Source organism: Vigna umbellata, chromosome 9, assembly GCF_029865625.1.
Source record: "Vigna umbellata cultivar VRB3 chromosome 9, Vumbellata_1.0, whole genome shotgun sequence".
NCBI classification, from domain to species: domain Eukaryota; kingdom Viridiplantae; phylum Streptophyta; class Magnoliopsida; order Fabales; family Fabaceae; genus Vigna; species Vigna umbellata.
This window is the reverse complement of record NC_142173.1, coordinates 37927672-37997114: the sequence shown is the minus strand read 5'-3', so window position 1 is coordinate 37997114 and position 69443 is coordinate 37927672. Positions and strand designations below refer to the sequence as shown.

At 38.0% G+C, this 69443-nt stretch overlaps 1 protein-coding gene and 1 pseudogene across 1 annotated transcript; both read left to right on the top strand.

Moving 5' to 3' along the window:
- Positions 1-9835: 9835 nt before the first annotated feature.
- Positions 9836-13157, top strand: LOC124836259 (uncharacterized; annotated as a pseudogene).
- A 13016-nt stretch (positions 13158-26173) lies between these two features.
- LOC148193466 (uncharacterized) lies at positions 26174-42509 on the top strand. Its single transcript, XM_088099427.1, has 4 exons — positions 26174-26243; positions 32102-33966; positions 34000-35122; positions 42169-42509. The coding sequence occupies exons 1-4, from the start codon at positions 26174-26176 to the stop codon at positions 42507-42509; spliced, it is 3399 nt and encodes a 1132-aa protein (XP_087955553.1).
- Positions 42510-69443: the final 26934 nt, after the last annotated feature.

The following is a 69443-nucleotide window of genomic DNA, read 5'->3' as shown; positions in this document are numbered from 1 at the left end:
TGCTAACCACACCCTCTGATACCATTACTACCAACCTAGTATTCCCCTGATGCTCCATCATCATTATATTCATCAACATGTGTACCTCCATCATGATTAACCCTAGGAAAAAATATAAAAAAAATAAAAAATAGCATAACAATTATGTTCTAAAAAAAATGTACACTTAAGAACACTAATTTCAAAACAAAAACAAAGTCTCAAAACTTCTTTATTTTTAAGACCCTTATTTTCCCGGATCTTATAATATCCCATACATAGTGGGACCTTCTGCTTCTGCTCCTGTGGACTCCTCTTATTCTCTAGAAAGTATCTCTAGACAGTTGTCTCATATGTCTATTAGGCCTATGGGCATGACAAAGGTTGTACTTTCCTTAGGAATTTAGAAAATCTAGTTAACCCTTTAAATGATAATGATAGTGATGAGTTCTAGATTTCTTTGTATTATCTTTCATGCATTGTTGCATCTTTACCTATTGTTATGTGCTTTGTGTTTACTAAATAAAAAATTTGCATTATTACTCCTTTAGCCTTATTTATTTTTGTCTATATTAGGGGAGTATTATATTAAGAAGGAGAAATAACTTAATCAAATGTAGTACTTTTTAATAATGATAAAAAATGGTAAGAAATATGTTTAAAGGCTTTAATATATTTATCTCTTATCTATTAATCCCTTTCTTAAAGTTATGTATGAGTTACAGGTTTTGAGTACAAGTTATGATGGAACCCTCTCCTAGCAATAAGCACGCAAGAAGAAGCTCCAAAACAGATGCACAGCGGAATGATATTTGGTGCAGTGAAATGTATGCATAGAAAGGTGTTTGATGAAAGTTTGGATGAAGGTATGGTGTGTGTATGATGCCTCCAAGCTAAGAAGGTCTTCCTACTAAGGAAGGAAGCTAGAGGAGAGTAGCTGAATTCGAAAGTCAGAGGTGACTAAGGGATATAAGAGGTTGAGTAAGCAATTCTGCAGCATTTCATTACATCCAAAAGTAAGAATTACAAAGGGGAGGCCCTCTTATTTATAGGTGAAGAACGGCCTCAATTCTGAGTTAATTTTCCTTCAAAATTCAAAATAAAAGACGAGCTTGGAGGCCAAGTCAGCTGGGTCACGGGAAGCATGCTGGGTCACATGGACAGTGCTGCCAAAACGTGCTTCAGGCTGCCTCGCTGGCGCTGGAGCCCCCCCTGTCTGAGGGTGTGATGGACAAATTTATGATCACCAAAATATGATGTCACAAACTTGTTGAACAATCGGCAAGTATGACCGAATCGTTTCAAGTAATAAACTCGGTAAGACCAAGTATCGTTCTCCCAAAGGACTCACGACCTAGTTTAGTTGTGTGGTTCGTTGATTAGCTAAGACTTAAGAACGAAATATTTGGAGTTTAATATGCAAAACAGAAAATAAACATGTATGCATGAGGTTTTGATCAATGGCAAAAGCAAAAGACAAGCACTTTCAATGAAATATATATATGAATATGTTGTTGGGGGTCAATTTCATCTTATCCACTCTAATATATTTTAGGAATTCAACATTCAAATCATCATTGTTAATGCCACTCTCTAAATTACCTTGTCAAGAAGGCCTATCCCTAATTACGAGTTCATACGATTCCTAGCATTCCTAATAATTAGTTCTCTTAGCACAAGAGCTTAACGACAACCAATATAATATTGGGAGTAATTTTCCGGATCTAGACTTCCCCGTACGTTCCCGTATCGACAAAATCAATAATCATGCATTGAATGAGTTAAACAAAGCAAGCATTAAGCAAAGAGGAAAAACCCTAACTAATGATGAAAGAAAGCATAAATCTTAGATTAAGATGCAAGCACAAATTCCATATATGAGAGCTTCAAAAGATTACATTGATTCCCCAACAAACATACAAGGTTTAGTTCACCATATTCATGGTGAACCTAGATGAACAATAATGAAAGAATAAAGGATAAAACCCTAGAAAGGTGAAGAGGTAGCCTGAGCATCCAAGATCCTCCTTCAAAGGGGTGGAAGAGAGAGTGTTTGCTTCGTTTCTACCAAAGATACCAAACCCTAAGACATCTAGGTCTTTAAATAGGACATAAAAATAATAGAAAACGGGTCCAAGCCCAAACAGATCATAAAATCGCAGAAAACTGGCCAAAAACTCGTATGGTTGACTTTTTCCGTATTCTGGTTGACTGGTTGACTTTTTGGTTGACTGGTTGACTTTTCTGGTTGACTGGTTGACTTTTCTGGTTTCTGGTTGACTTTTCTGATTCCATCTCTCTCCTTCTTCACTTCTTTCACTAAATTCACCTTAAAACCTGCACAAAAACACTGAAATCAAGCATAAACCTGTCCAACTCTCTTATTTCTGAAAATATGGATAAAAGCATGATTTCAAGCTAGTTTCTAAGTGTAAAGGTTGCTTTTTGTGTCAATTTTAAGCATGAAAATAACAGTTTTTCAACTGTTATCAGGGTGCTAGAGGGCACGTGAGCTGGGAAGTCCATTTGGTGTATCTGCGCTAGAGTCCCCCCTGTTTGAGGGCGCTTGAGCGACCCTGGTGATGATTCCTTGAAGAGTGCTTTTCCCAAATCTGATTGGTTGGCCATGGTTCTTGCCTTTATTGTATCCTACAAACAAAACAACCATATAGTATTAAAAGAGGAATCCTTCTAAGACATAGAGAAAGAAAATCAAGAAAGAGGCTTTAAAAGTTCTTCTTCAACTTCCCTTTCCTAGCCTTAGATTAAGTTGATACTCCTTTGAATGGAATCCTAAATGGGTTTCCATCATACCTTCCCTCTTGAAAAACGATTTGTCCTCAAATCGGGAAGATATAAAGAAGCACAACTTTGGTTTGTTACTTTCCTCCTAGATCAAAAATATGTGTACAATAAGCATCAAATATATCTCCAATTAGTATCAATCTAAGAAAGAATTTTTTTATGGAAGTAACTTTAGAATAAGGACTTTGTTTTATAGTTTTAAGGAAATCTGAAAGTCCTAATTCACAAGTAACTTTTCTTTTATCTTAAGTTTCTTGTATCCCTAAGGGTAACAATAACTCAAGATTTAAATTGCCATATTTTGAAGAGGGTAGTATAATGAAAATTGGTGTGGCAATTGGTTTAAAAGAGAAGTTATCATGCAAAGACTTAAAGATAATTGAAGAAGAATTAAAGGATTGGAAACCTTCCCTTTTTGGTTGGTTCCCTTTGAATTGTAGGAGTAGAATTTGCCATCAGTAGCAATTGCTCCTTTTCTCTCTTTTCTTTTTCTCTTCTTTCTTCTTCTTTTTTTCTCTCTTCTTCTTTTGTTCTCTCATCTTCTTCTCTCTTCTCTTCTTCTCTCTTTCTCTTTTCTTCTTCTATCTTTTCTCTCAATTCCTCTTCTTCTCTCTTTCTCTTTTCTTCTTTTATCTTTTCTCTCAATTCCTCTTCTCTCCTTCTAGTCTCTCTCTTTCTTCTTTTATCCAAGAGTTTCTCAAGTTTTTCTTTAAATTCAATTTCCCTACTAGAGAAACCATCTAGACCTTTCATAAATGTTTTTCCCTCTTAAATGAGGTGTCCCATTAATTCTAGGTCTGTCTTGGCTGAAGGAGGAACAAAATTTCTTCTCATGCAAGCTCTTAGTTCATACCAATCATGAATGGAGGATTTTCTACCTTTCTTGACACTATATTGCCTATGATTCCACCAATCACTTGCATGTTCTTCTAATCTAGAAAGATACATGTTAAGAGCAAAGGATTCATTATCTCTAGCAAGAAAAGGATGTATTTTATCAATTTTTCTTTCCCAAGCTAAGTATGTTAAAGCACTAATGTCTTTATACCAAAATATGGAATATCTTTCCTAGCTTGGTTGTACCTTTCATCCTTCCTTCTTTCTTTTTGTTCACCCTCATTTTATTTTTCATGTATTGGGCAAACAAGTTCCTAAGCTCACTCATTTCTATTTCTCTCTTGGTGATCATGATTTCCTTAGACATCTTTTTAATTTCAAAAGTGGATTTCTTAGTTTGAAAAGGTTTAAGATTTTACCAAGAGACAATTCCCAAGTAAGAGAGGTGAGCCAAAGACCGCTTAAATACGAAGTCTTACCTAGGCAGAATGTCTAAGGTTACTTACTTGACCATTTTCAAAGTAAGATTCACTATTGAATTTAAAAATGGACTCAAACAATCAAAATGAAAGATAAAACACCTAGACTTCTAATTTTCAGACTTCTAATGGAACAAAAGCCTAGAGCGTGAAGATAAAACAAAGGAAATCCTAGGTGAGGCTTGTAGCTTTGGCTAACAAGACACACTCACCGTCTACTGTCAAAGCAAGCAAAGAAAATTGCCAAGATTGGAGAGAGCACCAAGGACCCTTCTAAGCACTTGGTCTTAATTGGCCTTTTACAATGAAAGTTGAAAGAGATCTAAAACAGGAACATTACAAATCAAATGACTCAAAGTAACTACAAAAGAAATAAAAGTGTTGTTGCCACTATGCTAATTTGGTCCACTTCTGCAGAAAATGATTAACATGATCACATTGAGGCTTCTGGACAACTGTATTCTGCTACTGGAAAGCAACCAGATGGAGGCTTGATGACCTGTACATTGCCTAGTCCAATGGTCATACGAAACCGCTATAATTGGCTTATAAAATTCGTTCCAAATCGATTCTGCACAGACATTTGCATCTCCTTGAAGGTCACCATTCATTTTCAGACCTGCACTGTTATATCACAGCATGAAAAGCTAACGCTCCAAACTGAGCACATCAATTGTTCAATTGGTCCAAAATTGTTGATTGAATCAACTAGAATGAGGACCAAACTGGTCAAAACAAAACTGGATGAAAACTGGGTTCTTACTAGCTGAACAAGTTCAAAATAGAACCCTAATGATCAATTTAAAATCAGTTTACACATTGTCATTCCAAAATTCCATTTGACCATGTGAGTTGCATTCAAAACAGAACCTAAAATATGGTTTGCAGCTCTTGTTTTCTCAGCAAAGGACAGCTGCAATGTTGGCAGCCACACAAGTCTCACAACTGCTGGGTGGAGCTAAGAAAAATAATCCTCACTAACTCACTCCACTCAAATAGATAACACACTATTTTTGGTGCTTAACATTCAGAACTGTTTTAAGGTGTTAACTCTCCTCTACCAAGTTTCTTTTGAGTTCCAAACACTCAACCTCTCATTCACTTTAGTATGTAACTGGTCTCTAAAAATTTGGCTATAGGAGTTGCCAATTTTCACTCAAATTCTCACTGTAGAAAAGTGTTTTATGCTGCTGAAAAATTCAATTAATGTTTGCTGGACAACATACTTGAATTCAAAAATTCAGTTTCCTCTCCACTTCCTAAGATCCTACCTTGGTAGGGAAAGGGTTGTGCAACTTGAATGATCCAAAAGAACTTCACAACACCATGAAAATAATCCATAACAGTCACCAAACAGAATTAGCAAACTGCACCAGAATTTCAAACCAGATTTTTGACAGTTTGGAAGCCAAGAATGACGAAATCAAATGGGGACAAGGATGGAATAATGGCAAGCACTCAAAAGGAACCTAATACTGGCACTAGAACAGATTAAGAAAGCAATAAAAACGAAAATAGCAGATCACAAACTCATCCAGACCAAACTGTTTGATATTTTACCAAAGTGTTTGTTAAAATGCCCCAATGAAATTCAGATTTTGAGTTTTTGAATTTTAAGGCCTCTAAATTGGATTGTAAGGTTCTATAAGCCTTTTATCACTTGATTATACTTCTTTTGATCATTCATTTTCATTTTCAAACATTGAACCAGCTTTTTCCACAATCCAGAAATGAATTTGACAAAAATAAAATACCAAAATAGTGGCTGGATATGTATTCTGCACCAGAAAAAGTGTACTGAAATGGTGGTTTTAAACCCAAAACTGTGTCAAAGTGATTCAACAGCTGAATTTCTTCTTCAAAAAACTTTGTATAATGAATTTAAGCATGTGCAAACTGTTAAACCAATCAGAAACATACTTCAATGCAAAAACAGTGGTTCACTTCCATTTAAAGCACAATTTGAAGGTTTAAAAGGCAAATCTGCATATAGGCTGGAAAAGGACTAAATGAACAGTGCAAACAACTTTGAAATGACAATTGAAACTTGCTCAAACGTTGTAAATGCACAGAAATAGCAAGATTCAACAATTCACCCTTGCTATAGCCTAATTATGCAGCAAATTTCCACCAAAACTGCACCAAATTTAAGAAATCTGTGGAAACAAGGCTGGACAACACACATAATGACTCAAAGAATTCCTAAAACACTAGATCTAACTGAAGATAAGCAGCTAGAAGATGTTAAATTCAGAAAACACATTCAAGGACAACAAGCACGGTGAAAAAGCTTGACAGAAAACATTGGACAACAAGTGCTACTAGTTTTAAGGCAACCAAGCTATGCTAAATGCATTTCCTTGCTTTTAATGGTCTTCCATACCTTTAGCCATGTCCAATAATATCATCCAAATTTGTATAAGGCTTTAGAATTAAAGGAAATTAACTAGAAATAGGTTTAAAGATTTATAACCAGAAACAAAATTCTGCATCAGAATTCAAAACTGAAATGAAACCAGATTTGCTTTTTGGTGCTTCAGCTTGTATCACCAAGGCTAGATCAAGTCTTCATTGCCTTTATTGGTAGATATACAACTTATCCAGCACTTGCACTCAAGCAAAATAAAATAAACCAGCAGATAAGAAAACCAAACAGAAACAAAACTAAAATTGCATCACAAAGTGCACATGACTAAGACAATACAGAAATTGAAAATTAAAGCTAGAATTGACACAAGCAATGAAGTTTCACCGATTAAAATGAAAGACAAACATGAACACACCATGGAAACACGAAAATCAGAACAGGGGGATGCGTGGACGAACACAACTCATGATACCACTTGATGGAACTTTCTCCTAGCATTAAGCACACAAGAAGAAGCTCCAAAACAAATGCATAGCGGAATGAGATTTGGTTTAGTGAAATGGATGCATAGAAAGGTGTTTGATGAAAGTTTGGATGAAGGTATGGTGTGTGTATGATGCCTCCAAGCTCAGAAGGCCTTCCTACTAAGGAAGGAAGCTAGAGGCCCTCTTATTTATAGGTGAAGAAAGGCCTCAATTCTGAGCTAATTTCCCTCCAAAATTCAAAATAAAAGACGAGCTTGGAGGCCAAGTTAGCTGGGTCACAGGAAGCATGCTAGGTCACATGGACAATGCTGCCAATACGTGCTTCAGGCTGCTTCGCTGGCGCTGGAGCCCCCCCTGTCTGAGGGCGCTTGAGCGGCCCTGGTGCTGATTCCTTGAAGAGTGCTTTTCCCAAATCTGATTGGTTGGCCAGGGTTCTTGCCTTTATTGTATCCTACAAATAAAACAACCATATAGTATTAAAAGAGGAATCCTTGTAAGACATAGAGAAAGAAAATCAAGAAAGAGCCTTTAAAATTTCTTCTTCAACTTCCCTTTCCTAGCCTTAGATTAAGTTGATACTCCTTTGAATGGAATGCTCTAAATGGGTTTCCCATCAAGTTACAAAAAGCTTTAAATCAAAGGAGTTTTGATCATCACAAGAAAAGGGGGGAGATTGTTAGCAAAATCTCTAAGTTAGAAATTTTAATGATGCCTAAATCAAGTCTCAAGTACTCAAGTTGCAAGAAGATCTTCCTAAAGACTTGTGTTTTATGTTAAGGCTTTTGTAATAAGTAGATTTATGTATAGAGCTGTATTTTTGGTTGATTCCTTTGTATGCTTTAAATTTCATTTTGGAGTCACAAAAACTCTGTAATAATCGATTAACACTTAAGATAATCGATTATCACAAAGAGGTTTTTAAATTTTGCTACAAACTCATTTTGTTTCTAGAGTAATTGATTACCAAATTAGGATACTCGATTATGACTTACCATAATCGATTATCACAACTAGCCGTTGAAGTTTTTAGGCATGTTTTTTTTACTGTTATGCATTCATTAAATGCATAATCGATTACCACTAGTAGATAATCGATTATCACACGAGAAATAGCTGACAACGAATTTTTGGAGGTGTCCTTTAGTGAGATCTTTATATATTGGTTTGAGACTCTCATTCTAATATACGAAAATGTTATATGATTGCTTTTAAGTTGTGAAAAATGTGTTCTAAGGTTTGTGTAACCCTTGTGTTGTGGCTTTGAGAACTTGGTGTTGGCATAGAGCGAGAACTTTCACTATGAGTGTGATTGAGTGTTGTTGTTGCTGAGTGAAGCCTATCATCGTTTGTAAAAATTCAAAGGAAATGTTCATCCTTCGTGAAGTATTCGGAGCAGGTGTTTATCCCTTGTGGCCTTTAGGGAAAGTGAGTTTCATCTCTTGTGGTAACAAGAGAGATGTTTCTAAACCCTTAAACTTGTTTTTCTCTGTGATTGTAAAAGTTTATTGGTTTTGTGAGTGGAACGTTAATCTCCGTTTGACATTAGCAACTGGACGTAGGATCGTTGTGATCTAAACTAGTATAAAATTCTCTGTGCAATTTTCTTTCTTTCTTACTCTCTATTATTGTTTTAATTATTTGCTAAGGAATTTAAAATAAAGAGAAAATTATTAAAGGCACGAATTTTGCAATAAGAAACTAATTCACCTCCTCCTTAGTTTGTTGTTCACACTAAGCATTTCGTTGCACCTCTATGACACATCTAGATTATTAAACAAAGAAGATTAATTTTCAACACAAATAGTATCATGGTTAACCATCAATTGCTCAAGCTATGAGTAGGTAGCATACGACTCCACAACATATGGAACCATAATAGCCTGAACAATAGTTTAGGCAAACTTAATTTGAACTTTATTGAGATCAGTTCAGGCAAACTTAATTTGAGCTTAATTTCTACTTTGAAACAAAACTGAGCCAACCATACAATTATTTGTTATTATCACAAGCTTTTGTATAGGTTTTTACTTTCCGCGTCTCTATATTTTGTTCATATACTTTTGTAGATGATAAGAAATATAAAGAAAATACTCCTTCATGGGTTTCATCTAAAAAACTTTAGATTGAGTAATTCGAAAAGTTTGGGATTGAAAAATATAGAAGTTAAAATATTATATTTTGTATTTTGGATTCCACAACTTCAAAATGCATTTCGAATCCAAAATGTGATATAGAATGATAGAAGGATGTTGGATGTTGAATGTTAATTAAGCACCTTCTGGTAGTGTTAATCGATCGGTAAACATATATAAAACTTGAAAATATAGTAATAAAACCTTATTTCATAAGCAAATCGAGGATAGCACAAGCATTTATCGTATTCAATCTAAGTAAGATTCCTGTTATAATCCCAAACACATTGATAAAAATTCTTATAACATAATCCGGAGTAAAAAGTAAAATCAACCCACAAACAACAAAAAACATTGGTTTAAAATTGAGAGGTGATTATGTACCATAGGTAGTGAATATTTAAGGAATAATAACAAGACATTGAATAAGGGAGACAATCACTGTTTATGTAATTTTTATTGTTTAATTTTTTTCAGGATTTTTCTGAATCAGTTTTAAATTTTGACTGGAGTTGTAAACCTATTTTATAAATGACCGTGACTTAGGCGTGATAAAAGTTCTGAGTGTGTTACATACATCCTTACATTAATTGTACTATTGTTGGAGTCTTTAAGTCATGCACGTGATTGCTTTTGTTCTATTTTTTTCTTCTATGGGGTTTGTTTCTCATCCTGTATATTTTCTGCACAAAGCTGTTTTCCCATTAGGTAATAATGCAAGTCAAGACATTGTGTGATTCACAAATTTGACTCCAACAAGTCCAATCCGCAAAATTTCAATATATGATGATTATACTTTTCGTGCTGGAACTCTAAAAATCAGAGTGAAGCAAGGGTTGGAACTTGGAATCTATTGAGCAAAAACATTTAGAGAAGTATGGGGTGGTTTGTGTCTGTTGTACTGAGTTTGTTGCTTTCTCATTTTCCTTCATGCCCGTCCTCATTGGTGACATTATGCAACAATGATGAAGCCTCTGCCTTGCTTGGCTTCAAGACCTCATTCAGTCTCGGTAGCCGATGTGGAGATGATGGTGGTTATCCAAAGACAGAATCTTGGAAAAATGGTACTGATTGCTGTTTGTGGGATGGGGTGAGTTGTGACACAAACTCAGGGCACGTCATTGGCTTTAGACCTCAGCAGAAGTTGCTTTCATGGTCCATTTTATTCCAACAACACTCTCTTCAAACTCACTCACCTTCAAAAACTCAACCTTGCTCTCAATAACTTTTCCTCTTCTCCAATGCCTTCTGGGTTTGGTCATCTTCTCGCTCTCACTCATCTCAACTTATCTAACGCTGCTTTTAGTGGTGTCATTCCTTCCAAAATTTCTCACCTCTCAAAATTAGTTTCACTTGATCTCTCACTCTCACTGTCAGAAAGTAGGATGAGGATTGAACCAGCATTCCTGGAAAAACTCATTGTAAATGCAACTCATTTAAGGGAGCTCACTCTTGATGGCCTAGACATGTCTTTGATTAAACCAAGTTCTCGGTCTTTGTTGGTCAACTTTTCATCCTCCTTGGTCTCTCTTGGACTTTCAAATACCATCTTGCAAGGGAAGTTACCAAATGACATATTCTATTTACCCAATCTTCAACAACTTAATTTGTCTTTGAATTATCTGGAAGGTGAGCTTCCACAGTTGAATCGGAGCACTACTCTTAGACACTTGGATCTCGGTGGTAATGCTTTTTCAGGACATATCCAGTTTTTATCTAATCTCACGCAACTAAAACACTTGGACCTTGGTGCTAACAAATTCAGTGGCGAGATTCTATTATCACTTTCAAAGCTTCAACGTCTCACTTACATTGATATTTGGTATAACAATTTCACAGGACCCATTCCTCATTGCATGGGCAACATCTCACAATTAAACTATCTGTCCCTTCGTACGAATAAATTCAGTGGTGAGATTCCATCATCTCTTTTCGATCTTCAGCATCTTATTAACTTAGATCTTGCAGGTAATAATTTTGATGGTGAGATCCCCAATTTGTTTGGCAAGCTAAGCAAATTAGAAGTTTTAGATCTTACTGGAAACAACCTAGTGGGCCAATTGCCATCATCGTCATTTGGGCTCACTCAGATTAGTTATTTAATCCTTTCAGGGAATAAATTAGTTGGACAAATACCTGATACAACCGGAGGACTTTCTAAATTAGCTTATCTGGATTTGTCCGATAACTTGTTGAATGGAACAATTCCGTCTTGGTGTTTTTCTTTGTCATCGTTAGTTTACTTAATCCTCGGTGGGAACCAGCTTACCGGCCCAATTGGCGAATTCTCTGGCTTTTCATTGTCTTATTGTGATCTCTCTAATAACAAGCTACAGGGTGGTATCCCCAAGTCAATATTTTTTCACCAAAATCTCTCTCAATTGATGCTATCATCAAATAACCTGAGTGGGCTTGTAGATCTTAGGAATTTTTCAAATCTTCAGGTGCTACGATCCCCTGCAAGTCGCAATTATCTTATTTTAGATCTTTCCAAGAACCAAATTCACGGAAGGATTTAATCATATGGCGGATACTTTGGATTATTTGGATCTTTCTCATAACCTGCTAACATCGGTTGGGAATCTCTCACTCTCGAGTAAGAATATGTATTACATTGACCTAAGCTTCAATATGTTGGAAGGAGATATTCCTGTTCCCCCATCTACCGTTCAATTCTTTTCTATCTCAAACAATAAATTGACTGGAGACATCTCTTCATCTCTTTGCAACGCAAGCTCCCTCGTGACACTCATCTTGTCTCACAACAACTTGACATGCAAACTTCCAAAATGCGTTGGAAACTTGAGTAATCTTATAGTTTTGGATCTGCAGAGGAACAACCTTCGTGGAATCATACCCAGAAGCTATCTTGAGATAGAAACATTGGAAACTTTTAATTTTAATGGCAATCAATTGGAGGGACCATTACCTCGGCATGTGATCAAATGCAAACAACTAAGAGTTCTGGACCTTGGACACAATAACATACAGGATACATTTCCAAGTTGGTTAGAATCACTTCAAGAGCTTCGAGTCCTTGTTTTACGTGCTAATAGGTTCAATGGTACCATCAATTGTTTCCAATCCAAGAACGATACATTTTCCAAGCTGACGGTTTTTGACATCTCCAACAATAATTTTCTAGGCAACTTGCCTGTAGCTTTATTCAAAAACTTCAAGGGAATGATGATCAATGTCCATAGTGTTTTGCAGTATATACGTCCTACTTATTATAGGTACAATGATTCAATTGAGGTCACAATGAAAGGCAACACCTTTGAGATAGAGAGGATCTTAACTACCTTAACAATTGTTGATTTATCAAATAACAGATTTGAAGGAACGATTCCAACAATAATTGGAGAGTTGAAGTCACTAATAGGCCTTAACCTTTCTAACAACAGAATCACTGGTTTTATTCCAGAAAACCTCAGTGGTTTGGAAAATTTAGAATGGTTAGACCTCTCCTCGAACATGCTCACGGGTGAGATTCCAACTTCATTGGCCAATCTTCCCTTCCTCTCTTTCTTAAACCTTTCACAAAACCAGCTGGTAGGGAAGATACCAACAGGTAAACAATTCAACACATTCCAAAATGAATCCTACAGGGACAATCTTCGGCTATGTGGTTGGCCTCTGACGAAAACATGCTACAAGGGCGAGAAAGATTTAGAAACCTTTCACAATGATGACCAATTTTGTTTTGGTTGGAAAGTCGTAGCTATAGGATATGGTTGTGGAGGGGTATTTGGAATGGTGTTGGGATATCTAATATTCTTCATTCAAAAACCGGAATGGTCAATCCGTTTGGTTGAAGGCATTCTTAATCAAAGAATGAGAAAGAAGAACTGCAACTCCAATCCAAACAGAAGACCACATAATAAGACTCGTTAAAGAATCTATACTCACTCCACTCCTTCTGTTGCAGGGTAAGTGAAATTTTACATTATATAAAATTTCTATTAATATTTAATCTAACTATCCCAATTTTGATATTATACAGAGTTTTTCCATTTGGTGCTTTGAAGATTATTCTTGTTATAGTAAGATCCTTGAGTAGATAATTTCGTATTGCACAAGCATAACGAGTGACGCACTTGTCTCCTGCGCAGTTTCAGTTTGTTTAGAAATAGTAGTGTTCTTCAGTTAGTGCATAAAAATAAGCTTGTTAATTATAACTCATTTATAATTAATTATTGTTACTATATAATTGAGCTCTTTGTATCAAATGAGAGTATCCAAATTGAATAAAAAAATTCAGCATCATTTTCTGTCACTCTAGTTCAACTTTCTTTATACATTAGTAGCCTTTAGGATCTATATTTGAGGAAGAAATATCACCTTCGGAGAAAATGTAATGAAATGCTTCAAACCCAAAAGAACATAAAAAATATTTATAGAGGTGCATAATTGATGAGTGCATATTTATGCCCACGTTTATGCTTTAAAATTCAAATTTTTGATGGGATAATTGTGCTTAAATGGTTCATTTTAAGTGAATTTGTAATGATTGGAATTGTTGGGTTTGGGAAATAAAGAGACATAAAAAGTGAGTTTTAGCGCATAAATTATTGTTGGATGTTCTAATGTTTATTTGTGCAGCTAAGAATATAAGTTTTATTGGTTCAAATGGCAATTCAAGGCCCAAAATCAGGTTTTATTTGGAAAATAATGTACAGAGATGGGCCAAACAGGCAGACTTTACCCTTGCACCCCCTAAAATCCCTACATACACTCCTATTTCTGAAACAGGCCAACAACCAAACCCAAACACTAAGCCATTTCTACTACACCTCCCTAAGTTTCCTATACACACCCCTCCTAAGCCAAACTTCACCAGATCATGCCACGTGGCAGTCCATCACTAACATATTGAACCACTCAGATGATGCCACATCACTGATCCTTACACTCACTAGTGAACCAGTCAGAATGCGCCACCTTAGCCCTAACACATGAGCATCATCTTCCACCCACTGAAACCCTAACCCTAGCTGCCACTACACTGCCGCCGTCACCACCACGCTGCGACCTCCGTTCATCTTCTCCCTTCTCAGACCGCAACACCGCCGCCACCTTCCTTCTCCTTCGCGCAAGGGTTCGAAGCCACCACGACCGCCATCCGCGAGTTCGTCTTCGCATCACCAACATCTCGCCGTCGTCGCACAGAGTCACCGTCCTCTGATCGCGACATCTCTTCGCGGGACACCTTGCCGCCTCCTCTGAAATCACCACCATCAACCACCTTCTTCCACGGCCAATAACCACAGCAACCGCACAACCACCAAGGTCGCCGCCATCAAACCAGCGAGCTCCTCCTCCATTCGCGAAAGGGCCGCCGCTTTTGAAACCTCCATCTCCAAGTCGCGCCGTAGATCGCAACCTTCAACGCACATCACCATCATCAGACCACGCTTCTCGCCGTCACCTCCATGAACCATCTTCATCTTCTCCATTCTCGTAACCCAATCGCGTCTCCATCAACGCGAACCTCCATCCACCATCACCGTAACACCATGGGAACCTACATTGTTGAATTGTCTTGCTTGTCCAACTTGTCCATTCTGACCTCGACCCATGCTTGGGTGAGGTTTCCATCCTTGATTGTAGTAACCTTGGCGGTATAGAAATTGATTGGCCATGAAATTTATGTCTTCTAAAGCCTCCACTGGAAAAGCGCATTGACCATTGATATGGTCACCACCACACAGTTCACAAAGTTGTTGAACCTGTGCAACATTCTTTAACTCCTTTGGCAACTAAGCAAGTTTCTTTGTCAAATTCTCCAACTGTTGAGTTATGATTTTGTTCTGTGCAAGTAAGGCATCATTGATTGCAATTGCAGAACTCCCTTCTGTTGAATTGGAGCTCCTCTCTCATTATGCATCTCGGTGTCATTAGTAGCCATGTTTTCTATCAATTCAACGGCTTCCTCTGTAGTCTTGCATTTAATATGACCTCCAGTTGAGGCATCTAGCATCAACTTGGTTTGTGAACCAAGACCTCCAAGGAAAAGAATGACTATTGTTGCTTCATCAAAGCCATGAGTGGGCATCTTTCTCAATAAGCTCTTATACCTATCCCAGGCTTGACCTAACGTCTCCTCCATGCCTGGTCTAAAAGAAGAAATCTCTTGCTTCCCTTTGTTGATTTTGGATTGTGGGAAGTACTTGTTTAGGAACTTTAAAATCACAGCTTCCCTTCAACAAAGCTACCTTCCGAAAAGGAATTCAACCATAACTTAGCATTACCTCCCAATGAGAAAGGAAACAAACAAAGCTTTATTGCTTGATCCGGTACACCATTGATCTTTACAATGTTGCAAATCTCATTGAATGTGGTGACCAATTGGATGCTCATATGACTTTCATGTGATAGCCCATTAAATTGGTTGCTCTTGACCAATTGTATCAACGCCAGTTTCCCCTCCATGTTTGCAGCATTGACCCTCGGCCTAGCAATGCTATTAAAGTGATGAGGGCCAACAACATTGGTGTAATCCTCCAGAGTACGTCTAACATTGTTCTCTTCAGCCATCTCTTCAGTACTCTGGTTAGATCTTTGTGGTGAGGGTTGTAGAAGTGTTTCCGGAGAAGGAAATAATTCTCTAGAAGTTCGAATCCTCCTTCTCCTTCTACTTTCGTCCAATCCTTCAAGAACAGGTTCTGAAGTTTTCTTGCTCCTAGTCTTAATTGTATCTTGCATACACAAAAATACTAAACCCTAGAAGCAATGGTTAGCACAAAAAGATAGAAAAGATAAACTAAAAAGATAACAAGATATATAAAAAAAATAAAAGATAAAAAGATAAACAAAATGATAAAAAGATAAAAATCAAGTCAAAGCTAATCAATAATCCCACAAATATAATAGTTAAACCACGAGTTCCCGACAACAGTGCCAAAAACTTGTTAACTCTCGGCAAGTGTACCGAATCATACCAAGTAATAATAAAATGGTAAGACCAAGTATCGTTTCCCAAAGGACTCACGGCCTAAACAGTTATGTGATTTGTTGATTAAATTGGACTTGTAAACGAAATCTTGTAGGTTTAGATGGAAATATTGAAAAGTAAATATGAATGCATGTGTTGATCAATTGGATCTCGAAAGAAGCAAAAGTGATTGATGTAAAATATGAATGATTATGTTGTTGGAGTTTTCATTCATCCTATCCACTCTCATGTATTCAAGAATTCATCTTTCTTCATTAGTGTTAATGCCACTTTCTAATTTACCTTAAACCAGATGTCTCGGTGAAGAAAGCCTACTCCTAATCACTAGTTTACAATGTCTTGTCTCCCTAGCAATTATTCATGCATTACATTCGCACAGAAGCTTAAAGGCAATCAATCCTCCTATCCCTATGTCTAAGCAATATTGCTCTTGGAAGAATTTCTTCAGCTCTAGATTTATTTATATGTGTCCATACAAATAACATCCATGATCATGCAATTGAATGAGTTAAATAAAGCATGCATAGAGTATAGAAGAAATAACCTGACAATTAATGAAAGAAAGCATATAAATTAAAGAATCAATTCAATACATGAGAGTTTCAAAGGATTACATCGGTTCCCTAACAACAATGAAGGTTTAGTTCACCATGACATGGTGAAACTAGATGAAAAACAATGAAAGAATGAAAGATAGAACCCTAGAATTTGAAGAATAGAGCTTGAGCATCCAAAATCCTCCTTCAAGGGGTGAAGAAAGTGTGATTTCGCCTCTTTTTGTCCAAAGATACTAACCCTAATTCGGCTAAAACCTTATATAGCCTTCTAAAAATTACAGAAAAGTGGCCCAAGGCCCAATAAAATGGCGCTCAGCGGTAAGTGTGATTCTTTTATTTGACGCTCAGCTGCAGTTTTGCCCCTCAACGTTGGTTGCGAGACTTCAAAGTGCCGCTCAGCTGTACAAGTGGCGCTGAGCGGTATGTGCGACTCTTCTTTTATGCACTTTTTCTTCCTTTTCTGAGTCCAACTACTGACTACTTTACTTCTTCCATTCATTTCATCTTAAAACCTACAGAAACAAGGAAAACCAAGCATAAAACCCATCCAACTCTATTATTTCCAAAACATAAGCAAAAGCATGATTACAAGCTAGTTTCTAAGTCATAAAGATTGTCTTTAAGGTCAAAATTAAGTCTAAAAATTATAGTTTTTCAACTGTCATCAATAGGTAAATCTAGAACTAGGGAAATTCTTCCGGAAGCAATATTACCTAGACATATGAATAGGAGGATTGGTTTCCTTTAAGCTTCTATGCGAATGTAATGCATGTATAATTGTTAGGGAGACAAGACATTTTAAAGTAGTGATTAGGATTAGGCTTTTTCACCGAGACATAGGGTTTAAGGTAAATTAGAAAGTGACATTAACATTAATGAAGAAAGATGAATTCATGATTACATGAGAGTGGATAGGATGAGTCGGAAACCCCAACAACATAATCATTCATATTTTATATCCATCTCTTTTGCTTCTTTCGATCCAATTGATCAAAACTTGCATTAATGTTTATTTTCTGCAATTCAAACACAATGATTTTGTTTACAAGTCTAATTTAATCAAGAAATCACATAACTCTCTAGGCCGTAAGTCCTTTGGGAAACGATACTTGGTCTTACCATTTTATTATTACTTGATATGATTCGGTACACTTGCCGAGTGTTAACAAGTTTTTGGCGCCGTTGTCGGGGACTCATGGTTTAACTATTCTATATGGGTGATTATTTATTAGCTTTGACTTGATTGTTATCTTTTTATCTTTTTATTTTATCTTTTTATTTTTTTATCTTTTTGTGCTAACAAATGTTTTCTAGGGTTTTGTGCCTAATGCTTATAGGATGCAATTCGGGCAAGAATTTAACTATATGGGCACTCAATTCTACCAAGGTAATCTCAACCACTGGAGGGAATCCCACGCAAGCATGGATCAAAGTTAATTTGAGCAAGAGTCGATCTCCACTCAGAAAAGCGTTGAAGCAGCATTCAAAAGGATGGAATGCAAATTGGTCACTTAAATGAGAGATTGGAAGATTTTGGGGTTGATATTGAAGTTAACCCTAGGGAGGAATGACAAGCCATTATCACTGGAAGTGACAAGACTTTAGATGCGAAAGAGATAAAGAGAAAACAAAAAGAAGAGTTGAGTGAAAAAGATAATGATGCAGAGAAAGAAAGAGAAGTGGTTGATAGAAAAAAGAGAAAGAAAATTTGTGTGAAGATGAAGAAAGTGAGTGGAAAAAGAGAAGGGAAAAAGAAAGTGAGAGAAAAGAAAAAGAGGACGAGAGGAAAAAAGAAAGAATCATATGAAAAACCCCTTCCTCATCCAAAGAAGTATCATAGGAAGGAGAAGGAATTTGAGCGCTTTATGGAAATCTTCAAGAAATTGGAGATTAAAGTTCCTATGATTGACATGATGAAACAGGTTCTTGGTTTTATCAAATTTCTGAAGAAATTCAACAAAAAGAAGAAGAAAGAAAATATCCAGAAAGGAGAACACCAACATTGAAGATGAAACATGAGCTTTATTGGGTCAAGCTAATGACTTTAAAATAGCGCTTGTAGGGAGACACCTAGTGATTTAAAAACATTGATTTTATTTTTTAATTATTTTGGTGATGTAATTTTTAATACTTTGGAACATTGTTTTATTGAGTTATGAGCCTACCAAGACATAGCATCTTCTGATGGATGCTAGATGATTGAGTATCTACTGAAGGATACTTAGAAGGTACACCTACTGAAGGGTGATGATAAGATTTGCACCTACTGATGGGTGTTGGAAGATTTTGGGTCAGGCTCGTGACGTTAAAGAAGCGCTACCTGGGAGGCAACCCAGTTGATTGAATTTGTCTTTGTTTGTTTGTTTTGGTTCTGTTCTAGTTGCATTATAGGGATTGATTGTTGAATGTTTGAGTGGTGTGAGAGACTAAGTGCATTGATTGAGTGAGAGTGTATGGAGTAAGTGGAAAATATATGAGATTTGAAAATTTGAGAGTTCAAGTTGAGAGGCATTGGTGATGGACGCTTAGGGCAAGCTAGGAAGAAGGAGATTGGATATCGCGCATGCCGCTCAGCGCCAGCTACCACTAAGCGCAAACGCTACAGATTTTCTCTTTGGTTTTTTTAAAAGTTGGGCTTAGTGGGGGTTGGCCCATTAGCATTTTTCTAACCCTAGGGCGTGCCTAAGCCGCCACTTTCAGCCTCCATTCTTCCCAAGCACTCTCCAAAGGATTCTCTTCACTTTTACCTTCATCCCTTTTCACAAAAACCCTTTCTCCACCCATTTTTACACCAATTCTCCATTCATGAATTCCCCTCCCCCACCAAGTGTTCAACTTAATTCTTGAACTACATTTGGTCCTCTAGAGAAGACCTAGGGGTCATTTTCCTAGCTTATACTACATTTAATTGCTCATTAATTTGATTCCGGTACGGTCTCGATCACCCTACAAAGGAGGCTAGAAATTTCACATCCCAAATTATCATCATGAATTACCCCAAGCATATTGGAAATGGCTATGCACCTGTTCTTGATTGTGAAAATCAAGAACATGCCTATTTAAATACACTAATCAAACACATATTTCTAGTTTAAAATACACTAATCATGGTAACTTTTTCATATTTTTCTTGTTTAAAATACAGTTGCTTGAATTAATGCAAGTTAATTACAAACTATATATAATATAAACCAAACTATAATTTACATGTTCACATTTGACTTCAGTTTGATAAGTGGTTCATTTATGATTTCACTATAGCTAATCTTTGATAAGGTAATACCCATTTTCTTCACATTTGCTTCTTGTCTTCACACCACACTCACAAGTATCTAAAATTCCTAGCTATATTCAACAACTAGATCAATTGTTGGATAATGCTAACATAAAACCATATAACGTAGGACAAGCAAACAACACCCAATTCAAAATCAAATCACCATTTACCTCGACAGTCATTGTAGCAGCAAACCTGACATCTTCCCTCAACTCACAAAGACGCCTTACTTATGCCACAAACTCTCTTTTCGAGGATGTAATTTGATTTTTGTCGCCCAAAGAAAGGCATTCCCTATTAGAACAAATGGAAAATTCACAAGAGAAGATGTGATTGTGAAAAAAAGAGAAAAAAATGCATTGACATTTGCCTTTACAGAGCTTCTTTGTCAGCGTTTCGACTGCCACCAACAGCGTCATAGTAGGTAGCGGTAGCGTCACATACTCCTGACAGGTCAGCGACAATGTGATGGTTGGCTTTGCGCTTTGGGGGATTTTTCTCTCTAAGAGGCTTTTCATCTATCGGTAAACTTCTGTTAATAATAACTAGTTTTGTTGTCGTGAACTACATCTTTTGTGTTCCCATAAAGTGATGCTTCAAGCCATAAACCTCTCATGTTGTAGTCTTTTACCAAAATTTGCATTAATATTTTCTTAGATTCTTTATCAATACATATTTCATGCCTCCAAAAACATTTTTTTACTACCTTTTTAGAGTGAACACATGAGCAAGAATTATTGTTAATAGCAACATCACTAAAGGAAAGGTTAGAAGTCACACAAACCATTATAACATTAATGGTGCTCCTTCGTTTTATTTTGTATAATGAATATAATTGTGTAAGAAATAAAAATGAAGAGGAAAAAAATCATGTTATTGTTGCGAGTCCGAGAGTGTTAATGGTTTTTGGCAAACAAAGAGAAAAAAAAATAAAAGTGTGCTTTGAATGTTTTCTAATGAATAAGGAGAAGTAGAAAAAAATCTATTGGTGTCTTTAGCCCGTGATTGTTGCTCTGATGACTTGGGTATCTAATTCTTGTTTTTTAATTTCATGAGTTGAAGAAGAGATGCACATCAGGTGAACCAATAAAAGTTTGAAATTTCTTAGTTTTATATGCTGAGATTGTTGATAGGGGGAGCACATGATTAGCTGAACCCACAATCTCTATGATAACTGTTTTTGATAATGACAACACATAGTTAATAAAAACACATGTATATGTACTGTTATATGTGTTATATGCTTATATGATTACAGTGAGATTTTTACTAGCATAATTGTGAACATATTATGTTGATTATTACATACTACTGTGTTTGAAATGTGATTATATCTGTGTATGCATAATATGAGTTTTGAAATGGAAAAACTACATGCACCAAGCATATCTGCATGACTTAATCGATTACAATGGTGGGATAATCAATTAAGGTCATCAGACAGCTTAAGCTTTAAATTGTGGCAAAACAACAAGTTTTAAATCGATTACGTTAGTGGTTAAATCAATTAAAACTCGTGTGTTTGCACAAATCTTTTTAAAGTGTGCTGTGATGGATTTTGAGAAGAAAAGTTGTCAAAAATATGCTAAGTGTTAAAACTTAATCGATTACATGGATCTTGTATTCAGTTAAGTTTGTTAAAGATTTAAAAAATGTTTCATTGGTTGACATAACTTTCACAACAGTCATATATTTTAATATGTTGACCAAGCATTTATTACAAATCGATTACATTAATTGAGCATTCAATTAATGACTTTGACTGATGTTGATCTATTATAACTGTGAAATGAAACCGATTAGATTAATGGCATAATCGATTAAAATGTGTCTGATTTGACTTACTCCATATAGACGCATGATTTAAAATTATGTAAGACAATTGTGATTAACACTTTCATATTAGTTTCAGATTAAAGCTTTGAAGTTTTACAAAAGAGAGAAACGCTCCAAGAAATAAGAATTGTGGTGGTGTACAAGTGTTGAAGATTTCTTGAGGAGCAAGATTGATTGATTTGTAAAGTCTGATCATTCTAAACAATAGAGGTACATACTGCTGGATCAGGAGCTCTTGCAAATGCTTAGTGTTTTTGTTGCCCTGTGGTGTATATAGGAAGAAGAACATGGTTCTTGACTTTGAGGGGGACCTCAAAGGGTTGACTGTAGGAGAGGATTGTTCTTGCTGCTAGTCTGTTTGTATTTGCCTATATTAGATTAGTGAGTTAGAGAGGTGATGAGTCAATACTTTATTCACTTCACTTAGTTTATTGTGCTAGAATTAATCAGGGAATTGTACTTAATTGTCCAGTATTTTCCTATTTTTCTTAATTGTGCTTAATTCGATCAGAAATTCTTATTTTAGTTAATTTGAATTATCTGAGCTAATTATTTGCATTAGTAATTGCAGGAAAAATTTTGGAAATACAAATTGGGACATTTGAAAAAAATGGAAAAGATATTTGGTTCATGAAGCTTGGCTTCGGTTTTGTTGCTGGAAACAAAGTAGTCCACGGAACCAACTGGCAAACCATCTCATAAATTCTTGAATTTTAAGAAGCAAAATGGAGGGGGCCACATTGAAATGAAGCTCGCGGTTTTATAGCTCGAAGATAACAAGTGTGCTGCCACATTTTCTAAGTAAATGTCACGACCTGCTTGGTTTCAAATATGAATTGAATGAAGTGTTGTTGGTTCTTGGCTAAGAAAGGCACACTCATTTGAAGAGAAGCCACCACCAAGAAAGAAGCACACGCGGCAGCAGCAGATGACATGCACGGTCCATGACAACTTAATTTTGAGCAGGTTGGGAATCAACTTTGCACATTGGGCTGCCACGTCCAGCCAGCCACAATAGAAGGAGGGGGGTGCAGGAACGAAAAAGAAAGAAGCAGCTTGGTGGCACACAGCAGCAACTTGTGGTGGCAGAGGGAGAAGCACACCGGGCCCACACTTGGCTGCACACGTCCAGTAAGTCACGGAGATTAGAGAGAAAGGGAGTCAGCACGTTGGGCTTCATTTTCCAGCAGCCTCCATGGCCAAGCAGCAGGAGCAGTTCCAGCAGGTGTGTGCTTGGAGAAGAAGGGAGGTGCAGCAGGGATGAGGCCTTGAGGAGAAGCGTTCCAGCAGCACACATGGAATTGGAGGGTTTTCATCTTGCATTGTAAAAGGGAAGCTCTAGCCGCCACTCAGAGGGGGACATGTGTGGGAGCCGCCACCTTGGGGGCTGTTACGGAAATGAGAGAAACACACTGTTTCGGCTAGCATTTTTTTTGGCACTGGTTCTTTATTTCCTTTTGATTCCAGTAGCAATTTAGGAGATTCATATATTTCATCTTGGGAGCTGTTGTCACGTCTTGGAAGTAACAAGGTTTTAGTTTTGATTTTAAATTAAAGAAAGCAAGCAGCTGGACGAAGCGGAGCAGTGTTGGGAAGCATAGTTTCTTTTCACGGGAGAAGAGGACAGCAGCACGTTAGCAGCTTTCGGTTTTCACTTGTTTTAGGCTTGGCACGAGTTGATGACACTTGGAGAGAGCAGCAAGGAACATGGACGGTGCATTCATTTAGAGCTTTGGAGTGTGCATATGTTGTACAACTGGAAGAAGTTCACATGCTGGATTCTTCTTGGACGCGTAGATTTAAGAGGATGTGTCACCACCTAGAAGGGAGAAAGTGCTTCACGGTGGGGGCTGGAAGAAGCACAGAAGTGGTGATTCATTTCGTGAAGCAGCAGTGGTGTCACGTTTTGGTCCAACAAGCATGGGAGGTGCCAGCGTTCAAGTCTTCACACGGTCCCTTGGGAGAAAGAAGCCTTCAATTTGGAAGAAGGGGGCTGGAATGGGAAGCACGGTTACGAGCTGGAAGATAAAGCTCTGAAGTTGTTATCTTAGTCCAACAACTCAAGGGATGTATTTAGCTAGTGCACGGTGAAGGAAAGAAGGAAGGCTGATGCGTTTTTGCTTAAAAGGAGAGCATGGCAAGCGCAAGCAGGATTTTTTCAGCTTTAGCAAATAGAAGCACATGGTGAAAATGGGTTGGTTTATGGGTGCAAAAGAAGAAGTTGTCCAGCAGATGCTGCATCCAGAAGCTGAGGTCCAGCACGCTCATTTTGGAAGAGAAGTCCAGCAAGCACAGCAGAGGAAGCATAAGCAGATAGCAGCTTGGAGTGTGGGCACCACCATTCAAGGGATTTGGCAACATCCGTGGAGAAGGGAAGCAGAAAAAAAAACACACGGACACCAACAAATGGAGGGCCCACCTTTGCTTACTTTTGGCACATTGAAGAAAGTGTTGGTATCGGAGGGGGTATTTTTCGAAGAGTATAGCGCAGCGGAATTAAAACTCAGAGAGCGGAAAGCGTGTTCGATCACAACTAAAATTAATTTGGTCCTTTTAGTAAAAATAATTTTCTTTCAGAAAATTAATCAAACAGTTGATATACGTAAAAGATAAAGAGTGTAGGGAATAGAAAAATCACACAGATATTTTTATCCTGGTTCGATTCAACAGAATCTACGTCCAGTCGTTAATCACTATAAATAGTTGTCAATACCGAATTTCGTCCGGATTGATTTTTGACTTTACTATTAATGTGTTCTCCTATGTTTATTATTTATTTAGTTTTATTTCTTTATCAATTTCATTTTTATTTTTATTTTTATTTTCGTTTTTATCCCTTTTTACTATTTATTTATTTTTTGTTATCTATTATTATTTTGTATTTATTCTATCTTTATTTATATAAATCATCTTATTTTATTTTGTTCTCCCTTTTATTTATTATTTCCTTTTTGTTTTGTTTTACCTCTTTATATTTTATTTTATTTTAATATAATTAATATAACTAAAAAAAAAAAACAACAAGAAGAAAAAGGCATTTTTGTTTTTAGTAAAAAGAAAAAAAAAAGAAGAGAAAGGAATGTTTGGGGTTAGGAGACAGGGTACGGGGTGCGCGTGTTGGAAGGAAGGGGAGCAGAAACTGTTTTACAGTGTACGCGGGTGATGGCAGAGAGGTTTTGGAATGGCAGAGACGTTTTGGGATGTACGGGATCGGTACAAGGGGATTTTGATACGGGGCACAGAGAAAGGATCAATAAACACATAGCGAGAGAGAACAGAGGGGAGGATTATTCTGGTTTTGGACAGAAAAGAGAGGAGAGTTTGGAGGAAGAAAAGAAAAAAGGGGATTTGGACATTGTCTCTGAGACCTTCATCTTGGGCACCATTGGTGAGGGCTTCGAGAGGGCATTCACCACGTTTGGCACCTGCAAAAAGACACGGAAGCCAGCTTGGAAGAGGAGGAGGAGGCACCGGATTCACATAGTTAACGGCGGCCAGTGGAGCTCCTAGAGGTAAGCACGCCTTATTCACTTGCGTAGTCATACTGCATTATACTGTGATGTTGCTCTGTTTAAGTGTGTTTGGATGTATGAATGTTCCCGTCCGTCGTCATCCTTCCACGCACAATCACCCTCCCATATTCACCATGTGACTTCCCATGTATGACTTTATCTTCAGTTTCAATCTCCTGATTACCTTGTTCCTGATCCTCCTTGTACTAAAAAAATAAGCAAACAAAAGAGACCAAATCAATATCCAGCCAAACCCCTCGGCCTTCTCCAGTGATTTCAACACCATCCCCAATTTCTTTCACCTGTAAAACGCTAATCCGCTAATCCACCACTGAACCTTTGCATTGTCATCCCCTTTCATATCCTCTCAAGCATTCTAACCAAACCACAACCAAAAGCAATTATCAGCAAAGCCGCTCATTGCCAAATCACCAGCAAAGCAAAGGATTTGAATAGGCATATACAGAAAAAAAAAAAAAAAAAAAAAAACCAAAAGCATAAGCACATTACAATATCAGATTAAAATCTCAACCCCCAAGCACGGTCTCGGTAAGCTTCCATGGTTGCCTTCACTGATAACTCATCTTCAGCTGCAAACACCCGCATAAAGTCGAGCCTTTAAACCGTTTTCTTCTCACCAGCTCCACGCCTTCATCTTCTTCCTCACCAAACAGCACACACGCACATAGTCTGTTATACGAATTGAGGAGATAACGATGGAAAACAAGAGAGGGAAGAGTGGTGTTGCCGGGACGATATGCGGTCAATAAGAAAACCAGGACGAGAGAGGAAGAGTGGGAGCGGCGGCAGGCGGTGCCCAAGGTGGAAAAGCTTCAACCCTAGGCTGGTGCGAGAGAAGAGAGGGAGAAGAGGCCGTGGCGCCGCGGTTGGCAGTAGGGCTGGTGGAGTGAGTTGTCGCCGGCGAGGCCAAGGCGTGTGCCGGTTGAGGCGATGGTGGCCGGCGCTGGTGTAGGCGGCGGCGAGCCCGCGAAGAGAGTAAGAGACCTTGGGTCTCTGGAGAGTGTGTGAGTCGTGGGAGTGAGCTTACGGGAGAGTGTTTGAATCTGAGTGGGTGAGGAATGGAAGGGAAGGTGCCAAACCCCTAGGAGATTCTAGGTTAGAAATCACCCGGGTGGGCCAAGCCCATAAATAACGCACGTTAAGCCTTTTTAGAACGTTCGTCCCCTACCCCCTCAACGAACGTCTGTCCGTCCACTTCTTGGACGGACCATTGGGTGACCAACTCCCAACCGAACGCTCGCCAAAAACGAACGCTCGCGAACGCTCGTCATTCAACGACAACAACGAACGCTCGGTCCAACGAGCGCTCGTCATTCAACTCCTGACCGAACGCTCGAGCGCTCGTCATTCAGCCCTTTCCCAACGAACGTTCGTCCCCTACCTCCTCAACGAACGTCTGTCCGTCCACTTCTTGGACGGACCTTTTGGTGACCAACTCCCAACCGAACGCTCGCCAAAAACGAACGCTCGCGAACGCTCGTCATTCAACGACAACAACGAACGCTCGGTCCAACGAGCGCTCGTCATTCAACTCCTGACCGAACGCTCGAGCGCTCGTCATTCAGCCCTTTCCCAACGAACGTTCGTCCCCAACGAACGCTCGTCCCAGCGAGCGCTCGTCATTCAACGCCAACAACGAACGCTCGTCCCAGCGAGCGCTCGTCCTTCAACGTCCCAAACGAACGCTCGCGAACGCTCGTCATTCAACAACAACAACGAACGCTCGGTCCAACGAGCGCTCGTCATTCAACTCCTGACCGAACGCTCGAGCGCTCGTCATTCAGCCCTTTCCCAACGAACGTTCGTCCCCAACGAACGCTCGTCCCAGCGAGCGCTCGTCATTCAACGCCAACAACGAACGCTCGTCCCAGCGAGCGCTCGTCATTCAACTCCAAACCGAACGCTCGTCCTTAACGAGCGCTCGCCATTCAACCCTTTCCCAACGAACGTTCGTCCCCAACGAACGCTCGTCCCAACGAGCGCTCGTCATTCAAATCCAAACCGAACGCTCGTCCCCAATGCTCGTTCCTCCTCCTCATTCTCAACAAACGTTCGTTAATCTCCGAAACGAACGCTCGTTATTTCACTTCATTCCCAACGTCCGTTTATGATCCACCCAACGCTCGTTATTTTTATTCGTTTGTTTTTCTTATTTCATTTTTATGCTATTTCATTTATTTTGTCTATTTTATTTCATTTGTTTTATTTATTTCTTTTATTTTTATTTTATTTATTATTTTATTTTCTTCTATCTACTCATTCTACATATTTACTTATCCTAAAATATATATTTAATAATGCAATATTTACAATTTAAACAAAGTAATTTATCAAAATACGTTTTAAAGGTTTAGGCACATGTGTGATCGCACGCATCGTCCTTGTGCTGAAAACCTTTTCTCTTTCTTAAATAAAATTACAAAAATATGTTTTAAGGGTTTAGGCACATGTGTGATCGCACGCATCGTCCTTGTGCTGAAAACCTTTTCTCTTTCTTAATTGAAATTACAAAAAATATGTTTTAAAGGTTTAGGCACATGTGTGATCGCACGCATCGTCCTTGTGCTGAAAACCTTTTCTCTTTCTTAATTGAAATTACAAAAAATATGTTTTAAAGGTTTAGGCACATGTGTGATCGCACGCATCGTCCTTGTGCTAAAAACCTTTTCTTTTCCTTAAGTAAAATTAACCAAAAAATATGTTTTAAAGGTTTATGCACATGTGTGATCGCACGCATCGTCCTTGTGCTAACAACCTTTTCTCTTTCTTAAACAAAATACAAAAAAAGGTATAAAATCTTCAAAAAAACCCGAAAACATCAACAATTTTAAACAACAAGTAGTCTTGCTACCCAGAACTACGTGATCCTTGATTCTCCATCAAAAGTGGAGATACGTAGGAGCAAGGCTAGCCCTTGTCAGGTTCACTTTCCCAAAAATCTAAATTTACCCATAATCATATTCCAAACAAAATTTTCTAAACAATTTTCAAGCAAATTTTCAAGCAGTTTTCTAAAAGAACTACGTAACCCTGATTTCTCATTTTGAATGAGAATACGTAGGAGCAAGGTCAATCCTTGTCGGGCCCAAAAAACTAAAAAATATGTTTTGTTTATTTAGAATTTTATTTTAGGGGATAGTTAAACATTTTGAAAATCACATCATATTCGTGCATTTAGTTAAAGGTACTGCCTTAGGGCAGGCGTTGTGGGGTGCTAACACCTTCCCCACGCGTGACCGACTCCCGAACCCAGAATCTGGTTTTCGCGGACTGTGCTTTATCGTTTTATGGTTTTTCCGTAGTTTCCCATAATAAACTATGGTGGCGACTCCAAAATCTCTTTTTCAAAACCCGTTTTTCTTTTTTGGGTCGTCGTCCCGTCGCGATTCCGGTTGCGACAGATGGCGACTCCACTGGGGAATGTCGAGAGTCAAGCCATTTAATTAGATGCTCGATTCTGATGTGGTTTTGCTTTATGTTTTCCTTCCCATTTTCTTTATCTATGTTTGATATTTTGAATAATTGCATGAGTTGCTTGAATTGTCCTATATTGAACCCTAGGGTAGAAAATATGTTCATACCTGCCTGGGAAATTTTCTGGTTGTTTTGCAGGTGAGGGTTTGGGTATGCATTGCATTCTCCCTTCACACACACACTTTGTGCATATCATGAGTGGGGCCCTATACCCGGGTCTGAGCGCAACTTAGAATTAGAGGAGTTGTGTAGCGGTGTCATTCTGGGATGTACTTCCTGTCTGGCTATCGTGAGAACTCCAGCTAGAGTTTGTTCTCTTCACTTGTGTCTCCTCATCTAGTTGATTACTCGACTGTTGTGGAGATGCTATGAAGGGGGCCATAGCTCTAGTGACCATTGACCTCTAGGTTCAGGAGACCATCCTTGTGAGATTGCATATACTTGACCTTGGATCCAAGCCATTGAACCTTTATTAGGGCACAAAGGGAGAAGCGTGTATTCTTATAATCCTCACGCTGGTCGTTCTCTTTCGAAAATTATGTTATTGCATTTTCATACCATGCATGCATTTGATTCATCGTGTTGTTTTATTATCATGCATCATATTCATGCATCATTTAGTAACATGTTGGTTTTAGGGGAAATCACAGGTATACACTTGACTTCACACGAGATGGATGTTGACACCAGATCTGATGCTACACTGCATACCAACTCCGCCATTTTAAGAAAGAAGTCTAGCCTAAGGACACACGTTGGAAATTTGACCGGGTTGATAAATTTAGGCCGAAGACTCAAGACCATACAGAGAGAAGCCTTCGGGAGGAAATATGGGAATTTGTTGAGTTTAATGGAGGTGAAAGTACAGTTGCCCGCTATTACAGCTCTAGCTCAGTATTATGATTCTCCCCTGAGATGTTTTACCTTCCAGGACTTCCAGCTGGCACCAACTGTAGAAGAATTTGAGCATATTCTGGGCTTGCCATTAGAGGGTACCAAGCCATATCAGCACTTGGAGCATCATGCCTCTGTTTCTACCCTTGCTGTTATAATGAAATTACAGCCCAATGAATTGGAGAACCGGTTGATAACGAGACATCAAATTCGGGGGCTGACACAAGGTTACCTTGAACAATATTTGCACGACCTGGGCGATAGGGAAGAATGGGAGACCTTCATGGATGTACTAGCCCTCACTGTGTTTGGCATTGTCCTGTTTCCCAAGCTGGAAGACTTTGTAGATTACACTGCTATTGATGTCTTCGTGGCAAAAAAGACGAGATCAGAAAACCCCGTAACAGCAGTCCTCGCAGATGTGTATGGGACTATGAGTTTTTGCCAGGAGAGAAAAGGGAAGAGGATTCTTTGTTGTTTGCCGGCGTTATATGCGTGGATGACGGCACGAGTATTTAAGGGAGTAGTCGATGTTAGAAGTTCACCTGAGAATCTGTCGCATCAAGGAGGTAATGGGTGGGCTCTTTTCTTTGCCGGTTTGAGAGAGGGAAACGTAAAATGGCGCCTTCCTTGGCTTGAGACTAAACCATCTATCCATCATTGTGGCAACTTCCCTAACATACCTCTCATAGGCGCTAGGTATTGTATTAACTACAACCCTATTTTGGTCCAAAGACAGTTCGGATATCCTATGAAGGGAGCGCCTTCACCAGATTATCTCACAGCCTTCTTCATCTACTATGAGGACGGACATTGTACTGAAATGTTGAGGAGAGTCAGAAGTGCCTGGGAAAATGTGGTGCGAGCAGAGAAGGACCTGAGGAGTGGAGTGATGGATAGCAGGGTTAGTTATCATACCTGGATTCTGGAGAGGGTAAGAGAAGTCAAGTTGCCTTTCAAGCCCATCAATGATCAATCGGCGAGTGAAGGGACATTCCAAACCCCAGAAAGTGAAGAGGTGAAACAGTTGAAGGTTGAGGTGGAGAAATTGAGGGTGAGGAATGCTAGGTTGGAAAATGAATTACAGAAGGCTCGCAATGATTTTGTGGATATGAGGAATGATAACGAAGAAAAGTCACGGGCTTATGAAAACATTGTCAAAAGCCAGAAAGCAGAGAGAGATTATACATTCCGAGTAAAACAGGATCTTGCGGCCGCAAGTAAGGAGTTATCCATGAGGGTGAATGAGAAGAATGTGGCTCTAGAAGAGGGCAGACAGTGGAAACAACTCTATGAAGAAGCCAAGAGGGATAAAAGGGAAGCCCTAAAAAGACTAAGGGAAGCGCAAGTCCAAGTACAAGAATCGGGGCATCAAATGAAGGAAATGGCTACATCATTTGAAGCGGAGTTGAATCAGGAGCGCTGGAAGCTGGCAGAGGCTGAAGGGGAATATCGAGCCATGTTAAAGCAGATGGAGGATTACATCGAGGAGCAGGAGGAGCGATGGAGGTCGATGGATTTTGAAGAAAGGCATCAGGCCTTGATAAAGCGAATGAAAGAGCACATCGCAGAGCAAGAAACGGCCGTAAAGCATTGGAAGGAAAGCTTCTCTCAGTTGGCTGCTTTGGCAAATGGGGCAATTGAAGACATCCCCAGAATGGTGTCGGAAGCTGAAGCGAGTACCCACTTCTATAGCCCACCAGTAGAGATAGAGCTTTTTATTAATCACTGTAAACGGTTGATAGACGAGATGAAATCCCTCATCACTCGGGATAGGAATTGATGTATTTTGAGATCTTTATGATTTGTGTCCTGTAAGAAATGTAATGAACTTGTTTCCCTTTAAATGAAAGGTGTGGGATGTTGTTTAGCATCTGCTTGTGTTAATTTCCATCAGTAATGTCATTACAATCTTGTGATTTCCCCCTATTACTAGCATGCATCATCTTTTCTTTTGTTCAGCATGTTTCATTTCCATCTAATTAATTAAAATAATAAAGCAGTACGCGTGAGAAAAAACGACGACCAAATTTCCACGACATCCCTACCGGACCCGGGCAAACTCAAAAGCCATGGCAAGCTGGGAGGAGTCACAGGAGTCTCTCAAAACGGATGTTGGCCAGTTGAAGGACCAGATCGGCCAGATCTTGGCGACGCTTGAATCCATGAAGACTGCTGGAGAGTCTTCATCTACGCATGTTGGGGGGAATGCTCACCCTTATCCTCCAATGTTCAACGCTGCGAGCCAATCTGTTCCTTTCCCACTGTATGGTTTACCTCCGGGTTACGCTCCTCCTGTAGGAGAGTACTCAGAAGCTGAGCACGCTTCATTCTCGTTTCCCGCGACTGTCAATGAACCACCAACCGGCACTCAGGGACCTGTCTTAGTGTCGGCTCCCATGGTGGGCACGGGAATGAATGAGACCAACACCACTGATGGAATTCGGGTGACCCCAGTACCGCCTGTGGTTGCTAGGGAGGATTTTTCAGCCGAAGCTGCACCACACGCCACGGTGGTTGGGGGATTCGGTAGCCTCGTTGGAGCTACGGGTAGGTTGGAAAGTCTGGAGGCGAGGTTGAGAGCTGTTGAAGGAGTTGAGAGCTACGGGTTTGGAGATGCGGCCAGATTAAGTTTGGTTCCGGGCTTGAAAATCCCGCCTAAGTTCAAGGCGCCGGAGTTTGAAAAATATAGGGGTAACACTTGCCCTAAAAGCCATGTGACCATGTACTGCAGAAAGATGGCTGCGTATGCTCATGATGAGCAGCTACTCATCCACGTTTTCCAGGAAAGTTTGGCGGGGGTGGCATTGAACTGGTACACCCACTTGGAGCCACACCGAATTCGTTGTTGGGCGGATCTGGCTGACGCCTTCGTGAAACAATATGTATACAATACTCATGTTGCTCCGGACCGTCTGCAGCTGCAGAATATGACAAAAAAGGACAATGAAACTTTCAAAGAGTATGCCCAACGATGGAGAGAGTTGGCTGCTCAAGTTGAGCCGCCGTTGTTTGATAAGGAGATGGTGTCGATGTTCGTAAACACACTCCAGCCGCCATTTTATGAGCATATGGTTGGGAATGTATCTGTCAATTTTGCTGACACCATCATCATTGGTGAGAGGATAGAAATTGGATTGAAAAACGGGAAGATAGCATATGGCCCACCTGCAGCTACAAACTACAAAAAGCCCAGTTTCAATCAGGGGAAGAAAAAAGAGGGGGAGGTACATGCTGCGTCGGTAATGCCTGCGTGGAGAGGACGAGCTCCCAATCCTAATTATCGACCATACTTAAACCCACCTCCTTATGCTGCTAACACCACGTTTGTTCACCAAGCTAGGCCTCAACAGCAACAAGCGTATTATCCACCGCAGCGTATCCCAACCGAAGCTGCAAGACCGGTCGCAAACATGGGCCCAAATCTGAATGTGGGTCACAACAACAACCCAAGGGGAAATCAATTTGTTAGGTTCACCCCAATCCCTATGACCTACACTGAATTGTTACCTAATCTAGTCAAAAAGGGTCTGGTCGCCATTTGTCCGATGAAGCCTGTACAGCCGCCGTACCCTAGGGGTTATGACGCGAATGCCAGGTGTAGTTATCATGCAGGAGGCGTTGGCCACTCGACCGAAGGATGTATGGCTCTCAAATACAAAGTTCAGGCTCTGATAGATTCGGGTTGGTTAAAGTTTCAAGAGGACCAGCCCAACGTCAATACTAATCCATTGTCCGGGCACGGGAGTTCCTCGACGAACGCCGTCGAGGTTGGAAACCAGGATCTGATAAGAGATGTGGACGAAATCCGAAGTTCTAGGAGGTTTATCTTTGAAGCTTTGTTGAAGAAGGGCCTAGTGAAGGGCGATTATGATCTGGGTATAACGTGCGCACTCCATCCGGAGGCCGGGCACTCTATTGAGGAATGTATGGAATTCGAGATTTTTCTACAAGACTTACTTGATAGAAATCTGATGCAAGTGTGCCGCAAGGTCAGAGAGGAGGAAGTATTTGCACAAATTGGTGGAGAATCTGATGTGACTCTACCCGAACCTTTGGTGATCCATTTTACTAGGACCACCCCTGCACTGGTAACTGAAGGAAATCCGTCTATGGTCATCCGAGTGCCAACTCCTTTCCCTTATAAGAACGAGAAAGCCGTCCCATGGAGATATGGGGCAACTGCATTAGATGAGGGAGAATATGCAAATCCGACTGTGGAAAACATATCAGGCATTGGTGGAATGACCAGAAGTGGTCGAATCTTTACACCACCAGAATTGGCGAGAGAAAGAACCAATGATAGGGAAGCATCAATGGCTGCAAAGGCAAAGGAGTTCTTGAAGGGGAAGAACGTGGAGGCCGAGGAGACCCCCGACACAGAGGAGAAGAGGGAAATATCTGAAGAAGAAGTTGGTGAATTCCTAAAGTTCATACAACAGAGTGAGTACAAAGTGGTGGAACAGTTGAATCGCATGCCTGCCCGGATCTCCTTGCTAGAATTACTCATGCACTCTGCCTCGCACCGAAAGTTGTTGATGAAGATACTCAGTGAGGCTCATGTAGAACAAGGTATTTCTCTGAACAAGTTCGAGGGCATTGTTGGCAACATCGTCGCTAATAATTACCTCACCTTTACTGATGAGGAGATACCCACTGAGGGGAGAGGGCATAACAAGGCTCTTCATGTCTCTGTGAAATGCCTGGATCACGTTATAGCGCGTGTCTTGGTGGACAACGGCTCCTCTCTGAACGTCATGCCAAAATCGACATTGGAGAAGCTCCCCTGTGATGGAATGCATATGAAGCCGAGCTCTATGATTGTGAGGGCATTTGACGGCAGTAAAAGGGTAGTGATGGGAGAGATTGAATTGCCCGTTCAAGTCGGTCCTTGTGTCTTTCAAGTGACCTTTCAAGTTATGGATATCCTCCCGGCTTATAGCTGTTTGTTGGGTCGCCCGTGGATCCATTCTGCAGGAGTTGTGCCTTCCACACTACACCAAAAGCTGAAATATGTTATGGGAGATAAGCTGGTGATAGTATCAGGAGAGGAGGACCTCCTTGTGAGCGGACCATCATCCTCCCGTTATATTGAAGTAGCCGAGGAAGCTCTCGAGGCAACTTTCCAATCTCTGGAGATCGTGGGAAACACCTACGTGGAGCCATTCGCGGTCAGCCCACATCTGTCGCGTGCTTCTATCATGATGGCCAAAGTCATGTTAAAAGAAGGTTATATGCATGGGAAAGGTTTGGGTAGGTATGGACAGGGGCGAGCATTCCCTCTGGAGGTCGTCGAGAACAAGAATAGGTATGGCCTGGGATACAAGCCCACCAAGGAGGATAGGAGAAGGTTGATAGAGGAAAGGAGGGAGCGTAGTCTGGCTCGGATGGAAAGACGGGAGCCCAAAGTGGGAAGAATTCGTATCTGTGACCTCAAGGAGAGCTTTCGCAGTGCTGGTTGGGTTAACACTGGCCACATAGCAGCTGTGGGAGATGAAGATGGATCGGAAGGTTCCGGTTTCGTGTGGGCCTGCTCCCCGGATGCACGACTCGACAACTGGGGGATGCTGGATTTGCCCGTGATGCTTAATTTGAATAAGATGTAATAACTTTAATAAATCCTATAGCTTTACCCGGGGCTTTAGGATTCATGACTTACGGGTTGACGCTTTCAGTTTATTATGCTCAGCGCGATAATCAAAGTGTGTTTGTTTGTGTTTTATCATCATTTTGCATTCCTCGTCGTTTTTCGTTTATTTATTTCCTTTTCATAAACTCAAATAATGCAGATATGACAATGAATGTTTTGAAAGTAATTATGTTGATATTCCTGATTTTGGGCGCCCCGTCAATAATACGGAAGATGATTGTGATGATGACCCGGAACCCCCTCCTGAACTGTTGAGACTAGTGGAACAAGAGTGTAAGGAGATGAAACCTCACCAGGAAGATGTTGAAGTACTCAATTTAGGGAATGGGGATGAGGTAAAGGAGGTGAAGATCGGTACAGCCATGAAAGCAGAAGTGAAAGAAAAATTGCGTGACTTATTGAGGGAGTTCAGGGATGTGTTTGCTTGGTCTTACAATGACATGCCAGGCCTCGATACAGATATTGTACAACACAAGCTCCCACTCAAGCCGGAATGCCCACCGGTAAAGCAAAAGCTAAGAAGGATGAAACCGGAAATGTCCTTGAAGATCAAGGAGGAGGTACAGAAGCAATTCGATGCAGGGTTTCTAGCTGTGGCGAGATACCCAGAATGGGTAGCAAACATTGTACCGGTGCCTAAGAAGGATGGTAAAGTTCGGATGTGTGTCGATTATCGAGATTTGAACCGCGCAAGCCCAAAGGACAATTTCCCATTACCACACATCGACACCCTGGTTGATAATACAGCCAAGTATTCACTGTTTTCGTTCATGGATGGTTTTTCGGGGTATAACCAGATCAAGATGGCGCCAGAAGATATGGAAAAGACTACTTTTATTACATTGTGGGGCACATTTTGTTATAAAGTGATGTCTTTTGGACTCAAGAATGCTGGGGCAACATATCAAAGGGCGATGGTGGCACTTTTCCATGATATGATGCACAAGGAGATTGAAGTTTATGTGGACGACATGATCGCGAAGTCCGAATCAGAAGAAGAACACGTCCTCAACTTGAGAAAGTTATTCGAGAGATTGAGGAAGTATAAGCTTAGGCTGAATCCCGCCAAATGTACATTTGGAGTGAAATCCGGGAAATTGTTGGGCTTTATTGTCAGCCAGAGGGGGATAGAGGTGGATCCAGACAAAGTGCGAGCGATAATGGAAATGCCTGCGCCTAAAACGGAAAAAGAAGTTCGAGGGTTTTTGGGTAGATTGAATTACATTGCTAGATTCATCTCCCACTTAACTGCTACTTGTGAACCACTTGTCAAGTTGTTACGAAAGAATCAGGCTGTGGTGTGGAATGAGGATTGTCAGGCCGCTTTTGAGAGAGTCAAACAATACTTACAAAACCCTCCTGTATTACGTCCACCAGAACCAGGAAGGCCACTCATTTTGTATTTGACTGTATTGGACAAGTCAATGGGTTGCGTGTTGGGTCAGCATGATGAGGATGGCAAAAGAGAGCACGCTATATATTACTTGAGCAAGAAGTTCACAGACTGCGAACAACGATATTCATCGTTAGAGCGGACTTGCTGCGCATTGGCGTGGGCCGCTCATCGTTTAAGGCAATACATGTTGAGTCATTCTACATGGTTGATATCCAAGATGGATCCTATCAAGTATATTTTTGAAAAGCCTGCTCTTACTGGAAGGATAGCTCGATGGCAGATGCTATTGTCAGAGTACGACATCGTATATGTCACTCAAAAATCTGTCAAGGGTAGCGCACTAGCAGAATACCTGGCTCATCAACCCGTTTGTGATTATCAACCAATGCAACCTGAATTTCCTGATGAGGATATCATGGCTCTATTCGAAGAGAACAAAGAAGACCAAAACGAAAAAGCGTGGACGGTGTTATTCGACGGAGCCTCGAATGTGATGGGACATGGAATAGGGGCAGTGCTTATCTCCCCAGAGCGTCAGTATATACCAATGACGGCAAGGTTGTGTTTTAGCTGCACAAATAACATCGCTGAATATGAAGCCTGTGCTATGGGTATTCGAGCAGCAATTGAGTCTAAGGCAAAAATTCTGGATGTGTATGGAGATTCGGCTTTGGTCATCCATCAACTGAAAGGAGAATGGGAAACTAGGGATACAAAATTAATTCCCTACCAAGCTTACATCAGGGGATTAATGGAGTATTTCGATTCCATCACATTTAACCATATACCTCGAGAAGATAATCAATTAGCAGACTCACTGGCCACCTTGTCGTCAATGTTTGAGGTTGATCAAGATGCAGAATTACCAAAAATCAAAATGAAAAGCCATGCAGAGCCCGCATATTGCCACTTCATCGAGGAGGAGTTAGACGGTAAGCCTTGGTACTTTGATATCAAGCGTTATCTTAAAACCCGAGAATACCCTGAGGATGCATCTGAAAACGATAAAAGAGCACTAAGAAGGTTGGCCGGCAGTTTCATCTTAAGTGGGGATGTTTTATACAAGAGAAACCATGACATGGTTCTCCTCAGATGTGTGGATGCAAAGGAAGCCGAGTTGATATTGAAAGAAGTGCATGAAGGTACATTTGGTACACACATGAATGGACATTCGATGGCTAGGAAGATCTTAAGAGCTGGTTACTTCTGGTTGACCATGGAAAACGATTGTTGCATACACGTGAGAAAGTGTGAGAAATGTCAGATATATGCAGATAATATCAATGTGCCACCCACTACTCTGAACGTGTTGTCTGCACCATGGCCATTTTCGATGTGGGGAATAGATGTCATCGGAGCTATAGAACCAAAAGCGTCAAATGGACATCGCTTCATACTAGTCGCAATCGACTATTTCACCAAGTGGGTGGAGGCTGCTTCGTATGCCAACGTGACTAGAAAGGTTGTGGTTAGATTCATAAGGAAGGAGTTGATCTGTAGGTATGGGCTACCTAACAAGATCATCACTGATAACGCCACCAACCTGAACAATCAGATGATGGCGGAGTTATGTGAGGAATTCAAAATTCACCACCATAATTCCTCTCCTTATCGTCCAAAGATGAATGGGGCAGTAGAGGCTGCTAACAAGAACATCAAGAAGATTGTGCAGAAGATGGTGGTCACCTACAAGGACTGGCACGAAATGCTTCCTTTCGCTTTGCACGGATACCGCACATCAGTACGAACATCAACTGGGGCCACGCCGTTCTCGCTAGTGTATGGGATGGAAGCGGTACTTCCATTTGAGGTCGAAATTCCCTCCTTACGCGTGTTAATGGAAACTAAGTTAGAGGAAGCTGAGTGGGTTCAAACCCGATTCGACCAACTCAACCTTATCGAAGAGAAAAGGTTAACAGCAGTGTGTCATGGACAGCTGTATCAAAGGAGAATGAAAAAGGCGTTTGACAAAAGGGTGCACCCAAGAGAGTTTCATGAGGGCGAACTGGTGTTGAAGAGGATTTTGCCCATCCAAAAAGATCATCGAGGCAAGTGGACCCCAAACTATGAAGGGCCGTTTGTGGTGAAGAAAGCATTCTCTGGTGGGGCACTAATTCTCACAAGGATGGATGGGGAGGAATTACCGTTACCGGTTAATTCTGATGCGGTCAAAAAGTTCTATGTATGATGATTCTGTGATAGGGGTTGTCGTTAGCGAATATTAACATTGTCTTTTAAATTCTTGTAATCTGTGTTATTTCGTTCAATAAATACCGCATATTAAATTTTTGTTCATACTTTCTGAAATTATTGCATGTCGCGCTGAGCTGTTTAGGTAAATAAAGAGGATTGAAAACGAAAATAATTGAACGAATGTCAATAAAAGCATCACGGGTATTCAGTCGGCTTAGCTCGGTCCTGGTGGGTGTCGTAAAAAAAAATAAAAATAAAAATAAAAAATAAAAATAAATAAAAAAAAAAAAAAAAGAAAAGAAAGCAAAAGAAAGGACACATGTTGAATTTGTTGTCAATAAGGTTGTCAAGGGCGTAGTGTTTTCGAAAAGCAAAAGCAAAATAAATTTTGAAAATACCAAAGTTGGGTCTTCTCCTGATGCAAGGTTTCGGGGGTAACCATCGTTCTTTTCCAGCTAGAGCATCTGCATTCATACTACTTGAACCCTCAACCTTTTCATTTCCCATTAAAACAAAGGGTTGTCATGAATACAATACTGGGGCAGTGTTCATCATGGTACACATCCCCAACGATCTGTTGATTGGGAGATAAAAAAAAAAAAATAATAAAAAAAATAATAAAAAAAAAGAGAAAAAAAAACAATGAAGTCGATGTGTCAACCACTACCGAGTTTTATTCCAGGGCTAAGGTCGCGAGAAAGTAAGGTAAGCAAAGATTCAGAGTGACGTGTGGCCATTTTTCCTTTATCCAAACGTTAAAAGAAGTTTATCCAATTGCACCCCTTTTGAGCCATAAATTATATTTGTTTTCATCACCCCCGACAAGAATCATTAGCACATCGATGTCAACCTAAAGGGTACATCAAGGGCATCCGAAATCAAGGAGGGGATTTCTGAAAAAAAAAAGAAGGAAAAAGAAATAAAATATATAAAGTCTCAAAGAAGTACACAACAGAGACAACGAAGCAAGCGACCCAAAAGGGGAAGAAAAGAAAGAAAAAAAACAGCAATGAAAATAAAAGGATGCTCGAAGTCTCAAATCTTTAGGGATAGTTGACTCGACACCTTGCAAATGATTCTTGTTGAAACAATTTAACCGCCAAACACTTATTTGAGCCTTCATTATCCATTTCTTTCAAAACCCTTTGACCTTTGGCCACGGTACAAGCCAATAAAAGTCCACGCTGACTGAAGACTGTTTGTCCTAATCTTTCTCACGATTTTAACCCTGAAACGAAATGATGTGGTGAATGACACAATCACTCAAAAGAAAAGAAAAAAGAAGGAAAGAAAATAAAAACATCGAAAAAAAAAAGAAAAGACAAAAAATGTGAAGTCTCCCCGTCAATCAAGAATCGCCAAATTGGGGCAATCCTTCCTACCCGAACCTTTCCACCTCTCCAAATCGAGTTTACTATACGCAACAAAGTTGGGGCAGCCCTTGCGGGTCATGCGTGTGTAGATACTAATAACACCTCCCAAAGTAAGAAAAATTCAAATGCTAACCTTACCCACAGGTAGTCATTCAACCATCTGCCTTTCGTACTCATCTCCCGCACCCTTTTCAGGTTCAAGCTAGTGCTAGAGGGAATTTGAACCCCTAGTTACGTTCGCTTCCTTGCATCAAAGAACCCACTGCTCCTTGCCATTATTTTGATTGAATGCATTTCGAACGTACATCGCGTTTGACGTCAACATTGACAACGGATTCCAAGCATAGAATTTTCACAAAAAAAAAAAAAAAAAAAAAAAAAAAAAAAAAAGAAGAAGAAAAAGGTGCAAGATAGAGAAAGCGAGAGCAAAAGAAGGGAACGAAACCACTGGCTCATATGCATTCATGCACCATCATAACATAACATCATTTCATAGAAAGCAAAGAAAATTGTTCAAAAATCCGTAAGGGGAAAATGAAGTGGTGAAAAAGGTTAGCAGACCTTTATATCCAAATCTCTCTAATGTTTTGCTCAGTATTTACCAATGTTTCTTCAAAAAAATCTGAATCCCAGAGTTGTTTCTACGATAGCTCACCTCACACACAGTCATCCATAGGGTTTGTACACCCTCCACGAGGTTAGTACACCTCATAGCATTCATCCATAGGGTTTGTACACCCTCCAAGAGGTTAGTACACCTCACATCATTTGTTCAGGGTTTGCACACCCTCCACGAGGTTAGTACACCTCATATCAGTCATCCATAGGGTTTGTACACCCTCCACGAGGTTAGTACACCTCACACCATTCATCCACAGGGTTTGTACACCCTCCAAGAGGTTAGTACACCTCACATCATTTGTTCAGGGTTTGCACACCCTCCACGAGGTTAGTACACCTCATATCAGTCATCCATAGGGTTTGTACACCCTCCACGAGGTTAGTACACCTCATAGCATTCATCCACAGGGTTTGTACACCCTCCACGAGGTAAGCACACCTCACATCATTTGTTCAGGGTTTGTACACCCTCCACGAGGTTAGTACACCTCATATCGTTCGTTCAGGGTTTGTACACCCTCCACGAGGTAAGCACACCTCACATCATTTGTTCAGGGTTTGTACACCCTCCCCGAGGTTAGTCCACCTCATATCATTCATCCACAGGGTTGGTACACCCTCCACGAGGTTATTAGACCTCATTCACTTCCATAGGGTTGGTACACCCTCCATAATGTCTACACACCCCAATTCTCTTAGCCTTGTTCATTTTGTTTAGATTTCCCTGTTTATTCCTCTCTCATTCTGTTTGAAATCCAGACGAAATTAGTATTTCTATCTTTACTTATCTTTTACTCTGATAATATAAAAAACGTCGTTTGTCATATTATCTAGTAAAATCTAAGTAAAGAGGGGCAGCTGTCAATACCGAATTTCGTCCGGATTGATTTTTGACTTTACTATTAATGTGTTCTCCTATGTTTATTATTTATTTAGTTTTATTTCTTTATCAATTTCATTTTTATTTTTATTTTTATTTTCGTTTTTATCCCTTTTTACTATTTATTTATTTTTTGTTATCTATTATTATTTTGTATTTATTCTATCTTTATTTATATAAATCATCTTATTTTATTTTGTTCTCCCTTTTATTTATTATTTCCTTTTTGTTTTGTTTTACCTCTTTATATTTTATTTTATTTTAATATAATTAATATAACTAAAAAAAAAAAACAACAAGAAGAAAAAGGCATTTTTGTTTTTAGTAAAAAGAAAAAAAAAAGAAGAGAAAGGAATGTTTGGGGTTAGGAGACAGGGTACGGGGTGCGCGTGTTGGAAGGAAGGGGAGCAGAAACTGTTTTACAGTGTACGCGGGTGATGGCAGAGAGGTTTTGGAATGGCAGAGACGTTTTGGGATGTACGGGATCGGTACAAGGGGATTTTGATACGGGGCACAGAGAAAGGATCAATAAACACATAGCGAGAGAGAACAGAGGGGAGGATTATTCTGGTTTTGGACAGAAAAGAGAGGAGAGTTTGGAGGAAGAAAAGAAAAAAGGGGATTTGGACATTGTCTCTGAGACCTTCATCTTGGGCACCATTGGTGAGGGCTTCGAGAGGGCATTCACCACGTTTGGCACCTGCAAAAAGACACGGAAGCCAGCTTGGAAGAGGAGGAGGAGGCACCGGATTCACATAGTTAACGGCGGCCAGTGGAGCTCCTAGAGGTAAGCACGCCTTATTCACTTGCGTAGTCATACTGCATTATACTGTGATGTTGCTCTGTTTAAGTGTGTTTGGATGTATGAATGTTCCCGTCCGTCGTCATCCTTCCACGCACAATCACCCTCCCATATTCACCATGTGACTTCCCATGTATGACTTTATCTTCAGTTTCAATCTCCTGATTACCTTGTTCCTGATCCTCCTTGTACTAAAAAAATAAGCAAACAAAAGAGACCAAATCAATATCCAGCCAAACCCCTCGGCCTTCTCCAGTGATTTCAACACCATCCCCAATTTCTTTCACCTGTAAAACGCTAATCCGCTAATCCACCACTGAACCTTTGCATTGTCATCCCCTTTCATATCCTCTCAAGCATTCTAACCAAACCACAACCAAAAGCAATTATCAGCAAAGCCGCTCATTGCCAAATCACCAGCAAAGCAAAGGATTTGAATAGGCATATACAGAAAAAAAAAAAAAAAAAAAAAACCAAAAGCATAAGCACATTACAATATCAGATTAAAATCTCAACCCCCAAGCACGGTCTCGGTAAGCTTCCATGGTTGCCTTCACTGATAACTCATCTTCAGCTGCAAACACCCGCATAAAGTCGAGCCTTTAAACCGTTTTCTTCTCACCAGCTCCACGCCTTCATCTTCTTCCTCACCAAACAGCACACACGCACATAGTCTGTTATACGAATTGAGGAGATAACGATGGAAAACAAGAGAGGGAAGAGTGGTGTTGCCGGGACGATATGCGGTCAATAAGAAAACCAGGACGAGAGAGGAAGAGTGGGAGCGGCGGCAGGCGGTGCCCAAGGTGGAAAAGCTTCAACCCTAGGCTGGTGCGAGAGAAGAGAGGGAGAAGAGGCCGTGGCGCCGCGGTTGGCAGTAGGGCTGGTGGAGTGAGTTGTCGCCGGCGAGGCCAAGGCGTGTGCCGGTTGAGGCGATGGTGGCCGGCGCTGGTGTAGGCGGCGGCGAGCCCGCGAAGAGAGTAAGAGACCTTGGGTCTCTGGAGAGTGTGTGAGTCGTGGGAGTGAGCTTACGGGAGAGTGTTTGAATCTGAGTGGGTGAGGAATGGAAGGGAAGGTGCCAAACCCCTAGGAGATTCTAGGTTAGAAATCACCCGGGTGGGCCAAGCCCATAAATAACGCACGTTAAGCCTTTTTAGAACGTTCGTCCCCTACCCCCTCAACGAACGTCTGTCCGTCCACTTCTTGGACGGACCATTGGGTGACCAACTCCCAACCGAACGCTCGCCAAAAACGAACGCTCGCGAACGCTCGTCATTCAACGACAACAACGAACGCTCGGTCCAACGAGCGCTCGTCATTCAACTCCTGACCGAACGCTCGAGCGCTCGTCATTCAGCCCTTTCCCAACGAACGTTCGTCCCCTACCTCCTCAACGAACGTCTGTCCGTCCACTTCTTGGACGGACCTTTTGGTGACCAACTCCCAACCGAACGCTCGCCAAAAACGAACGCTCGCGAACGCTCGTCATTCAACGACAACAACGAACGCTCGGTCCAACGAGCGCTCGTCATTCAACTCCTGACCGAACGCTCGAGCGCTGGTCATTCAGCCCTTTCCCAACGAACGTTCGTCCCCAACGAACGCTCGTCCCAGCGAGCGCTCGTCATTCAACGCCAACAACGAACGCTCGTCCCAGCGAGCGCTCGTCCTTCAACGTCCCAAACGAACGCTCGCGAACGCTCGTCATTCAACAACAACAACGAACGCTCGGTCCAACGAGCGCTCGTCATTCAACTCCTGACCGAACGCTCGAGCGCTCGTCATTCAGCCCTTTCCCAACGAACGTTCGTCCCCAACGAACGCTCGTCCCAGCGAGCGCTCGTCATTCAACGCCAACAACGAACGCTCGTCCCAGCGAGCGCTCGTCATTCAACTCCAAACCGAACGCTCGTCCTTAACGAGCGCTCGCCATTCAACCCTTTCCCAACGAACGTTCGTCCCCAACGAACGCTCGTCCCAACGAGCGCTCGTCATTCAAATCCAAACCGAACGCTCGTCCCCAATGCTCGTTCCTCCTCCTCATTCTCAACAAACGTTCGTTAATCTCCGAAACGAACGCTCGTTATTTCACTTCATTCCCAACGTCCGTTTATGATCCACCCAACGCTCGTTATTTTTATTCGTTTGTTTTTCTTATTTCATTTTTATGCTATTTCATTTATTTTGTCTATTTTATTTCATTTGTTTTATTTATTTCTTTTATTTTTATTTTATTTATTATTTTATTTTCTTCTATCTACTCATTCTACATATTTACTTATCCTAAAATATATATTTAATAATGCAATATTTACAATTTAAACAAAGTAATTTATCAAAATACGTTTTAAAGGTTTAGGCACATGTGTGATCGCACGCATCGTCCTTGTGCTGAAAACCTTTTCTCTTTCTTAAATAAAATTACAAAAATATGTTTTAAGGGTTTAGGCACATGTGTGATCGCACGCATCGTCCTTGTGCTGAAAACCTTTTCTCTTTCTTAATTGAAATTACAAAAAATATGTTTTAAAGGTTTAGGCACATGTGTGATCGCACGCATCGTCCTTGTGCTGAAAACCTTTTCTCTTTCTTAATTGAAATTACAAAAAATATGTTTTAAAGGTTTAGGCACATGTGTGATCGCACGCATCGTCCTTGTGCTAAAAACCTTTTCTTTTCCTTAAGTAAAATTAACCAAAAAATATGTTTTAAAGGTTTATGCACATGTGTGATCGCACGCATCGTCCTTGTGCTAACAACCTTTTCTCTTTCTTAAACAAAATACAAAAAAAGGTATAAAATCTTCAAAAAAACCCGAAAACATCAACAATTTTAAACAACAAGTAGTCTTGCTACCCAGAACTACGTGATCCTTGATTCTCCATCAAAAGTGGAGATACGTAGGAGCAAGGCTAGCCCTTGTCAGGTTCACTTTCCCAAAAATCTAAATTTACCCATAATCATATTCCAAACAAAATTTTCTAAACAATTTTCAAGCAAATTTTCAAGCAGTTTTCTAAAAGAACTACGTAACCCTGATTTCTCATTTTGAATGAGAATACGTAGGAGCAAGGTCAATCCTTGTCGGGCCCAAAAAACTAAAAAATATGTTTTGTTTATTTAGAATTTTATTTTAGGGGATAGTTAAACATTTTGAAAATCACATCATATTCGTGCATTTAGTTAAAGGTACTGCCTTAGGGCAGGCGTTGTGGGGTGCTAACACCTTCCCCACGCGTGACCGACTCCCGAACCCAGAATCTGGTTTTCGCGGACTGTGCTTTATCGTTTTATGGTTTTTCCGTAGTTTCCCATAATAAACTATGGTGGCGACTCCAAAATCTCTTTTTCAAAACCCGTTTTTCTTTTTTGGGTCGTCGTCCCGTCGCGATTCCGGTTGCGACAATAGTGATTAACAATTCCACTAAAAATGGTTTAACAGATTACAATCAAATGAACAGGAATAAAACGAAAAGAACCACTCTACCAACTTGAAGAGAACCGCTCCGGCAATCGACCAACGATTCGCAAGCTTCTCCTTACACAAGACCAGGCAGAGTATCTTGCTAACTTGAAGAGAGTCTGCTCCGACTATCGACACACGATACACGAGCCTCTCCTTTCACAAGACCAAGCAAGGGAACAATGAACAAAAAGCTCTCTAAGAACGTTCCTCTGACACACAATGTTCTAAGCTTTCTCAGTTCAAAAAAAAAACGTTACCTTCTGATTTCTCCAAATCAAATTATATAGCCAAGTACACTGAATGCCAAAGGTCAGCTCCCAACTACCATGAATAATCGATTATTGTAAGTGATAATCGATTATTCAAGTCCATTATAGAGTTTTCAAAAAAGTGATAATCGATTATATGAAGTGATAATCGATTATTCAAGTATGACTTGTGATAATCGATTATTGCTTAACCATAATCGATTATACTAGTAAAAATTACAATGTTTAACATTTTCCTACTACATTCAAAATCTATAAGTTGCAGCATCATCAAAACACATCTTCAGGTTTTACCAGTACTCCTTATTGGTAACAATCTCCCCCTTTTTGATGATCATCAAAAACTCTCTTTTTAAAAGCAACTCAGGTTTACCTGCAACATATATAAACTAATGGACAACCACAGAGTTTGCAGTACCTGTACAATTAAAAACTATTTTTTTTAATCCTCCCCTTATATTTCTTCTCCCCCTTTTTGATCATAAGCAAAAAGAATAATGTAATAACCTCCCCCTTAATATGAGCTCCCCCTCAAAAATAGAATATATGCACAAAATAAAAGCTCATTATATTAAGAACAGAAAGGAATTACATGAAATTCATAAAGATTAAGAAACTAAATACCATAAAGAAAATAACATAACAATCAAACTTAGAGGCCTAAAACCTAGAATTCAGGACTAGGAGAATGTTCAGGAGGTGGGATATTAAGATGACCCTCGATGTTAGATAGGCGAACATCAAGATCAAGAAATTGATCAACCATGTACTCATCAACAGATCGCTGCCACTCATAAATATCCTCAAAGTGAGTCTTTTGTGCAAGACTCATATCCTCCAACTGTTTAGATAACCTTGCAAAATGTTCTTCCATAGAAGTTGAGGAAGAGGAGGGTATGTTGGATGGTCCAGCATCAGACGGAGCAGCAGCACTTACTGGGTCAGCCATATGAGTGTCCATGTCATCATCTTCATCTACATCAGGATGGTCATGATCTTTGTGAATAAGGACTCTGCCTCTGGTAATGAATCCCATTTGACGAAAGGTAGTATCTCCAATTTCTGATCCCACAGCTTCAATAGTTTGAACGAGTACTCCTTCAACAGGGACACCTTTGAATTCTAAAATCCTAGAAATAAGAAGAGCATAGGGAAATTGATATGAATGGGATTTCTTGGCTTTTACCATTGTGTCAGCAATGAGAGCAGGCCAGTCGATGTGTATGTGATTTAGAATCCCATACAACAGAAGTAAATCCTGCTCAGAGCATTGAGCATGGTTGGTTGCTCTAGGACATAAAATCCAGACAATCAAGTAGTGGATCATCCTTTCTTCAACTTTAAAACCTCCAACCAGTAATTGCCTTCTATGGGTTTGTCGTTCAGGATGACGCAGGAAGGATTGAAAAGTCATCATCCTGTTGAAATCTTCAAGTCCTAAATGGACTTTGACAGCATCATCCCAGATGGGAAGTTGAGCAACATTGGTCCATACGTCATCATCTAAAATGATGCGTACTCCCTTGACCTTAGTAGATATTATCCCATCTCGATAGCGCAAGTTGAAGTAGAAGACTCTTATAAGATCAGGATAAATGCATCCTTTTTGTTCTAACAGATGCGTTAACCCCTGCTCAGCAAAAGTGTTTGGAAATTGAAAACCATAGAAGCGGAAAAAGTCAAGACGAATAAACTTTACCTCCATGATCTTCCTTTCTTGCCAAGAATTAACAAAGTCTGCATGTTTCCCTTGATCTGAAATCCATCCATCCATGTTTGCAAGACGTGGTTGAGAAGAAGAGGAGGCTCCAGCTGTTCTGCGACGGTGCCTTCTTGAGTCAGCCATGGAGGAAGAATGGGAAAATGAGATTTTGAGAAGGTGAAGAGAAATGAAGAAGATTTGAGCTCTAGATTTGATTTCAGCAGTATTTGGGTGCAAAGGAGTGTCTAATAATCGATTATGGGGGGTTATTTATAAGAAAAATGGAAAAACTAGCCATTTATGGCCGTTTATAGCCGTTATGGGATGCTCCAACGGCTCTATTTTTGAAACTGTCAGCGCGATAATCGATTATGGCTCATGATAATCGATTATCAGTTCAATAATTACTGCCCAGAATTGCATAATAATCAATTATGCATAATGATAATCGATTATCTTTTCAAAATTTTCCAGAATTGAATTTTATGCATGAATAATCGATTATAACTTAGTGATAATTGATTATGAAGCGTTAAGTTTACGAAAAATGAAAAAATTTGCATAGATTTTGATTCTAAGAAATGTCTAACACTCCTAACTCTCTTCTAAGCTCAAAAATCTATCTTTAGGTAGAGCCTTGGTAAAGATATAAGCTAATTGATGTAAGGTATCAACATATTGAATTTGACAATCCCCCTTTTGAATATGATCTCTTAAGAAATGGTGCCTAATTTCTATATGCTTAGTTCTTGAATGCATTATGGGGTTCTTGGTCAAATTTATCGCACTAGTATTGTCACATTTTAGAGGAATTTTGTCAAGGAAGATATCAAAGTCTTCCAATTGTTGTTTCATCCACAAAATTTGGGCACAACAGTTTCCAGCTGCAATATATTCAGCTTCGGTGGTAGACAAAGCTACACATGCTTGTTTCTTTGAGTGCCATGACACTAAAGAACATCCCAAGAAATGACAGGTTCCACTAGTACTTTTTCTATCAATTTTACAGCCACCATAATCTGCATCAGAGTATCCTATTAAACTAGGTGAGGCATCAGAGGGATACCAAAGTCCAAATGAAGTAGTTCCCTTAAGATATTTTAGAATTCTCTTAACTGCAGTCAAATGAGATTCTTTAGGATTGGCTTAGTATCTAGCACAAACACAAACACTCTGCATAATATCTGGTCTACTAGCAGTTAAGTATAGCAAGGATCCTATCATGCCTCTAAACATGGTTTCATTCACTCCTTTTCCAATTTCATCCTTATCTAAATAACATGAAGTACCCATGGGTGTACTAGCTTCCTTGCAGCTATCCATACCAAATTTTCTAAGAATTTCTCTACAGTATTTAGTTTGGGAGATGAATGTTCCACCATTCATTTGTTTTATCTGTAGTCCTAAGAAAAAGTTTAACTCACCCATCATAGACATCTCAAATTCACCTTGCATTATTTTTGCAAACTCTTCACACAAAGAATCATCAGTTGACCCAAAAATGATATCATCTACATAAACTTGCACGATTAAAATGTGTTTTCCTACTTTCTTAATGAATAAGGTTGAATCAACCTTTCTCTAGAAAATTCATTCAATTAAAAAGGTACTAAGTCTTTCATACCAAGACCTAGGTGCTTGTTTAAGACCATAAAGGGCCTTTTTCAACTTGTAAACATGATCAGGAAATTTAAAATCTTCAAAGCCAGGAGGTTGACTAACATACACTTCTTCTTTTATAAAACCATTTAAGAAAGCACTTTTTACATCCATTTGATATAGTTTAAATTTCATCAAAGATGCATATGCAAGTAATAATCTAATTGCTTCTAACCTGGCTACCGGTGCATACGTTTCATCATAATCTATACCTTCCTCTTGACAGTATCCCTTAGCAACTAGCCTTGCTTTATTCTTTGTGATGTTTCCATCCTCATCAAGCTTGTTCCTGAATACCCATTTTGTTCCTATGACTTGGAATTCTTCTTGTTTTGGAATAAGTTCCCAAACTTCATTCCTTTCAAATTGATTTAGCTCTTCTTGCATAGCAATGCACCACTTGTCATCTTGAGGAGCTTCCTTTATATTTTTAGGTTCTACCTGAGACACAAAAGCAACAGTTAGACAAAAGTTATTTAAATTATGTCTAGTAGTTACCCATTTTGATATATCTCCTATGATGTTGTCCAAAGATAGTCCTCTTGGTTGTTGATAGCTTTTGGAATCAACGACTTGGGGTGTTTCTTGAAGCTCCGGAGGATAATTTTCATTTAGATACATCTCCTCAAGGGCTTCTTTTAAGTAATCCTCATCACCTGCAATGGGTCTATTTGACTCAAGAGGATTTACCTCAAGGTCTACAATCTCATCAAAGACAACATGCATTGATTCTTCAATTATCAGTGTTCTTCTATTGAACACTCTATAAGCTTTGCTAGTCAAAGAATATCCTAGAAAAATTGCTTCATCAGATTTTGTATCAAATTTTCCAAGATTATCTTTTCCATTATTTAAGACAAAGCATTTGCATCCAAAAATTTTCAAATGAGATATATTTGGTTTTCTACCATTCAACAGTTCATATGGAGTTAATTTTAGAATTGGCCTAATAAGCATCCTATTTAACACATAACAAGCAGTACTTACTGCATCAGCCCAAAAGTATTTTGGCACATTAGATTCATTCATAAGCGTTCTAGCTAATTCTTCTAATGATCTATTTTTCCTTTCAACAACACCATTCTGTTGGGGAGTTCTAGATGCAGAAAAATTATGTGCAATGCCAAATTCTTCACAAAATTTTCCAAACGATTCATTTTCAAATTCACCACCATGATCACTTCTCAAAGTTTTGATTTTCAAATCTTTTTCATTTTGAATACGTTTAGCAAAAGTTTTAAATGCTTTGAAAGCTTCACTTTTCAGAGTTAAAAAGAAAGTCCAAGTAAATCTAGAGTAATCATCAACAATTACAAGAGCATAGTAGTTTCCACCAAAACTTTTAATTCTGGATGGACCAAACAAGTCCATATGCAAAAGTTCTAAAGGTTTTGATGTTGAAATCATGCTTTTAGATGAAAATGAAGATTTGGTTTGTTTACCCTTTTGACATGAAGAACAAAGTTTATCTTTCTCAAATTTTAGTTTAGGCAAACCAATCACAAGATCCTTAGAGATTAATTTATTTAAGTGTTGCATGTGAATATGTGCAGCTCTTTTGTGCCATAGCCATGGATTTTCTTCTTTAGCAACTAAGCATGTTATACTATCACTAGATTCACTCTCAATATCAATCAAATATATGTTATTATGCCTAACACCTTGCAAAGCAATTTCAGCAGAATTTTTAAAATAAACAGTACATTTGTCACTCTCAAAAGTTACCTTGAAACCTTTGTCGCATAGTTGGCTTATGCTTAGAAGATTATGTTTGAGGCCTTCAACGTATAAGACGTCTTTTATTGTCAAAGTGTTTCCTCCTCCAATGTTTCCAGTACCCATTATTCTGCCTTTATTGTTATCCCCATACGTTACAAATCCTTGCTTCTTCTTCTCAAAAGAGATGAATCTTTTCTTGTCACTAGTCATGTGTCTTGAGCAACCACTGTCAAGATACCACAGTGACTTCTTGGACTTTGATTGATCCTACAAAACAAGTTAGCAAGAATTTTAGGTCCCCAATCTCTATATGGGTCCTTGGGGTTAGTTTTTGCAAGTTTACATCATCTCACAGCTTTAACCCAAGCATATTTGCCACTTGGAACACCAACATGTTTGATATTGCATTTGTTTGATGTGTGACCATGCTTCATACAGAAAAAGCAACATACATCACTAATTTTATTTTTAATAAAAGTTCCTTTAACAACCCAAATTTTTCAAGTTCTTCTTACCTTGGATTTAAAATTTTGATGCATGTTTCCATTACTCTTATTAAGGTTTGTTTTAGCATGTGAATTAGCTTTAGTTGCCTTAGCAAGTAAGTTTTCAAGTATATCAATATCAAACATATAACTTTTGCATGACAAGCATTCAACAGGTTCAACAGTAGCATTTGCATCTGATAATTTAATTTCTAAGGTATTAACTCTATTTCTTAGAACAACTTCATCATCAAGCAGTTTATCATAATTTAACTTCAATTCATTATGTTCTTTTTTCAAATTTTTATGAGCAACATTAAGTTTCTCAGATTCATTCATCAATTCAAAGAAAGCTTTTTGTAAATCTAATTCACTATATTCAAAGTTGGAATCGCTTACTTGACTTCCAGTTTCTTCAGAATCTGCCATAAGGCATAGATTGGCTTCTTCTTCTGTGTCACTTGAACTCGTTGAGCTAGAGGCATTATCCTCCCAAGCTATGTATGCTTTCTTTTTCCTTTGAAATTTTCTTTCCTTCTTGTCTTCACTTTTCTTGCTTTTTGGACACTCAGATTTTATGTGCCCTCTTTCTCCACAACCGAAGCACTTTACGTTTGATGGAGATTCTTGACTTTCTTTCCTATCTTTGTGAAACTTGTCCTTTCCCTTTGCTTTCATGAACTTTGCAAATTTCTTTGTCATCAAGCTCATGTTTTCTTCATCATCAGAATCATCTTCTTCGATCCTCTTAGAGCTTTTTCCTTTAGATATTTCAGACTTGAAAGCTAGAGTTTTCCTTTTGCCTTGATCCTCTTCAGCAGTCAATCTCCTCAGCTCAAGTTCATGCTCACGGAGCTTTCCAAACAAGATTGGCATTGACATTTGAGTAAGATTTTGAGATTCCGAGATGGCAGTCACCTTTGGTTGCCAAGTCCTGTCCAGAGATTTCAGAATTTTCACATTAAGTTCATCAGTATCAAAAGTCTTACCCAACCCTGTTAAATGATTCACAATATGAGTGAATCGTTTTTGAACGTCAGAGATCGTTTCTCCAGGTTGCATTCTGAACATCTCATATTCCTGAATGAGAGTGTTCTTCCTAGCGCGCTTCACGTCCTCTGTTCCTTCATGAGTGACTCTGAGGACTTCCCACATTTCCTGTGCTGTCTTACACACTGAAATTCTATAAAATTCATCAAGTACAACAGCAGATGAAATTATATTGCGAGCTTTAATATCAAACTGAGCTCGTCTATTTTCTTCAGCAGTCCAATTAAAATAAGGTTTTTCAGTCTCTACACCATCAACAGTATTCATAGGAATATAAGGGCCATTTTGTACAGCTTCCCAGATACCTCTATCAACAGACCCCATAAAAATCTCCATTCTCACTTTCCAAAAAGCATAGTTATCACCAGTAAACAATGGAGGTCTGTTAATGGAAGCACCCTCAGCATATACATGGTTTTGATTGTGACCGGCCATTTTCGCAAATATATATTTTTTTTTTGAAAAACTATCAAAGCAAGCTCTGATACCAATTGTTGGTATCGGAGGGGGTATTTTTCGAAGAGTATAGCGCAGCGGAATTAAAACTCAGAGAGCGGAAAGCGTGTTCGATCACAATTAAAATTAATTTGGTCCTTTTAGTAAAAATAATTTTCTTTCAGAAAATTAATCAAACAATTGATATACGTAAAAGATAAAGAGTGTAGGGAATAGAAAAATCACACAGATATTTTTATCCTGGTTCGATTCAACAAAATCTACGTCCAGTCGTTAATCACTATAAATAGTGATTAACAATTCCACTAAAAATGGTTTAACAGATTACAATCAAATGAACAGGAATAAAACGAAAAGAACCACTCTACCAACTTGAAAAGAACCGCTCCGGCAATCGACCAACGATTCGCAAGCTTCTCCTTACACAAGACCAGGCAGAGCACCTTGCTAACTTGAAGAGAGTCTGCTCCGACTATCGACACACGATACACGAGCCTCTCCTTTCACAAGACCAAGCAAGGGAACAATGAACAAAAAGCTCTCTAAGAACGTTCCTCTGACACAGTGTTCTAAGCTTTCTCAGTTCAAAAAAAAAAACGTTACCTTCTGATTTCTCCAAATCAAATTATATAGCCAAGTACACTGAATGCCAAAGGTCAGCTCCCAACTGCCATGAATAATTGATTATTGTAAGTGATAATCGATTATTCAAGTCCATTACAAAGTTTTCAAAAAAGTGATAATCGATTATATGAAGTGATAATCGATTATTCAAGTATGACTTGTGATAATCGATTATTGCTTAACCATAATCTATTATACTAGTAAAAATTACAATGTTTAACATTTTCCTACTACATTCAAAATCTATAAGTTGCAGCATCATCAAAACACATCTTCAGGTTTTACCAATACTCCTTATTGGTAACAGAAAGAAGAATTGTTAGGGAGACAAACACACGCAAAAGCTGTTGGAAAAAGCACAATTTTATTTTTGTCTTTATTGGAAAAGCACCTCACGACAGCAATAAAAGGGGGAGTGGGAGCAGCCAGAAAGGAGGAGGGGTTTACGGCCTGGAGAGGCTCTCTCTTCCAGTAGCTCTCAGTTTTAATCCCAGCCAGTAGTGTAGTTCTTGAAAAAAAATGTAGTGTATTGTAGTTTAGTTCCAGTAGAAGTAGAGGAGGTGCCGTGAAGGAGGTGGAGCTGGGATTCTCGGTCCAGCAGAGGGAACAGTGGACGGCTGGAACAGAGAACACAGTGCAGAGAATGGAAGGTTACGGTTGAAGGAAATGGTGTGCACGTTCTAATTTTATTTTCTTGTAGGCTGTACTAAATTCTTGCACAATTTAAATGAAAGTTGGTTTCATTTTCTGTTGTTAAATTTCCTGATCATTTTACTACTTCTGTTTTGTTGTTATAATTTAATTTCTGTTGCAATTTACTTTCTGTCGTTGTTTGCCTATCGTTTAATTTCTATTGTTGTCTTCACTGCGTTGTTGATTATTTCGCGTTAAATCATTCGCTGTAATTTTGTTCTAAGTATTTTGCTGTTGTAATGTTGATTATGTTTTCATATTTGAAATTTACTATTTTCTGTTTTTACTGTTTACTGTATTTTCGTTTTCTGTATTTTTTGTATTTCTGTATTTTCGTTTTTACTGTTCCAGATCTGTTTTGCTGTTTCATGCTGCTGTATTTCCATTTTAATTGTACCAATTTCGTTTTTACCGTTTTTAATTTTGTTTTACTGTTTTGAATTTTAATTCAGTCGTGTTTAAATTTTACCGCAACCAAAAATCACAAACCCCCCACTACGTGTTGATCTGAGACTGAACCCAAATTGGTCCTTGAGAGACGACCTAGGAGTCACTTCCTAGTAATATACTGCATTAATTTTGCAAACAACTTTTGTGTGAGGTACGACCCTCTCATCAAGAGGTGATTTACATTTTGACATTGTGGTCGTTGTAAAGCCCTTGTTGTAAACACTCAGGTCTTTATAGTGCATTAGCTTCCAATCTCAGGTTGAGTGGAAGGACACTGGATGTAGGCAGTGGCCGAACTAGTATAAAAATTAGCGTTTGAATTCTCTTCTCCCTATCTCTCTACATTTAATTGATTGCATATTATTTGTACTCGAATACTTATACTGTTACATTGCATACATTTTTACTTGCGATTAAAGAAAAGTTTAAAGACTTATAATTTTAAGAAAAAGATTTCAAAAGCGACCATTTTTATACATCACCAATTCAACCCCCCCCCCCCCCCCCCTCTCTTGGTGTGAGAAATGAACCACATCTTTTTTAACATTATATTTAATTTAATTTTGGGTGAAGAGAGACACTTGCATGTAATCCATGCAAGTTGCATGAAGATAAGAGATGTACATACCAAATAAGTTTCTTAATTGTGTTTATTTTTAATTGAAAGACATTCACCCAAGAATGTGAGTGAAAGTTGCACGAAGAAAAGACACGTACATTCTTAATATGTTTTTAATTATGTTTATTTTGAATTGAAATTCATTCAGGTGAATGGTACACTAAAAATATCTGTAATTTATAATTGGATTTGGATTTTGTTTTAATTGAAACTCTATTAACCAAGAAAGTTAACAGGTGTTGCGACTGAAAACACATGGTCAATTTTTATTATATAAATTTTATTTGGATGATGTTGATAGTGACAACACAAATAAGAAGGTAAAATTTTAATTAGGTCTTTATGTTACTTGAACTAAATCCATTAACCTAATAAGGTGTGAAGTGGACCAGGCAAAAAAATGACAATCCACATAATATCATGATTTTGTAGAATGATCCGAACAATTTTCTTTTGACACGATTATGTGTGGGTTTTGAACTAGAAACTATGTAAAATCATATGATCATACAATTCTACAACTAATGTCCCAATTTGATAACCACAATCACTAATGTAGAGAACGAATACGATAACTGTCATTTTTTATAATCTATAGTAGTTCTATAGTCGAAACATATTAAAACGAGGTAAAAAAATGAAGATTTTTGGTCTTGGTTATAAACTGAAGCAAAATATCCACATTTTTCTTCGGATATAAAAAATCGAAGCTTAAACCAAAAAATAAATAAAATTAGGTCTATGGCAGCGATTGTGAGAAGAACCGCTGTCATAGACCATTTTTCTGCTTCGGTTGCACAAACATTTGAGACAATAAACTATATCTAATTTAATATAATTATTTAATTTTAAAGGTCTACGGTAGCGGTTATGAAGGGCCTATGACAATTTTTTGTGAGAATAATCGTTGTCATGGACCCTTTTGTGCTCCAATTCCACAAAAAATCGAGGCAATAAAGATTATTTGATTTAATATAATTACATAATTTTAAGGGTCTATGGCAGCGGTTGTGAGAAGAACCGTTATCATAGACCTTTTTTTGCTTTGGTTATGGACTTAACCATGACCAAAACTTTTTATTTTTTTTAAATAAATGGTATTTAGCTTATATTTCATCTTATATAAATGCAACCTACATATACAATCAAAACACGAAAACAAAAACAGAAACAAAGTATGATCTTATCATATAATTAATAACATATCTAATATACAAAAATAAACATATTTGAAAATCAAAGGCTCATATTAAATTAAATTTTCAAGATAAAAATGGGAACTTGGAAGCGTAAAAGGCAAGCAATAATGGAGAAGGATGGACACCACATCTTGGAGATATATCGACAATTCACCATAATGTTACAATACCTTGACACAAATATGAACAACATATTAATTTGAGGAACGAAAAAAAGCACAAAAATGTGAAAAACAATTATAACAATCGTGCTTACCATGGCGACAGAGACAAAAGAAGAGCAACAACAACATGGAGGAATGAACACAACAACGAGGTTATATGTAAAACAATTGCCTAAAAACTTTTAATAAAATATGAAAATATATAAATTTTAATGTCAATTTTTATATTTTGATCAACGTTTTGGCCTTGGTTGTCTAGGAACCATTGTAGAAGCTAGATATGACATCAATTGTTCAAATTACTGAGACCATTGTTACCAATGAAGAGCAATGGTAAATCTGAAGATAAAATGATTTTGATGATGCTGTAAGAAGATAGACTTGAAGAAGCTGTTAATATTGTTTTAAAAGCACTTTGTAGAATATAAATGTATTAGGAAAGTATTTGAATATGTAATACTTAGAAAGTCTCATATCTTTAGTTAAGTTATGCATTTAATTGATTATGTGAAGCTATAATCGATTATCATGAGCACTCTTGAAAAAGCATTTCGCTTTGGAATAATCGATTATTCCTTCAAATAATCGATTATCAACTGGTCCTCATGAGAACTGCCCAAGTCTCTGGAATAATTGATTGTTCCTCAGGATAATCGATTATCACTTTTTAAAAAACCCTGTAATGGACTTAAATAATCGATTATCACTAACAATAATCGATTATCAGTGGCAGTCGTAATCTGTCTTTTCAAACTCAAACAAGTTGCCTATATATAGTTGTTCCAAAACCCTTAGAGGGTTAATTTGGAGCTTTTTGCGAATACAGTTTGTCTAAGGAAGTTCCAAAAAGCTAGTTTAAGTGTTTTGCCTGGTCTTGTGAATAGGAGAAGCTCGCGCTTTGTGGGTCAAAGATCGGAGTGGTTCTTTTCAATTTGGCAAGGCTGTCATCTTCTGGTTTGTTTGTCGAAGGAAGATTTTATCTGCACTGTTCTGGTTCGTTGGTCGAAGGAAAGTGTAGATTCCTTCTTCTGGTTCGTTGGTGGAAGGAAGCACCCTTCCGGTTCGTTCGTCGAAGGAAGGTTTTATCTTTCTATTTTATTCACTCCATTGTAAATCTGTGAAACTAGGATAAAAATTATGTGTTGAATTTTTCTACACCCTACACTCCTTACATTTTATGCTCATCAACTGTTTGATAACTTTTCTCTAAGAACACTGATTTCCTAAAACGGACCATCTTAATACGAGTTTGACCGAACACGCTTTCCGCTATCTATATTTCATTCTGCTGCGTAACTCTATAAGGGTATGAATTGTTCCGACAATTGGAATCAGAGCTTGCTTTGATATTCTTTCAAACTTTTGCGAAAATGGTCGGTCATCAAACTCAAGTGTATGTCGAAGGTGCTTCCATCAACAAAGCACCACTTTTTACTAGTGATAACTATGCATTCTGGAAAGCCATAATGGAAATCCTTATGGCGTCTGTTGATAGAGGCATCTGGGAAGCCGTACAAAATGGTCCATATATTCCTAAAGGTACAGTTGATGGTGTAGAAGTAGAAAAACCATACTTTAACTAGACTGCTGAGGAAAATAGAAGAGCCACATTTGATATTAAGGCTCGTAATATTATTTCATCTACTATGGTACTTGATGAATTTTATAGAATTTCAGTGTGTAAGACAGCACAAGAGATGTGGGAAGTCCTCAGAGTCACACATAACGGTACAGAGGACGTGAAACGTGCAAGGAAGAACACACTCATCCAGGAGTATGAGATGTTCAGAATGCAACCTGGAGAAACAATTTTTGATGTCCAGAAGTGTTTCACTCACATAGTGAACCACTTGTCAAGGTTGGGTAAGGCATTTGATACTGATGAATTAAATGTTAAAATTTTGAAATCATTGGACAGGTCTTGGCAACCAAACGTGAATACCATCTCGTAGTCTCAAAACCTCACTCAGATATCAATGGCAATTCTCTTCGGGAAGCTTCGTGAGCATGAGCTTGAGTTGAGAAGATTAACTACAGAAGAGGATCAAGGAAAAAGAAAGACGCTTGTCTTCAAGTCTGAAATCTCAAAAGGAAAAAGTTCTAAAAGAATTGAGGGTGATGATTCCGATGACGATGAGGAAAACATGAACCTTATGATTAAGAAGTTTGCTAAATTTATGAGAGCAAAAGGAAAAGACAAATACCATGGAGAAAGGAAAGATAATCAAGGATCTCCATCAAACGTCAAATGCTATGGATGTGGAGAAAGAGAACATGTGAAGACTGACTGTCTTAAGAATAGGAAAAGTGAAGAAAAGAAGGAAAGAAAGTTTTCAAAAAAGAAGAAAGCTTACATAGCTTGGGAAGAAATTGCTTCTCGTTCTTCAAGCTCAAGCGATTCAGATGAAGAAGCTAATCTGTGCTTAATGGCAGACTCAGAAGATGCTGGAAGCCAAGTAAGTGATTCTAGTTTAGAGTCAAGTGATGAATTTGATTTACAAAAGGCATTTCTTGATTTATTAAATGAATCTGAAAAACTTGATGCTGCTCATAAAAAGTTAAAGAAAAAGCATAATGAATTGAAATTGAAGTATGAAAAAGTGCTAGATGACGAAGTTGTTTTGAGAAACAAAGTTAGTAATCTAGAAACTAAATTATTTGAATCTAATGCTATTGTACAACTTGTTGAATGTTTATCGTGTAAAAGTCATATGTTTGATATTGACATTCTTGAGAACTTACTTGCAAATGCAACCAAGTCTAATTCACATGCTAAAACAAACTTTGAAAGAAGCAATGCTAGAAATGGAAACATGCATCAACACAAAAAGTCTAAATTGAAAAGAACTCGTAGAGTTTGGGTAGAAAAAGGGACTTTTGTGAAAAATAAAGTGAATGAGATTTGTTGTTTTTACTGCATGAAACATGGTCATACCTCAAACAAATGCAACATTAAACATTTTAGTGTTCCAAATGGTAAATATGCATGTGTTAAAGTTGTGAAATGATGTATGTTTGCATGAACTAACCCCAAGGACCCAGAATAAGATTGGGGACCTAAATTCTTGCTCAATTTATTTTGTAGGAACCTACTAAGTCAAAAAAGTCACTGTGGTATCTTCACAATGGTTGTTCAAGACACATGACTGGTGACAAGAAAAGGTTCATATCTTTTGAGAAGAAAAAGCAAGGATTTGTGACCTATGGGGATAACAACAAAGGTAGAATCATTGGAACTGGAGACATTGGAGGAGGAAACACACTGACAATAAAGGATGTGTTATATGTTGAAGGTTTCAAACACAACCTCCTAAGCATAAGCCAATTATGTGACAAGGGTCTCAAGGTAACTTTCGAAAGTGATAAATGCACTGTATACTTTAAAAATTCTACTGATATTGCTTTGCAAGGTGTTAGGCATAATAACATTTATTTGATTGATATTGAAAGTGCATCCAGTCATAGTATAACATGTTTAATTGCTAAAGAGGAAAATCCTTGGCTATGGCATAAAAGAACTGCACATATTCATATGCAAGACTTGAATAAATTGATTTCAAAAGATCTTGTGATTGATGTGCCTAAATTAAAATTTGAGAAAGACAAAGTATGCTCTGCATGTCAAAAGGGAAAATAAACCAAATCCCCATTTTCATCTAAAAGCATGATTTCAACATCAAAACCTTTAGAACTTTTTTATATGGACTTGTTTAGTCCATCTAGAATTAAAAGTTTTGGTGGAAACTACTATGCTCTTATGATAGTTGATGATTACACTAGGTTTACTTGGACATTCTTTTTAACGTTGAAAAGTGAAGCTTTTAAAGCATTCAAATCATTTGCAAAACGTGTTCAAAATGAAAAGGATTTGAAAATAAAAACTTTGAGAAGTGATCACGGTGGTGAATTTGAAAATGAATTCTTTGAAAAGTTTTGTGAAGAACATGGAATTGCTCATAATTTTTCTACACCAAGAACTCCCCAACAAAATGGTGTTGTTGAAAGGAAAAATAGATCATTAGAAGAATTAGCTAGGACTCTTTTAAATGAATCAAATGTGCCAAAATACTTTTGAGCTGATGCAGTTAGTACTGCTTGTTATGTGTTAAACAAGATGCTTATTAGGCATATTCTTAAGCTAACTCCCTATGAACTGTTTAACGGTAGAAAACCAAATGTGTCTCATTTGAAAATCTTTGGATGCAAATGCTTTGTTTTGAATAATGGTAAAGATAATCTAGGTAAATTTGATGTTAAATCTGATGAAGCAATCTTCTTATGTTATTCTTTAACTAGCAAAGCATATAGGGTGTTTAATAGAAGAACCTTGATAATTGAAGAATCAATGCATGTTGTCTTTGCTGAAATTATGAACCTTGAGGTGAACCCTCTTGAGTCAAATAAACTAGTTGCAGGAGATGAGGATTACTTGAGGGAGGCTCTTAAAGAGATGTATCTAAATGAAAACTATCCTCCAGAAACTCAAGATGATCATCATGTGATTGATCATAAAAGCTATCAACAACCAAGAGGACTTTCTCTGGACAACATCATTGGAGATATATCAAAAGGGGTAACTACTAGACACAATCTTAATAATTTATGCTTAACAGTAGCTTTTGTGTCTCAGATAGAACCTAAGAAAATAAAGGAAGCTCTTCAAGATGATAAATGGTGCGTTGCTATGCAAGAAGAGCTGAATCAATTTGAAAGGAATGATGTTCGGGAACTCATTCCTAGACAAGATGATTATCAAATCATTAGAACAAAGTGGGTGTTTAGAAACAAGCTTGATGAAGATGGAAACATCACAAAGAACAAAGCAAGGCTAGTTGCAAAGGGCTACTATCAAGAGGATGGTATAGACTATGATGAAACTTACGGCCCGGTAGCCAGGTTAGAAGCAATTAGATTGTTACTTGCTTATGCATCTTTGATGAAATTTAAATTGTATCAAATGGATGTGAAAAGTGTATTTTTGAATGGTTTTATTAAAGAAGAGGTATTTGTTAGTCAACCTCCTGGATTTGAGGATTTTAAATATTCTGATCATGTTTATAAATTGAAAAAGCCATTGTATGGTCTTAAACAGGCACCTAGGTCTTGGTATGAAAGACTTAGTACCTTCTTGATTGAGAATAATTTTTGTAGAGGAAAGGTTGATTGAACCTTGTTTATTAAGAAAGTAGGAAAACACATCTTGATTGTTCAAGTGTACGTAGATGATATTATTTTTGGGTCTACAGATGATTCATTGTGTGAAGGATTTGCACATATAATGCAAGGTGAGTTTGAGATGTCTATGATGGGTGAGCTGAATTTCTTTTTAGGACTGCAAATAAAGCAAATGGATGGGGAACTTTTGTCTCCCAAACTAAATATTGTAGAGAAGTGCTTAAAAAGTTTGGTATGGATACTTGTAAAGAAGCCAACACACCGATGGCAACTTCTTGCTATTTAGATAAAGATGAATCTGGTGAAGGAGTAAATGAAACCATGTTTAGAGGAATGATAAGATCTTTACTGTATCTAACTACTAGTAGACCAGACATTATGCAAAGTGTATGTGTGTGTGCTAGGTACCAAGCTAATCCTAAGGAATCTCATTTAATTGTTGTCAAAAGGATTTTGAAATACCTTAAAGGAACCACATCTTTTGGACTTTGGTATCCTTCTGATGCTTCACCTAGTTTAATAGGTTATTCTGATGCAAATTATGGTGGCTGCAAAATTGTTAGGAAAAGTATTAGTGGAACTTGTCATTTTCTGAGTTATTCTTTAGTGTCTTGGCACTCAAAGAAACAAGCTTGTGTAGCCTTGTCTACCACTGAAGCTGAATACATTGCTGCTGGCAATTGTTGTGCCCAAATTTTATGGATGAAACAACAATTGGAGGATTTTGATATCTGCTTTGATCACATTCCTTTGAAGTGTGACAACACTAGTCCCATTAACCTAACCAAGAATCCCATAACGCATTCAAGAACTAAGCATATTGAGATTAGACATGATTTCTTAAGAGATCATATTCAAAAGGGAGATTGCCAAATAGAATACATTGATACTTTACATCAATTAGCACATATCTTTACAAAAGCGCTGCCTAAAGATGGATTCTATGAACTTAGAAGAGAGTTAGGAGTGTTAGACATGTCTTAAATTTAAGATTTCTGAAATTTTCGCATTTTTCATAAACTTAGCGTTTTTAATCGATTATCATAAGATCATAATTGATTATTGTTTGGATTTTGAGAAAGGTTCTAATCGCAGACAATCGATTATCCCTTGGAATAATTGATTTCCTGACTCAAACCCAAACCTGGGTATTCAAGAACAAATAATCGATTATCTTCATCAATAATCGATTATCATACAATTTCTGGAAAATGACTTTTGAACAGATAATCGATTATCACTTATAATAATCGATTATCACGCGAACAATTTCAAAAATAGAGTCATTGCAACAAACTCTAACGGCTATAAAACGGCTAAAAACGGCTAGATTCTTCTTTTCTCTTATAAATACTCTCCTATAATCGGTTAACGGTCATTCCTTTGCACCCAAACCATTGCTCAAACACAATCTGCACAAAATCTGTTCCCTTTTTTCCACTTATCCCATTTTTTTCTCATGACTGATTCAAGAAGACCACGTAGGAGGACCGCTGGTGCGTCATCATCTCGTCCCAGAAACATTCGCTCTGCTTCCATCGAAGGATGGATCTCGGATGAGGAAAAGCATGCTGAGTACGTTCACTCTTGGCAAGAACGTCGAATAATGGCAGTAAAGTTCATCTGCCTTGACTTTTACAGATTTTATGGCTTTCAATTTCCAGATCTGTTCCGCGCTCAAGGTCTTTCGCATCTCGTCGAGCAAAAGGGATGTATATACCCTGATCTTATCTATGTCTTCTACTTCAATCTGTCTTATCGTGACGGCATCAGCACCACAAAAGTGAAAGGAGTTCCAATCATTTTGGATGATGACGTCTGGACGATTGTTGCTCAATTAACAATCTGGGATGATGCTGTCAAAGTCCATCTGGGCGTCCACCCAGTCCTGAGTTTTAGATTTAGGATTTTCTGTTAGTATGCTTTGATGATTGTTTGTTTTGACTCTACGTTTTATGTTTTTCTTTATGATGAAAAATGTAACCTTTCTTTTGATGCATAAAATGATCTCTTACTTTAGTGCATACATTGTTTAATTGAGGGGGAGGTCATATTTAAGGGGAGCATTTTCATTCATCTTTTTGCTTATGATCAAAAAGGGGATGAAGTAGTGCAATTACTGCTAACCTTCTTGTTGTCTATTAGCTTGTATTTTTTTCAAGCTAACCAAAGTTGCTTTTAAACAAGTATTTTTGATCATCATCAAAAAGGGGGAGATTGTTACCAATAAAGAGCATTGGTAAATCTGAAGATAAAATGATTTTGATGATGCTGCAAGAAGATAGACTTGAAGAAGCTGTGTAAAATTGTTTTAAAAGCACTTTGTAGAATATAAATGTATTAGGAAAGTCTTTGAATATGTAATACTTAGAAAATATTGTATCTTTAGTTAAGTTACACATTTAATCGATTATGTGAAGCTATAATCGATTATCATGAGCACTCTTGAAAAAGCATTTCGCTCTGGAATAATCGATTATTCCTTCAAATAATCGATTATCAATTGGTCCTGATGAGAACTTAGACCAGTTGTAACCACTAACAATAATCTGTCTTTTCAAACTCAGACTAGTTGCCTATATATAGTTGTTCCAAAACCCTTAGAGGGTTAACTCTGAGCTTTTTGCGAATACAATTTGTCTGAGGAAGTTCCAAAAAGCTAGTTCAAGTGTTTTGGCTGGTCTCGTGAATAGGAGAAGCTCGCGCTTTTTCGGTCAAAGGTCGGAGAGGTTCTCTTCGAGTTGGCAAGCCTGTCATCTCTGGTTCGTTTGTCGAAGGAAGATTTTATCTCACTGTTCTGGTTCGTTGGTCAAAGGAAAGTGTAGATTCCTGCTTCTGGTTCGTTGGTCGAAGGAAGCACCCTTCCGGTTCTTTCATCGAAGGAAGATTTTATCTTTCTATTTTATTCACGCCATTATAAATCTGTGAAACTAATTTTTAGTGAAAAACGTTAATCACTTTTTATAGTGATTATCAACTGGACGTAGATTCTTTTGAATCGAACTAGGATAAAAAATTTGTGTTGAATTTTTCTACTCCCTACACTCTTTACATTTTATGCTCATCAACTGTTTGATAAATTTTCTCTAAGAAAATTGATTTCCTAAAATGGACCATCTTAATACGAGTTTGACCGAACACGTTTTTCGCTATCTATATTTCATTCCACTGCGTAACTCTATAACGGTACCGATTGTTCCGACAACCATATGCCCTTCTAAAAAAACATATAAATTTTGAAATATTTGTCAACCTTTTGGCCTCGGTTGTCCAAGGAATTGTCGTAGAAAGTACATATAACAATACTTATTAAAATAACTGAAGTTGTAGGTCCTATTCATAAAAAAAATAACGGGAATTTTGAAAATTTCTTAAAATTTTGGTGCACCTTTCAACTTCAATTATTTACGAACCAATGTCAAAAGGTATCTATGGTTTCAGTTCTTTTGCAAATGAGACCTATAAGTTTGTGAAATTTTAAAAAAATGTCACCACGTTGTTATATGCTTCATTTGTTTCAAAACTGAAACATATTACTCAAGTTAATATGCCAAATCTAAACCAGTGAACGTACTAGGATTGTCACAAAAAATAATTGTTGATAGGGGAAGCAATATGACTGCTAAACTCATTCCCTGATGCGTTTGTTTTTTAGGATGACAACACATTGATTATAATAACAGATATATGTTTTCATGACACAACATAAATGTGTATTTGTGATTGATACATGTGTTGGTATATAAATGTTTTGTTATGATTTGATTGTTCTTCAAACTATTGTGATTATAATAGTATTATATCTTCTATATGCATACTAAATGTTTTAATGTGATAAAACCACAAGCACAAAGAAACTCTGTATGAAATAATCGATTATAGTGATGTTGTAATCAATTAAGTTCATCAAACAGCTTATGTTTTGAACTGTGGCAAAATCACAAGTTTTAATCAATTACATTAAGTGAAAAATTGATTAAAACTCGTGTCTTTGCATATATCTTTTTGAAATATGCTATGATGAGTTTTGAGGTGAAAATGTTTTCAAAATGCCTAAGTGTTGTGCTTAATCGATTATGTTGTTTAAGTAATCAATTAAGTTTGTTATTATTTGAAAATTGTTTTCAAACTATGTCATAACATTGATAACGGTCATATTTTCAAATATGTTGACTAGCATTTATCGCAAAATCGATTACATTAAATATGCATTCAATTAGAACTATTTGAATTGTAATTCTGTTGTATTTTTTATTAGTGTAATCGATTACATTACTCATGTAATCGATTAGTTTGTGTCTGATATGAGAAAACTATAAATTGACGCACTGCACACTATTCTAAGAACTTTTGATCATTTCTAAACTTTCATATCTGATATTTGTGAATTGAGAAAAGAGATACAAGTGTGCTGAGACGCTCCAAGAAGCAAGATATATAGAAGTTGGTAATCTTGAAGGTTTCTTCTAGACTTCGTGTTTAGCAATCTTGGATTCTGTTGTTCCCTGTGTGTGCGGCCAAGAAGAAGAGCGAGGAGTTCTTTAGACTTTGAGAGGTGTCTCAAAGGGTGACTTCAGGAGAGGATTATTCTTGTTGCAGGGTTTTGTTATTACTATATTAGATTAGTGAGTTAGAGAGGTGGTTACACTTGAGGAGTGATCTCTGTACAGGCCTTGTTGTAAAAAATCATATCTTTATAGTGCAATTGGCTTTCAATCTAAGGTTGATTGAAAGGTCACTGGATGTAGGCATTGAGGTCGAACCAGTATAAACCCTTTGCTTGTATTTCTTTCCCAGTCTCTTTTACTTTCATTGGATGTGCTTGATTGCTTGAGTTTCAAGCTAGATTAAAGATCATTCTAAATTGAAATTGCTAAAAAGATTTAAAAAGCAATTTCTTTTATTGATCACCAATTCAACCCCCCCCCCCCCCCCCCCCTCTCTTGGTAAGAGAAACAAGGCAATTCTTTTCTAAAAATAATATAATCTTTCTTTAAGAAAACTTCAAATCAGTTGTAAGATCCTTGAGTTAATTTCCTCGTATGTATTTTTTGTGATGAAGCTATATATTCACTTTTATTAATAAATATAGCTCGTTTAAGCGTGTTTAGAAAATAACCAATAAAATTCTGATTCTAAAACCATGTCTAGTAATAGGTCGTATAACATTTAGTTGATCAATATATGTTTCAATATTTAATAAGAATACATGAAGAGTCACCTTTGAAGATGAGACTTACGTCAAACATATTATTCATATATCTCAATATATGTTTTAGCATGAGTTGATACTCTTTATCAGAATTAATCATGTATCTACTCACTAGAATGACTATTCGTCAAAAGTCTGATATAATACATATTGTCGTATGTTAATGTAAGTATCTATGTATATGATTTCAGTAAGTATGGTGTGCTATAATCCAAGGTGGATTGAGCATGTATTTTCTTTTGGGTGTGCATTGAGGTAAGGATTCATGATTAGAGGTTATCTTAACACTATAATAAACATTGAAACTTTAATAATCATTCACACTCATATAGAGGAGAATGGGTTCCATGGTGAGAGTAGTACGAGGTCCTAGTCTAAAGATGATTCCATGGTTGAAACTTGTTGGCAATGACTCTGCAGAACAATAGAGGTTGACACAAGTGCAAAATCTCCAAGAATCTAATATCAATGCATGTCTCCAAACAATTGAGTCTATAAAAGTATTTAATTGTATGATCTATATCTATATGATTGTGTAGGTTGCATTATGATACAACATGATTCTTGACATATATGTTTATGATGTTTCTTTTACAAAATTAAGTCACCTTTCTATTTTTGTTGGTATTGTTTGGTGTTTCTTTTTTCTATAATGATCACCTTTAATAATATCAACATACGAGAAATTAGGTCTGAATCTAGTTCAAGAAGCAGAGGATGCATTTGTATAGCTATATGGATAGAATCCCTTGGCATGTTATATCTTTTGAAAGACTTTGAATAGTTTAAGTGCTTTAGTAGTTTTTGGATGTTGAAGTATAATGTTATTATAGTTATATTTTGGAATAAATCTATTAATATACTTTATACTCTAAGTTATATCTTTTGATTATTAACGATTAAATGTTTTATTTTTGTAATAATATGTTATTAAAATGACATATTACAAATAGTGTAACCGACGGTTTAACATGATTTAATTATTTGATTACTTGTTTTTTTTATATAATTTAAAATTATTGCCAACATAATGAATATGAGAATAGTATATAAATTTACAAAATACTAAATCAATATAATAGAAACCATGCGATAATACGTGAATGCTTTGATGCTTAGAATAAAATGTTTAGCAAAATGATAATTTATGTTCCAATTTAAGCATATACTACGTCATAATTCATATATTTTACATTACACGTTTTCTATTGTACTGTAATATTCAATTTATCTCTTACAAAACTAGTCAAACTTGGTTTTTTAAAGGCCTTTTATGTATTTAATCCCCTCATCTCAAGTATATTAATTAGTTCATTAAAGGAAAGAAAAAGTAAAGCGGCCACATAGTATTATACTAAATTTTGAATGGTCAACTTCAAGATACTATATCTCAAGTATTACATCTCCTTTACGAAATTCTTTTCTTTACATAACTACTATAAATTTCTTAATATCCATGGTTAAGTTTTTAATATAATATCATATTATCCTTAAAAAATTAATTAATTGTTTATTGAGTATATCTCACATCCATTATTTGTAACATCCAATTTAAATAGTTTAACACCATTAAATAAACATCACACATTTAATAAATTAAAATAGTTAATAAAAAAGAATATAAAAAAGTGTCTACAGAGTTATCTAAAACATAACTATAAGTCAAATTTTATATACACAACTCTAATATATAAACTATCTACTCATTTACAAGGTTTCATCAAAACAACCCAAAAAGAACTAATTACATTAAACATAGCTATATGTTCGCTCCCTTGTCGTCTATAGTCTGCTTCACGGTATCATCACCTTATGCTCACACCAATCAGGTGATCATTTCAAAGAGCCAAAAACAACAACATACAAAACAAAACATAGAAGGGTAAGCTAATATTACAAAATAATCAATCATATCATTCAAAACAACATATAACCAATATCATTATCAAACCAAATAAGAATCTAAGCATACAGA

What these genes read in the sequence shown, in the direction of transcription:
- LOC148193466 (XM_088099427.1), top strand. Translation starts at nt 26,174, where the DNA reads ATGGTGGCCGGCGCTGGTGTAGGCGGCGGCGAGCCCGCGAAGAGAGTA. An exon ending in AGTTCTTGAAGGGGAAGAAC is followed by an intron (nt 33,967 to 33,999) that starts GTGGAGGCCGAG and finishes GACACAGAGGAG; the next exon opens with AAGAGGGAAATATCTGAAGA. An exon ending in AGATGAAGATGGATCGGAAG is followed by an intron (nt 35,123 to 42,168) that starts GTTCCGGTTTCG and finishes GGGTGATGGCAG; the next exon opens with AGAGGTTTTGGAATGGCAGA.